The sequence below is a fragment of the Canis lupus genome, chromosome 2, assembly GCF_003254725.2.
Source record: "Canis lupus dingo isolate Sandy chromosome 2, ASM325472v2, whole genome shotgun sequence".
NCBI classification, from domain to species: domain Eukaryota; kingdom Metazoa; phylum Chordata; class Mammalia; order Carnivora; family Canidae; genus Canis; species Canis lupus.
This window is the reverse complement of record NC_064244.1, coordinates 78,546,107-78,598,963: the sequence shown is the minus strand read 5'-3', so window position 1 is coordinate 78,598,963 and position 52,857 is coordinate 78,546,107. Positions and strand designations below refer to the sequence as shown.

The 52,857-nt window shown below is 49.7% G+C and overlaps 1 protein-coding gene across 1 annotated transcript; it reads left to right on the top strand.

Moving 5' to 3' along the window:
- The first annotated feature begins 12,999 nt into the window (after window positions 1-12,999).
- On the top strand, window positions 13,000-20,416 carry KLHDC7A (kelch domain containing 7A). Its single transcript, XM_025447753.3, has one exon. The coding sequence runs from the start codon at window positions 14,497-14,499 to the stop codon at window positions 16,843-16,845; it is 2,349 nt and encodes a 782-aa protein (XP_025303538.1). The 5' UTR covers window positions 13,000-14,496; the 3' UTR covers window positions 16,846-20,416.
- The last annotated feature ends 32,441 nt before the right edge of the window (window positions 20,417-52,857 follow it).

Below are 52,857 nucleotides of genomic sequence, written 5' to 3'. Positions count from 1 at the left end.
CCTCACTTCTTTCTTTCCACCCTCCAGCCACTCTGGCTTGCCTGCCTGCCTAAATTATATGCCTGCCTCAGGGCCTTTGCGCATCCCTCTAAGTGAGAAACTCTGGGTCCAGGAATAAGGCATCTCGAGTACGAGGGTCAGGATTTGAACCCAGGCCCCCTGGTTACAGAGACTGAACACTAAGCCACTATACCAGCAGCCTTCCTCCTCCCTCCGGCTCTCCCATGGTGCCATGGATCCCACCTCCAGGGCATGTCCTTTGGTTATATAACTATCTGATGAAGGCCTGTTCCCCTGGCCTGAGAGCCAGCTCCATGAAGGCTGGGCTGACGTGCATTTCACCCCTGCGGCCTCCCTGGTGCCCAGCACTTAGCGCTTAGTTCAGATTTGTGAACAATGAACGTCCACCTGCCCTGCTACACACGTGCTCCCCAGGGCCAGAGACCGTGTCTTCATCTCCGCACCCCCAGCGTTCAGCCAAGCGGCCAGGCCTGGAGGTCACGACTGTGCTCGGGGGTGAATTGAAACTGTCCAGTTTCCGGCGTGTTCACCGTGTTCACGCTATCTCACTCGCGTGTGAGTAGGGCACCTCTGCCCCCCAAACACCCACACATGTTCATGTCTCCACACCGTGTTCATTTTGTCCCTTCTTTCCTCTTGCTCCTTCGGCTGGAAACTTCTTCACATCTTTCAAGGCCTTGGGTAAAAAAGCCCTCCTCCACCCTCCCCTCCAGGGCAGAGTTTGGGCTCTCTCTCCTCTGCAGGCCCCCAGCACGTTGTGCCTTTTGTTTTGTTTCGTTTTCCTGCTAAACCATGAGCCTCCTGAGGGCAGAGCCTGTCTTATTCCTTTCTAACCCCAACCTGGGGGCCTTTCACCAGGGACTCCCAGAGAAGAGTGATGTGCAAGAGATGCATAGAGATGCATAGATGAACAGTGACTCAGGCTGCCTCCCCCCCCCCCCCCCCCCCCCCGCCGCCCCAGGTCCTCCTTGGAGGCAGGCGGTGCTTCTCAAGTCCTCACACATAGAGCTGGGGGGGGGGGCGGGGACCGGCTGTCAGTCCCATTTTCAGGGTGGGGGATGGAGGAGCTGATATTTCTCAGCACCAAAGCCTGCCCTTGTTGGTGGCAACCAGGCAAATTCCAGAAGGTGCAGGGGGCAGGATGGGGGATGGGGACAGGGGGCGTCCTAGGGCAGGGATTTAGAGCAGCCAAGAGGGCAGGAGAAGGGCTCTGGGTCAGTGGGTCGAGGGGAGCCCAGGTGACAGGTCACCTCCTGTCCTCATGGGGGTGCCAAGTCCCACAAAGCTCACCGCGCCAGGTTTATTTACAGGCTCGGGTGGTGAGGCATGAGGGCCTGTGCTACTTTCCAGAATCTGAGCAGCTTCAGGAGAAGCTACTTTTCTGCTGAACGAGGCAGGGCTTGGGGGGATGGGGTGGGCAGGGGCCAGGACATTCGGACACAGGGGTTGGCATCGCCGAGTCGAGCCTCGGCTTCCCTAAAGAACACGAGCCTGGAGACAAACGGAGGGACACGGTAAACCAGGAGCAACAACACAGGAGCAGCTTTGCCTGGGGCCTCCCTTGGCCCTCAGACCCCCCACGACTCCCTGCCACCTTCCATGCCAGGCCTGGAGGCGGCTCCTCCCCAGAGGGGGTGCTGTGCAAGGGCGGGGTGCCGTGCAAGGTGGGAACTGCACACAGACAGGCAGGGGTCTCCGTTGGGGCCCCGGGCCTCCCGCGCTCACTATTTCTCTGCATTCATGTCCTATTGCTCCTGCCCCTGAACCACGGAAGACAAAGTGGTTTTATCAATGCGGAGGTACAATCCTCTGGTCCTGGGGGTCGGAGCTCTGACACGGGTCTACTGGGCTAAATTCCAGGTGTCTGCAGCCCCCAGGGACAATCTGAGCCACAATTTTTATTCCATCTGCAGACCCAATACCCCTTTGCCGTGTCAACTATGGTCCCAGGTTCCAGGGATCAGGATGGGGACATCTTTGGGGGGCCGTCACTCTGCTGACACACCTCTCACCCAGATCCAGCCAGTATTTGGGGGGGCAGCTCCGGTGTGGCAGGCGAGCTTCACACGACGATCTCATTTCTGCCTCCTGACAGCCCTGGGAGGTGAGGACTATCACAGAAGCGACCCTGGGAGACCACCCTAGGAGACGGGGGCCGCCTGTGACTTTCAGGAGCCTGGGGGCACTCCTGCCTTCTTTCATAAAAAAAGGCTTTAAAAGCCTGTTGTATGGCTGCACTGGTATAGACACGAATATAACCAGGGTAGATTATATTCTTTTATTTCTGATTTTAGAAAGAAATTAAAACATTTCAAGAGCTCCTAAAAGTGCCATGGGCTCTCAGCACTGTGCCCAGTGTGCCAGATGGATAAGTGAACCCTGGGGACCGGCAAGGGAATGCCCAGGGTCACATGGCCAGCAGGAGGCAGAGCCAGGGGTCACGCCCAGGGTTCCCCTGACCCCAGGACAATACTCACTTCTCCAATCAGCCCCAGCACTCCATTAGTATCCAAACAACTCTGAGGAATTAGACTCCGAGCCACAGCAGCGCTAAAGATTATTGGGCCAGAGGCTCTCAGATGATGGAGACTCATGTGCCCAGAGAGGGGTTGCAGAGTTCTCAGGGACACACAGCAAGTCAGCGCTGTAGCCAGGATGAGGCCCCGGTCTCCCGGCTGCCCATCAGGGGCTCTTCCCCACATGCCTCTTTCTTCCATGTGCCCACCTCCCTGACCTGAGAAGGGCCCAGGTCCTCCCCTATCCCACACACGCACACACTTACACACACACACCTCTCCCCGTTATCACACACGCAATGTCAGTGTAACTCTTGACCACGGCTGTGTCGACTGTTTTTTATCCCTGAGCTGTTTAGGATCCGCCCAATGTCCTCATTTCACAGATGGAGAAACTGAGTCTGGAACAGGCAGGGCCTGGCCCAAAGCCACTCAGCAGATCCCCGGGAGAGCTAGCACTCCAGCCCAGGCCCCGACCCCAGTCCCGTGCTCTCTGCCCTGCGGCCACCTCGCCCACACGAACTCTCCGCAGCTGGTCACAGAGGCCAGGCTCCAGCCCCAGGGCCCTCCCTTGGCCCTCGCCCAGCCCACAGGAGCAAAAGAAGATCGTGTGACCAGAAGGTCCTGAAAGAGCAGTTGCTAAGTCCTCAGCGTCCAGACTTGGCACAGTGGCTGCCTCCAGCCCAGACCCAGAGCAAGAAAAACCAGTTCCCGGAGGCCGCCCTCTGGCCCAGACTTCACCTCTGCCGCGGTTGGTTGCCCCGGCTCAGGGGGGTGGAGGCCTCGCGCTGCCCCCTCTCCGGATACCTCTGGTCTCCAGTCCACGTCATTTGTCCCTTCTGAGCCTCAGTTTCTCCACCTAGGAGTGGCCATAGTGCCTACTTCTCGGGGTTGCTGTTGTTCGGGATGGGTGCCTGGCACCTGGTGAAAGCAAAATAAATGTTTCGGCTTTCGTTGTGATCGCTAGCGATGGTCAGGGGTGACACAGGGAGGAGCCAGTGCCTAAGCTGGACCCTGAAGGTACCAGGTACCTGTGGGCCGGTGAAGGACGGCGCAGCTCCCTGGTGGAAAGGTGCGGGGGGCAGAAGCCAAGGCCAGAGAAGAAGCAGGGGTGCAGGCCCCGACCGGAGACCCCCTGTGACCCCCCAGCACACAGGGAGTCTCCGATTCCCCACCTGCTGCCTCTGCGTTGGGCGAACGCACTCTCGGGACCACGACGATGCCAGGACTCGTACCCAGAGCAAAGCAACCTGACTTTTGAAGGCAGTGACTGACCACAGGCCTTCCACTCAGCTCTCCTAGGAATGGTTTTTTCTTCTCTTTTGCATTATTTCCAAGTCCTCGCTGACATCGAACTCAACACAACGGACTTGTCCCTGCAGCCCCGAGGACAGCTCCAGGAGAGAACGGATGCGAGCTTGGAGATGCCCCTGCGGCCCTCAGGTCACCCCGCACAGGCCCCTGCTCCGGCCGCGGTCGTGCACCTTGCTCCCACCCCGGACGCTCACTCCTACGTCCGAGCCTTTGCACAAGCTCTGCTGCCTCCCAGTATGCCTCACTCCGGCAATAGCTCTGTGAAGCCTCCTCCCAGCGGCAGCCCCTCCCCATGGTTCTCGGTCGGAGGATACCAGCTCGTCGCCTCTCAGGATGTCAACCAACGAAAGGCTCAATCTGGGCTGTACTCATTTGCTTTTATCAACGTGGCAGCTTGTCTGTTCCCATGTATCCATTTGTGTCCAACAGATGTTTATGGAGGACCGAGTAGGAGCCAGACACCCCCACCGCCTCCAGACACAAACCTTCTCGTGGGGGGGGGGGTGTCCTTCGGGACCTCCCTGTCTGTTAGGTCCGGGCGTCACCAGGGGTTGAACAGGGGCCCTGTCTCCATCTCAGGGTGGCTTCCTGGCCAGGCACCTCCCATCCCTACCCGCACTGCTTGGAGATGATGAGGACGCTGGATTTCCCGGGCCATCTGGCGTCCCCTCCTGGGCGGCCATGGGGCTCAGGGGACCACAGTCCCAACTCTGTCAGCTTTGAGCTGAGGGATTTGGGCAGAGTCTCCTCTCCTTTGGGCCTCGGTTTCTCTTTCGTGAACAGCACGAGGGGCCCCTCGCTCTTCGGTTTGCTGCGGGATGAGGGCACAGCCTGCAAGTGTGCATGGCAGGGTAGGGTCCCTGAGCTCACCTCAGTGCCAAAGCCGTGGCACTGGCACGTGGCTCCCCTCCGCATGGATTTGGGGGCATCACCTCCCTCGGTGTCACCTCCGGGTAGCACGAGAGGGTGGGACCTCCAGCCTCCGAGGTCCCTCTCCACTCTGGGAAGCTCCGATCACCGACAAAGCCAGCCTGCTGCCTAGAAACCGTGGACTTTGAGGCTCTGCCCCAAGAGGTTTGTGCTTTGTCCGCCCCCCACCCTGCCAGGCTCTCGGGCAGCAGTGAGAGTGAAAACAAAACACCTCCGAAGACGGAGAATAAAATAAGCAGCGTTCACCTGTCGCCGACTAGAGGAATGTGAAGCGAAACCATTCGGCAAGCGGCCCCACCACCTTGCATCTGGGGGCGCAGAGTAGGGCTGGGCCACCGTCTTGTCTTTACATTACAGCACCTGGGAAGTGCGAACGCAGATGGAAAAGCACAGTGCTGCTGGGGGGTGGTGACAAGGGGGGGCACCCCCGGGGCACGTGGACAAGGAAACACCATGTACGCTCCCCTTTCCCTAAATTGAAACCATCCCCTCTCCTTTCCACCCTCCGTCCTGGGTGACAGCTGATGGGGGACGCCCCACACCTTACAGCATCAAGGGAAGGCCTGTCTTGGCTCCTAGCTCCATCTTTCTGGCTATAAGGCCCAAAACTCATTTGGTCTCTGTGTCATTCCCCCCCAGTTGGAGACAGCTGGTATGTCAACCCCCCCATATGCTTAGAACCACCCCCACACCTAGAACCCCTGATTATGCCCCCCCCAACCCCAGGGCCTTTGCACCTATGGGATACTAGGATCCTCTGTTCCAACTGTCCTTTCCCTACCTTACCTGTCAAATCCCTCAAGACTCAGCTCTGGAAAGCCCTGCTCCCCCAAAGCCTTGGCTCCTTCCTTCTTGTTTCCATAGAATTGCACAATTTGCTCTGATATTATTCTCTGCCACTCGACCAAGGTGAGCTTAAAAGGGCAGACGGGAGGATACATGTCGGGGTGAGGCTGAGCCTGCTGGCTGGGGAGGTGAGTCTGTTTAAACTTCAGTCTCCATGTCTGCAAAGTGAGAACAATCCCTAGACCAGTGGACTTTACATTGGCCCAGGGAACGGACACGGACTTCTGGAACCAGCCAACCCTGAAGCCTTTGTGGCTCAACCAAATACCAGTTCACTGTCCCAATCCTAGAGGGGCTGGGGGAGGGGCAGGCTGGGACACGTGGCCTCTGAGGTCACCACTGCAGGGGTAGCAAGGAGGGGGTGCAGCACACTGGTTCTTCCCTGACTCAACCCAGCAGCCACTGGGGTCAGCTCAGCTTGCCCTTCTTAGGCCATGCTCCATTCGATGCCCCCCCACACCCATTGCAGGGGTGTCTGGGAAATGTCATTTCCCTGGGTGCCCAGGAAGATGAACCCAGATTTGGTGGAAACCATAGCCTTGTCTCAGCCACGGGGTTGTATGAAGATTAAATCATGAAGAATATAGACTTCTTTGCCCGGTGGCTGGCACATAGTAGGTGCTCAGTGAAGCTGCTCATTCTCCATTTGTTTCTCCCTCCCCAGAGCCAGGCTTGGGTGCATCCTATGGATGCTTGGTGCAGAGTCTCCAGCCCCTGGCCCTGGCTGCCCTGGGTGCTCTCTCTGCAGCATCACCCCCACCCCCTACCCCCCACCCCAGCTCTCTGCAGCTTGGCTGGGACCACTCTCTCCACCTTCTGCACCTGGGCGGCTGTCTCTTTGCAGAGCATTGATTTGCAATCAGCCCCAGCAGCTCTAATGGGCCAGTGAGGCCCCTGGCTGCGCTGAGTTAGCTCCATTTAGAGGCTCAGGACTGTGGAACATAAACCTGTCCTGCCTCTCAGGGGTCAGCACCAGCTCTCTAGTGTCTGGGAGAGACAGGAGTCAGCTGGGGACTCGGGGCTGCAGCAGCTGGTCTCCCAGACAGGTCTACCGCCCTCCCACAGCCCCTCCCTGCTGGCTCAGGGCACAGCCACACCCTGGGGGCTCCCAGCCCCTCCAGCCCCACTCTCCCCTAGGCCTGCATGAGAGGCGATCTCTGCTTCTCTCCTTCCTGGTGGTCTCTTGAGAAGAACACAGGATGTTGGGGCCCAAAGAAAAGGTTGTCCCCCATGCACTGTAACTCATCTGATTACCACGACAATTTATATAGGAGTAGGTTTTATTGGCCCCATTTTACAAAGGAAGAAATTGAGCTCAGAGGTCACACAGCAGTGCTTTCTAAACTTATCTGGCCAGGAAATCTTTTTTTTTTTCCATGGAGTAACCCAAAGCACACATTTCAAAACATACCTTGAGCTGGCATATTTCTTTTTTCTTTCTTTTTTCTTTTTTTTTTTTTTTTTTTTTTTTTTTTTTTTTGAGCTGGCTTATTTCTTATCCCCGAAACCAATCCAACACATACTTCCAAAAGCTCAGGATGTGCCTTCCCCTAACTCAGGGATATCCTAACCAGGGCTCCAAGAGCCCAGAGACTTCCAGAATTTGCATACATATACATATATGCATTTATCGAATGAGGGTCTGTAACCCCAGAGGAGTCTCAGAGGGACCTGAGACCCAGAAAGAGTAAATAACTGTTGCCCTGGCTTGAGTCCCTGTGGAGAAGGCCCAATTTTGATCTGGGGTTTTGCAAAAGTGAACAGAATAGCCGAGGCGTAGGAAAGCACGCCATGAGTGGGAGAAATGGCCCATGTGACAGCAGGGACGAGGGGACAGTAAACGGATGAGCTTGGCTGGAGCAGAACGGGTGTTTGGGAACAGTGACAGACGAGGTTGGACCATCAAAGGGACCTTGGAGAACAGGCTGAGGTGTTTAGAGTTGATAAGGGAGGCCATGGGGAGCCCGCAAGTAGAGAGAGTGGAGGGGAGCCACGGGCTGCTAGGGTGGGGCTCTGGGGACGGCTGCACCCAGAATGCCAGCTGCCCCTGATAGGGCACGCCGGGCTGGCGACTGTCAGGAATGTCCCAGGAGGAGGAGGAGGGACCAATGACAAGAAAGCATGACAACCTGGCTGAGAGCAAGGCCCTTCCTTAGACATAAGTTACCTGGTTGGAAGCTCAGGTCCATCATTTCCTAGCTGTGTGGCTTTGGGAAAATAGCTGAACCCTTCTGGGCTCCTTCCTTGTACAATGGGGATGACCCACCTGCTCAGGAAGGTGATGGAAATTTGCTTAGACGAGTACCTGCCTCTGAAGCACTTGAGAGCAAGTCACACCTCCAGGCCTCGACCAGGATGGGCTCTCTTCTGATCCATCAATATATTCTATAGACATTTACCAATCCCTGCTAGGCACCTGCACCAGGTGCCCTCCTTGGGCATCCTAACGTGTTTTCAGAAGATAATCCCATGGATGGATGGATGGCATCTCACCTATTTGGGAGAAAAGGAAGCAGAGGCACAGAGATGTTGACAATCAGAAACCATGGCGATGTCTCTTTAAGTTATTACAAGAGTTCCAGCGTCAGAGGGTCAGTGACAAAGCTGGGACCTCTCTCTGACCCCGGGTGGGAGAAGCCATGTTCTCTTGAGGTCATTCAAGGTCATACAGTTGGGATCCGGTTGGCAAGAGGATTCTAGGCTGGGGAGGGGCCCGAGATCCTGCGCGCTAACGAGGGTTTCTGGAAAATGTCTTTGGGGGTAAAACAGACTTAGCCTCAGGCAGGAAACTGGGCCTCGGTGTTCTCACGTCTAGAATGGGTCTTACCCCTGCTGCAGGGCAGGTGCCGAGATGCAAGGAGACGGCGCCTGCAGCCTCAGCAGAGCCCAGGGCCGGACACAGAGTGGGCGCCCCGAGATATTGGCTTAGTGCTCCTACTGTTATTTCTGGCTCTGGGCCTCTGTGAGAGCTCTCTCACTGCTCGCAGGCAGCATATTCCAGCCTCAGGATGCTCCCCCCTCCCACCCCCCCGCCTCCACTCCACCCTACCCCTGGAGCAAAAATCAGGATTCACTGTGTCATCTCAAACAGCACCCATGAATCGTTTCACGTTCAATTTCCCCATCAAATTCACAGGCACGTATCACATGCCATTATTTCACTTCCTAATGGTCTATGCAGTGGAATTGTAAGTAGGACATTTCTTCATGCCCTTGGCATTCCCGACTCTTTGAAACTCCCTTTCCTGGTGACTACAGCACTCCTTGTCATCTCCAAAATCCTGGCAGCGCCCGGCCCTGGCCTCTGCTTGTCCCAGGACATAAGTGAACAACAGCGACAATGTCTCCCTAGAAAGCAGTGTCAGCCTCCCTCGGGTTTCCGTGGAGGCAAAAACTCTGGCAGCCGACAGCAGGGTAGGCTGGGGGGGCGGGGGGGAGGCGCAGGGCCAAGGGCAAAGACTTGACCTGAGCCCCACCTGCGTACTACTTGCAAGCTGTGGGACCTGGGCCAAGATCATCACCTTACCTCTTGGGGGCCCCGGTGCCCCCACCTACAAAATAACGGTGACAAGGCGGCCCACGCAGCATGGTCCAATCAGAAGTGCTGCTCACAGGCTGTGTCCGCCACGGCTCTTTGGAGGTCATGTGAGTAGAAGGCTTGACGGGACGTGCTGGAAGGGTCAGCAGGCGGCGTTCACCATGGCGGGTCCAGCGGGGTCCCTGTTTGGCCTCACCTTTGCCGGCTCGGATTCCTACTGTGCCCACATCCCTAGACGGAGCTCAACACCAGAGCCCAGCAGCATAGTCTATATTTTATTGCCTGCTAAGGCGCGGCGCTGCCCGCAGCAGAGTGGTGCAGGGTCGAAAGGCCCTTGCGATACTAAGCATCTGGTTACCAAGTGGCAGACAGGACAGGAGGGTCCTGGAGGAATGGCAGCCAGGCTGGTAGGGTTGGGGAAGTGGCTAGAATGGGAAGATTTCAGCATTTAGCAACCCATGTGGAGGTGGCGGTGCACGCCGGCTGGGAGCGCGAGCCTGGGGATCCTGCATCTAAGGAAGCTCATCCGGAGGTCAAGGAGAGCTTGTGGAGGACAGACCCCTGGGTAAGGGGGGGTCCACCAATACACCGCCAGATACTTCCCGTACTCCCTCGGGTTGAGCAGGAATTTGTCCTTGGCTTGAGGACAAGCCTCCTCCTGCCGAGGCCGACCCAGATGCCCTGTGCTCTGGTCCCAGCTACGCAGACTTTCCCTCACTAGGCCTGGCCTCCTCATCGAGCAGACCAGGATCCTCTTATCGCTGTGTGCGCATGTGTATGCACGTATGTGCCCACGGGTGTGTGCGTGCACGTGTACGCGTGTAAAAGGGCATAGTCCTCTCCGTCTCCCTCCTTGGGAAATGCAGACCGTTGAGCAGGCCGGCGGAGGGACCAGCACCACCGAATTGGAGGTAACACTGGCGGACGGGCCTGTTTATTTGCATGGCAGGCGGTTAGCTCTATGTCATCCACCCCGAGCCCACCCGAGACGCCTCTGCTTGTCCCACCAGCGCGGAGAGGCCAGATTGGCGGCGCGCACGCGCACGCACAGCAGCCGGATACAGACTTCCAATTATCTTTTAATTTCGCTCCCGTCTTCATCTGCTCATTTCACTTTTTCCAAACAGACGGGGGTGAGGGGTGTGGGGGGGACGCCGTAATTTACGGAGCTTCAAGCAGCTGGTGGAGTGTGGTGCTCACCTGCAGGATGCCCCGAGACCTCGAGGTAGAGCCGAGAGCTCACTCCCAGCCGCCCTGCATTGCCACCGCTTAGAGGCCCCCACGTCCCGGCTCTTTGTCTTCAGGTCTTCTGACTCCGGAGAGGCTATATCCTCTTGTTTTCTGTGTGGTGGACTCGGGCAGCAGCAACCGGCTGAGCTAACGGTGAACTCCCAGGATTAGCTCGGTTTGGTCCCCGCAGGCGGCAAATGACTCACCCAGGAGCGCACCTTTCATATGCAAATGAGCTAACCCAAAGCAGAGCCACAACCACCTGCTTTATCAGACTCTCTCGAGGCACCTGTACACCAGGGCCCACAGTCCCCTGGGAATTACTCCAGGACCAGGGATGAGACAAATGAAAGACAGCCCTGGGGCCCCCTGAAATTATTCAGAGTAGCCGATCCTAAATCTCTTCACCTTGTCTTGCCCACTCCTTCCCATGAAAACCACAGTAATGTTCCCATTCTGTCCTCTTGCCCTGTCTGCCTCCTTCCTGACCCCAGTGCCTTCCCGCGAGGCCCTGCGTGGCCCTGCGTGGTGTGGCGTGGGGGACCCTCCTGGGAATTGTGAGTACCAACTCTCTCTTCTCTGGCAGGTGTCTCCCGGAAGGCAGGCTGCACCCTGGGGAAGCCCCATTGCCTGCAGGCCCGGCTCGCCGTGCTCCCCATGCTCGCCGTGCTCGCCGTGCTCGGCATGTGTTACTTCGGCCCTCCAACAGGGAAGGTCTCGGGAAATGCCAGCCCAAGAGTCAAACCAGTGCCACCTGACACAGCGCCCACCCCCTCCCTCCACACACAGCCTGCATCTGCCCCACGCCCCAATCTGGAGATGTCCAGGCCCCGTCATGGTGGCCACACCCCTGTGTACTCAGACCTGCTATTTCTCTCCCCTTGGTCTTCCCTGTTCTGGCCACATCCACGCTCTGCGCTGTCCCGGTGCCTCCTCCCACGGAAACCCTCACCAACGAGCATCACCACCCCCAACCATCCTCCTGCTCAGCATCGGCTCCCCGAGCTCGCAGCCCGCCGGGGTGCCCTGTGTAACCCGTGTCATCCTACCAGCAAGGGGCCTGTCCATGCTGAGCCTCTGCTGAATATTTGTTCAATCACTCCATCTGCACCCCCCTCCTTCCTTTATCAATACTCGATGCTCAACACCTGTTTCTGGAATACTCCTTTGACCTCTCTTCTGATGCCCCTGGCTCTGGCCTCCCTGGCCGTGGTACTTTGTCAATGAGCACCCGTTGACAAGTCATCTCACTAACTTTTCCTCCGTGATACAGTGTGGCTTGTCATATTTCAGGGCCCTGTGCCATCTTATGAGTCAGGATATAAGGCCCCTCAGGGCTGGGACTGTGTTTTCTGCTCCCAGGGGCCCTTCCTCCACTCCCCTGCCACCCCAGGGGACCCGTATGGCCACACCCAGTGCCCGGGATCAAGTTTCCAAACAGAAAGAGTGATTGTCTGACTCAAAAGGTTTAAGCTGGAGTCACAGAGAGAGTGCTCCCCGCGCAGTGGAGTCTTTATTGGGTGGGAAGCAGCATGCTGAAGGGGCCGACCCCCTGCTCACTTGGTGGCATCTGGAGAGGACAAGGCCAGGTCACAGCGTTGTCACCCAAGGGGCATCCCAGAAGTCTGTCCCTCTCCAAGGGTATGGGAGTCCCAAAGCTGCCCCTACCGCTGAAATGGTAGCTTGGCCAGTGGAGGGGAGGGGGCAAATCCTGGATTCACCACTGGACAAATCATTTGTATGACCCTTTATACCTTTCCCACCTGGTCCTCCCATTCCCAGAGGAAGAAGAATGATCCACGCAGCCAGAGACCTGTTTATACGTCAAGACTCTTCCACTCACAGTCTACGTGACGTTGGCAGACGCCTGTGAGCCCATGTCCTCACCTGGAGGATGAGGGCAATGATAGTATCTGCCTCCCCCCCCCCCATTGCCAGGAAGATGAAATGATCTTACATATGCAAAGTAACCCCACTCCCCATTTCTGGTCACTGGCCCTGATGAAACAAAGTGCTCACCCACCCACCTGCACCCCCGGTGATAAAAGGAATTCTCAGCAGCCAAGTAGCAAAGTGGTCTTACTTTTCATTCCTAGACTCAGGGAAGTGAGGTGGTTGTCAGACAGATTTCCTGGGAGACACCCCAAAACTATGAAATCAGAAAGCCCGGGAGCAGAGCATGGAGATGTGCATTCCTGACAAGCACCCCAGGGGCTCGCATGCCCATTATATTCCATCTGAATCACTATTTTGACCTTAAGGAAAAGGAAAGAGGGGGGGGACCCCACTTCCAGTCGCCTGCAGAACAGGCTGCAGAGGGCTGACTCCCCGGGAAAACCATACCTGGTGAGTGAAGTCTGTAAAACCCTGGACTCTGGACTCTGGAAACAGGGATGCGAGTCCCCATTTGCAAGCCAAGGGACGTGAGCTTGGAGCTGCCATAAAACGGGGGTGACAACTGCATCTCTCCCCAACGGGATGGTAGGCATCCGATGAGACTCATCCAGAGTGCCCACCTCCATTCTACCCGCGAAAAGGCACGGTGCACGCTGGCAGTTGTCCCAACTGTGCTCGGCCCAGCAGATCAGATTGCACTTTGACCCCCGGCCTGTGTGACAAAGGCTGAAGGAGGCACGCCAGAGAGAACAAGAGACCCAGAGAAGGGGAAGCCAGCTCTGGAAGGATCGAGGCGCCGGGGAAGAAGGCTTGGGAAGCACAGCCTCGGACCCGACTCTGAAGAGCCAGAGGAATGAGGACCAGCGGGCACCAGGGAGGTCGGCCTGGGTCAGCGCTCAGATGAGCTCAAAGGGTAAGCTGAGGGTGGACGTGGAGGCTCTGAACACCGGTGTGGACAGTCAGGAGTTTCTCTGCAAGTCAAGGTTTTGGGGTCAAATTCCTCCCAGATATGTGTGTCCTTTGGCCCACAGAGTGGTGGGTTTTTGTTGTTGTTGTTGTTTTTCCTCCTTTTTTAAATTAGATACCAGCATTTAGACTCCAAGAGTGATCTGGGTACGACCTAGACTCTAAGGGTCTCCAACACAGGGGGGATGAGGCCCCGTGGGGCACGTCAGCCACTCTATGTGCTGGCCTCATAGGCAGCACGAGTCTGAGAGCCCTGCCCTGGCCTCTGGGTGCCTGGAGAGGACCTTGTTCTGGAGAGGTGCAGAATTAGAGCTGTGCTCCAGGTCCAGCTGGTGACCATTAATATGAGTGATAATGACCCCAAGAAGGAGGAGAAAGAGGAGAGGAAGAGGATTGGCTGATGTTTCCTGAGCTTTCACGAGGTGGAGGCAGTCTAGATCTGGAACCCACAGCCCTGGTGAGATGGGGGCGAGTGACTCTCCCTTGGCCTCTCACCAGAGGACGTTGTCTGTCTTCGAGGGCAAGGAGGTGCCACACGTCTAGCCCTGATCTGGGCACTAATGCCCGGTGCTTTCCCCATCTGCTCTCAGGAGGGCCAGAGGGAGGGCAGAGGCACTCACAGGCAGGCCAGGTGGCTTGGCTGCGGTCCCGGGCTCAGCCTTCCCTGCTGCTAATCTCGGACCTCCCCGCCGGGACAAGCAGACCCCATCAGGAAGGAAACAGACGGGGAGGATCTCATGCCACACCTGCCACGGCTCCACCTGTCTCGCAGCTCACCACACCCAACACTCGGAGCCCAGTGGATTTGCAAAAGAGAAAATAAAACACACACACATGTAATAACCAACCCCGTGCATTTCCTGGCATCGGGTGACTATTTGGTCAAGAGCTTCCTCCCTCTTTGTGTACCTGCTGGACACTCCTAACATCCTCCAGCTGCTGCCGGCTAGGAGGCCGATCACAAGCTCAGCCCTGGGGCACAACCCCCACTCCCACCCCCAGGAAAAGCATCGAAGCATCCGAGGAGGCCAGCGCCGAGATCTGTTGGCCCTGAGCCCGGTGGCCACCCGCTGCCAGCTCAAAGTCACCTTTGCTCCACCACCCACCGGCCACTGGCTGACCAGAGCCAGCCCAGAACCCCCTCCAGCTCGGCTCGGCAGGAACCAGGAACCGGGCCCTATTGGGCAATCATTAATAGGATTCTTGACATTCTTCAGCCCCGGGTCTGCTTTGGGAAGCATGCTCCCCGGAAGAGGAGGAGCGGAGGCCCAGGACTGGCATTTGGACATGCAGCTGGCAGGCAAGGTGGTGCTGTCCGCCGCTGCCCTGCTCCTGCTGACCATAGCCTACAGGCTGTACAAGTCGAGGCCTGCCCAGGCCCCGCCGCGGGGCAGGAACACCAAGGCCGAGGCCAAGGAGGAGGCCGAGGGCTCCGGGCAGCCTGCGGCCCAGGGAGCTGCTCCCGGGGCACCGCACGGTGCGCTGAGACGCCGGAGGGGAAGCGAGGGAGCCAGAGCAGCGCAGGGCCAAGGCTGGGAGAAGCAGGGGGACTCCCGAGTCCCGGCAGCAGGACCCTCTCCCGAAGACTCAGAGGCCCAAGAGGTTCGGGAGCCCGAGAAGGACGGCGCTGGTGAGGAAGGGGGTGGGCAGCGCCCGGACTCTGGGCTGGCACCTCCTCGCTGCAGTGGCCCGGAGGTCGGAACAGCTGCTGGCGGTAAGCCCGAGCCACCCCGGCACCCCCATTTGGGCTGCGGATCCCAAAGCTCCCCCGCAGCAGACAGCAGCGGTGCGGGTGGCAAGCCTGCCCCTTGGCAGGACGGCGGCCCCCCCGGGCAACTGGGACCCGGGCAGCAGGACCCCACCCCCGCCAACTGGGCGGCCCACGTGGAAGGCAAGACTGACATGAGCAAGAGTTGGATCTTCACCCACAGGGAAGAGGCCGGGGCCCTCCGGGCCGCCGGGGACCTGGGCCTGACCCTGCATCAGCGCGAGGGGGCCACCAGCGCCTCCTACACCTACTGGTCAGTGGCCCGGGTGCGTGTGGAGGAGGAGGTGGAGGGGATCGGGCCCAGGCTGAAGGGCAAGGTATACGATTACTATGTGGAATCCACCTCCCGCGCCAGCTCCAAGGGCAGGCTGGCCCTCAGATCGGTTGCCGGGGCTGAGGCCCCGCCCCCTGTGCCCCTGCCAGGCCCCTCGGGGACAGGGGCGGTGTCAGGAGGCCACGCCGATGACCGGGAAGGTGGAGCCCACACACCCACCGCCCCCCAGCCTGGGCCGTCACCCTCCACGCAAGGCTTCAGCAGGAAGGACAGCCTGCTCCAGATCACGGAGAACCCGGAGCTCCAGCTGCGGCTCGATGGCTTTGGGGCCACCAGGCCGTCCTGCCCAGATGGGAGCAACTGGCCCGGCTGCCCCCTGCCCCCCGCGTCTCTCGGGGCCGGCTCGGCCGGAAGCAGCGGGGAGCCCTGCGTGCAGCTCGTGGCGGGGACAAATTTCTTCCATCTGCCGCTGGCCCCTGGCTCGGCTCCGGATGTGCACCTGGATCTGGGCAACTGCTACCAGGTACTGACCTTGGCCAAGAGGCAGAAGCTGGAGGCGCTGAAGGAGGCGGCCTACAAGGTGATGAGCGACAACTATCTCCAGGTCCTGCGCAGCCCGGACATCTACGGCTGCCTGAGCGGGACGGAGCGGGAGCTGATCCTCCGGCGGCGGCTGCGGGGCCACAGGCACCTGGTGGTGGCCGATGTGTGCCCCCCGGGGGACTCGGGCCGTCTCTGCTGCTACGATGAGGAGCGGGACGTCTGGCGCCCACTGGCCTGCCTGCCCCCCGAGGCTGTGTCCCGGGGCTGTGCCCTCTGCAGTCTCTTCAACTATCTCTTCGTGGTGTCCGGCTGCCAGGGGTCTGGGCCCCAGCCCTCCAACCGCGTCTTCTGCTACAACCCGCTGACGGGGATCTGGAGCGAGGTGTGCCCGCTGAACCAGGCCCGGCCGCACTGCCGGCTGGTGGCCCTGGACGGCCGCCTGTACGCCATCGGGGGCGAGTGTCTGAACACGGTGGAATGCTACGACCCCCGCCAGGATCGCTGGACCTTCGTCCCACCGCTCCCCAACGACACCTTCGCGCTGGCGCACACGGCCACAGCCTGCGCCGGCGACATCTTCGTCACGGGCGGGACCCTGCGCTACCTGCTGCTGCGCTTCTCGGCCCGGGAGCAGCGCTGGCAGGCCGGCCCCACGGGCGGCGGCAAGGACCGCACGGCCGAGATGGTGGCGGTCAACGGCTTTCTCTACCGTTTTGACCTCAACCGCAGCCTGGGCATCAGCGTGTACCGCTGCAGCGCCAGCGCCCGCCTCTGGTACGAGTGCGCCACGTACCGGACGCCCTACCCCGACGCCTTCCAGTGCGCGGTGGTGGGCGACCTCGTGTACTGTGTGGGGCGCCAGCGCACGCTCTGCTTCCTGGCCGACCACATCTCGCCCAGGTTCCTGCCCAAGGAGCTGCAGAGCTTCCCCTCCCCGCGGGGCACCCTCCTGCCCGCCGTCCTGACCCTGCCCGGCCCCGACGTGCCGAAGACCAGGGTCTAGCCACCCCCCTGCCTCACCTCTGCTGCCAAACCGGGAAGCGGAAAGCACCCCCGACCTGCCGCTCCGTGGGCCATTTCTGGGAGAGCAGGCCGCTCAGGCGTTTGGCCAGCAAGGGGTGGATTCTAATCCTACATGCTCCGCTGGCCGGGGCCCTCGGATGCGGCTTTGCTGTCGGTGGGATGCAGAGGTGCAGCATGAAAATGGAACCAGGGCCTGGTGCCCTGAGGCTGAGGGCAGCCACGTGTGCAGGGATGAGTCCCCCCTTGCTTCAAATCTAAATTGTTGGGGGAAGGGCTGTCAGAACCTCGCCAAAGTTCAGGGGTGCAGCCCAATCCCAACCACAGTTCCTAGTGCCAGGTGATCCTCAATAACCTCCTCGAGCCAACCCTGCTGGAGGTGGGCCAGCTCCCTATATACCACTACGGTGCCTTCCTAAACACTGGCCCCTGAGCCCCTAACTCCAGAGTTCCAGAAACACCTGGGACACACAGGGAGGTGGTTCTGGGTTGTGCCAAGAGCCCTGGGGAGCCCCGGAGGGGGCCCGGCCAGAGGAGAGATGGTTGGAGAAGTAGAACAGCTGCAGTGGGAGCTGCCCATGGGACCCTTGCCTGCAGAGTAAATTGACCCTTACCCATTTGACTTTCTCTTATTACCTGGAATTCTAGTCTACTAGGAGGAGACGCCTCCAATTAGCAGCCATTTGAAAACATACATCTTGGGACACCTGGGTGGATCCCAGGGTCCCGGGATCGAGTCCTGCATCAGGCTCCCTGCATGGAGCCTGCTTCTCCCTCTGCCTGTGTCTCTGCCTCTCTCTCTGTCTCTCATGAATAGATAGATAAAATCCTTCCAAAAAAAAAAGAAAGAAAGAAAAGAAAAGAAAAGAAAAGAAAAGAAAAGAAAAGAAAAGAAAAGAAAAGAAAAGAAAAAGAAAAAGATGCATCTTGTAGTGGTCCATGAAGAACCCAAGGGATTCCACATCTGAGGTCTCCGGAGAGGGAGGAGGAGATGTGATCTGAGGGCACCACCCCCCCCCCCCCCCGTCCTCCTCTGAGCTCCCCTGCTTGGACGCGGTGATAAGTGACCACAGACTCCCGCCCCAGATCTCAGAGCCTGCACGAAACAGCTGTCCAAACAACACAGCCCTCACCTCGGGGAGCAGGGGCAGCCACCACCAGGCACCCGTCCCGGGCTGGTGAGAGATGATGGCATAATTTCTCCTCCCTGCCTGTGCCACGTGGTCACCTGGTCTGCCTGGTTGGACAGGAGAGCAGGGAAGGGCAGGTCCATGCGGGAGCTGAGGACCTAGAATAGTCCAGTTGCCCATTCTTCCTGGAGGGAAGGGAGAGAGACTGGTCAGATCTACTGCCACAGCCTCGTCTCCTCGCTGAGGACGACGCACACACAGATAGAAGGGCAGCGATGCTCCTGGGGCCAGCAGGAAGCCAGGGCAGCTGGGACCCCTCCTAAAGTGACAAACAGCCTGGAGGAAAATGGTAGAGATGGGGGTGCAGCAGGGCAGGCCTGGCAAGTGGGGAGCTGAGGATGCTTTGGATGTCAGCGTTCCTACCTGACATCCTGAAAATGGGAAGGACGATTGGCGGCCTTCTCTGCTAGAGAAATGAGAACGCCCAGAATAAATCCTTCCCAAATTCCCCTGGGGGTCTGGACAGGCGCTCTCGTTCACTGCAGCTGCCAGGGCTGAGCCAGGGTCTTCCTAGAAAGTGTATGATTAGAGCAAGGAATACTGGGGAGGTTGGCGTGGAGACGAGAACTGTTATTGGACCACTCAAGGCCACTGTCCCCATTCTAGGGCCTAGAAGGTGAGGCTGCCTACTTTACTTCTAAATTGGAGCCTGGTGACCCCACAGCCCCTGCCAAGGCCATGCTCAAGCTCAGAGCCAACACTCAGGCAAGAGCCTCCAAGGGACCCTTGGCGGGGAAGCGAGGTAACTCAATGACAGGACTGAGAGGCGGCGTTGGCATCATGATGCTAGGCTGGGGGTTGTTTGGGAGGTGAACCCCAAGTGGGAGCTGGGGGCAGATGGAGCCAGATCCAGCCCCCAAGGGCAGGCCTCCAGCGAGGAGCCAGGCAATGGACTAGACTGCAACCAAGCAGGGAGACCATGAGGGCGGAGGGGGTGCTCCAAGCCCAGGGTGAACTAGGGATCACCCCAGAAAACTTTTCAGAGCCCCCCTGCCTGGGCCATGGTCCTGTGGTCGGGAACAGGGAAACAGCGGAATTCGTTCCAGACCCAGTGATGGTGGATATGGTCTTCAGGATGAAGGGAGGGTTGAGATGGAAAGTACGGGCACATCTCATCCACCTCCCTGTGGTCCTGGGCAGACATCACTAATCGATCACCTTATCTTTTCATGTTGAGCCTCAGAACCGGTCTGACCCAGGTGAGAGCTGGTGCGTTTCTCATCACCGGCCTGGGTGTCCAGAGCTAGCATCAGGGCCATCATGGTAGATAGAGCAAGGTAGTTCGGGGGGCCTGCAAAGACCACCTGGGCCGACAGTCAGGATTCACTCGTGGAACATTTAGGCCAGGCACTGTTCCAGGTGCTGGGTATGCGGAAGGTCCCTGCCCTAACAGGGCCCACGTCCTGGTGGAGGAAAATAGGTAATTTTTATAAACAAATGCCTAAACAAATGAATGGAACCTATGCTGCACACACGCTAGGAAGGCAGGGGAGGCAGGGAGGTAGCATAATGCCATCAAGGGCAGGGCTGCCTCCGAGGAGCTCCACCTCTGCGTGAAGAGGACAGGAAGCCAGCTATCCTGCTCTAGCCATTCCCGCAAGGGAGAGAATCCCGTTCTGCCAAAGATTAGGAAGGAGGCTCCTCGCAGGGAGGTAAGCCACCTTCGCAGGAGAGAAGCAGAGAGCACGCGTTTAAGGGGAGAGTCCAGATCACACGCCACCGCCACCCCTGAGTGTGTCCGGGTGTCAGCCTGCCTGTGGTCCTCCACGGGGTCAGAGTCTAGGATCGGCACTCGGCCTCGTGTGATAGCCCTGTCTGGCCACCTCAAGCCCTCAGCCTCCCGGGGGGCCTTGTCCCTTGGCTTCTCCTTGGGTCATCCGTCCTGCTTCCCCATGAAGTGTTTGTTCTTTATAATACAACAACAAAAAAAACCCCAACCCTTCAGTTTGGGTTGCTTTCCACATTAGGCCAACCACGACATTGTAGGAAAGAAATTTGGAAAATACAGAAGTACAAAAAAAAAAAAAAAAATCTCCCTAGTTTCACCACCCAGAGACAACCCCCTCTGCAGTGTGTGCCCCTCCAGCCTGGGCATCCTTTTCTGTGGCTTGATTTTTGCCTACGTGTGATTATGCCCAAGTTACAATTCAGCTGCTTCCTTTTTTTCACTCAGCTTTTTAGTATATGCATTTCCCGTGTTGCTACAAACCCTCGGTAAACATCATTTCAATAGGAGCAGGATGCTCCATCGAGTGGCTGTACCACGGTTTATTTAAACACTCTCTCCTGTCAGGCCTGTGGATTTTTTTTCCCCCTGTTGGTTTCTTTTTCCATCATAAATAAATCGTCCTTTGTTTTCCTGTTCCTCTCTGTCTGGGGCCTCCATCAATATTTACAAGAGAAGCCCAGTCTAGGGCTGGTCTGGAATACAGGGCTGCGGAAGCGAGCTTAGAAGCCACAGCATCTGCCCGGGGCTGGGCCCGGCCGCACTCCGAATGTGGGGCATGGGGCTGCTCTTGGCAATGCCCTGCCAGGAAGGAAGGCTGCCTGGAGGGGCCGTCCCTGGTGCCCCACGGCTTGCTGGAGCCAGAATATAGGATAGGGACCATGTTTCTAGAGCCCTTGCTCAGTATATGCCAAAAACTGGACTAGATGAGAATTTTCTACACATCACTTCGCTGACCCTGATGACAACCCCATTGTACAGGAGACAAAATTGAGGCTCGTGGAGTTCAAGGAGACTCACCTTCATGGCAAAGATCCAAGACCCTCAGTTTCCTTCAAAACACTCTTGAACCTGACCTGCCCACTCATGCATTCCATTCCCCTCTCTTGAAGCCCAGGGGCCAAGGGCTCGGTGGGCATCAGCCATCCCCTGGGCCTCTCCCGACCCCTCCCCAACTCATACTGATCACGGATGCTCCATCCTTTACCTTTGAACTCTAAGAAAATATTCCTCTTTTTTTTTTTTTTTTTTTTTTAGGATTTATGTATTTCTTTTAGAAGGCAGGGAGGGGCAGGGGGAGAGGGAGAGAGAGTCTCAAGCAGACTCCACGCTAAGCATGGAACCCAACACAGAGTTTGATCTCATGACCCTGAGAGATCAGACCTGCGCTGAAATCAAGGCTCGGATGCTTAGCCAACTGAGCCATCCAGGTGCCCCTCAAAAAAAATATCTTTAAACTCTCCGATCCTCAATGTCTGCATCTGCAAAATAGGTTTGCCCCCACCAGCCTCAAGACGACGCTGTGTGAACTCACAAGCGAATGTGCATGAAGCACCCCGCCCAGGGACTGCTCCAGGGTGGTCTCAGAAGTACCACCGGCTTCTGCAGGGGCCAGCTGGGGGGGGGGGGGTCTGCTGGTTCCTCCCACTCCCCTTTCTCAGCATCCCAGCTCCAGAGGAAGGTTGTCTAATATTTAACCTGCAGGAGTCCTGTCTGGCTTGACAATATCTGGGGGCTTGGGGGAGGAGGGGGCGGCGCTCAAGTTACTCATGCCTTACCCCATTCGGGTTTTGAGGCCCTGTACCTGTTCCCTCCCCTTCCACAGCAGCTGACAGCCTGATTGGAGTCTCCCCAGGCTCAAAGCCCTAAGCGTTTTCCCAGTGCGCTGGGCAGCACAGGGGAGCCTCAGGAGCTGCTCAGAGCTCCCTGGAGATCTTGAGGAGGTGCAGCGGGGAGGGGGCTCCTTTCTTTTACAGATGGGATGAGGGTCCCTCAGAGCCACCGGAGCCCCGCGTTGTGTCTGGCCTGCGGGTACTTAGAGTCATGACAGGTACACCTCACTTCAGGCCTTTGGCATCCTTGCCTGGAAGAGCCTCATGTCCCCAGGGCTCCCCTGCAACCCCCTGAAGCTGTGGCTCCAGCCCGGAGGAGCCTCCGAGGCAGACAGACTTGAGGCTGGAGTGGAGGAAGGGGACAAACACAAGGGAGGAGGTGCCCTGGGGGAGCAGGAGATTAGGCGGAGAGTCTCCAGCAGCCGGAGGAAAGGACAGCTCCAGGCAGTGTCTACAAAACAGCTCTCTTGGAAAGTGGGATGTGGGTCAAAATATGAACAAAACTGAAAAGGCAATCAAGTCTGGCTTGCATTTTGGTGTGCGAAGAAGAGGTGGAGACAGATCTCACATGGGTAATAGGATAACAACACCGGCATCCGGGCACCATCCTTCCCTCCCTCATCAAACCCTTACAAAGGGCATCGCTGCCTGAAAGTGGTTATCCTCGTGGCGTGGGGGAGGAAACAAAGACAAGACATTCCACAAAATTAAAAATCACTGAACATCTAGAAGAGAGAGGAGCGCCTGGCTGGCTCAGTCGGAAGAGCATGCAACTCTTGATCTTGGGGTCGTGAGGTCAGGCCCCATGTTGTTGTAGATTTTACTTTAAAAAAAAAATCAGAGGAGAGAAATCTAATCTCTGTCAATGCATTTATTGAGCACTCACAATGCTAACAGGCGCCTGACCCGGATGATCTTGTTTTATCCTCAAAACAACCCAGTAGATGGTATAGTTAAAGTCTCCCCTTCCATTGACTCCTCCACCCCTTGAATCTGGCTGTGGGACTTTCTCCAAAGACCTTAGGCATTGGGTTTCCTCCCTTGGGGCTCTTAGGAACCCTGTGACCATCCCCACGTGAGCAAGCCCAGGTTAGCCTGCCAGACGATGAGACACGTGGCCCCGTTACCAGTTCCCTCAGTCAACAGCCCCAGAGACTGGCCCCCAGCCGACCCCAGGTGCCTGAATGAGCCCAAACAAGACCAGCAGACCCCCTGCCCAAACCCAGTCCAAAGTGCCAATCCACTGACTCATGAGCAAAATAGAGGGTTGTGGCTTTAAGCCACTATGTTTGGGGTTTGCAACTCCCAAGTGAGTGAGTGACACAACCGTCATGTGCTCTATCACGATTACCACCACTTTGTGCTTCCGGAAAGTAGGATTCAAGAAAGTGAAGCGACTCTCCCAGGATCCTGCAGCTACGAGGTGGAGAGGCTGGGACGCTCCCCCAGGTCTGCCTGGCTCCAAATTCCATGCTCATCATTCAGCAACACGGTCCTCACTCCATTCTAGCCAGAACCAGAGCACTGGGGTTCCTCCCAAAGGCCTGGCCATGGGGCTTGGGGCTCAGCCTTCTGCCATTCCCGGAAGGGCTAGGTCCCCACCAGGACCCAAGACCCAAGGTCTTTCGGGGAATGGTTCTGAACAATCAGATCAGCTCCTTGAAAAATAGCCACCGATACCTACTGAGGGCCAGGGCCTATGCTAGGCACCTGCCTGCCAGGAATTCTTTAAATCTAAAAACAACCCTGTGTGTGAGATACTTTATCGTTTCACGGATGAGAAAGCTAAGGCACAGAGAGGTTAGGTAGCCTGCCCGCGGTTGCACAGCCAATAATTGAGAGAGCCCGTGCAACCCAGGGCTGCTCCAGGGTCGTCGGGAGATAAATACACTGTGAAAACAGGGAGAGCTTTGCTTCCTGCCCCCCTGCAACAGCCTCCCACCGGAACACTGCGGTCAGAGGCCTTGCCCACCTTGCTCACTGGATCTTGTTCATACAGTGGATGGACAAGGGCAGGAGCTCAGTGACACCAGAGAAAGGATAAGAGTGGCAGGGACCTCTCCATGAGGCCTCCTGCTTCCCGGCTGCTTGGACCCCCTGCTGGTGATTTTTGTGGTCACCCTGGAGCATCCTGGCATGAGTTTGGTCCCTGGGGGTGAGGGTTGGCAATCCGAAATCCTGAGGCCACTCTGCTCATCGCATTACCCAACACTTGCATTCACTGAGAAATCCCTACAGAGATTTCAAATCTATCATCGTCCCATTTCACAGACGGACTAAGGCTCAGAGAGATCTCGCAGCTGCGACAGGAGTACTCATCCTTCAAGGTCTTGAGCGTGTGGTATTGATGAAGTTTTGGAATATAGGTGATGTTTGGTGGGGTGAGGTCAGAGCCAACGACCAAGAAAGAATTCTTGAAACGTCTTTGGTGCAAAATGGTGGTTTTGTTAAAGCCTGGGGACAGGACCCCGGGGCAGGAAGAGCTGCTGTCCCAGGCCTGTGAGGGGTGGCTGATTATATACCTGGGGGTTGGGAGGGGGTTAGGGAGAGCATAAGTCTCTAAGGAATTTTGGAAGCGAGGTTTCCAGGACCTTGAGGGGGCTATTGTTGGGGAAAGGTCACTTATTACTGTCTAATAAAACCTGAGTCATCGGTGGGTCACTTATTAGTCATCTAATAAAACAGATGTCTATCGGTGGGTCATGTGCTTGGGAGATGATTGCCAACATGGATCTTGGGGGGTTTAGAGATAAAGGATGTTTCTAAAGGAATTTTTATATGGTAAAGTAGACTCACAGGATCCTGGGGGTCGGGCTAATATTGCCTCTTGCCCTTAGAAAAGTCTGAACCGGGATCCCTGGGTGGCGCAGCGGTTTGGCGCCTGCCTTTGGCCCAGGGCGCGATCCTGGAGACCCGGGATCGAATCCCACGTCGGGCTCCCGGTGCATGGAGCCTGCTTCTCCCTCTGCCTGTGTCTTTGCGCCTCTCTCTCTGTGACTATCATAAATAAATAAAGATTAAAAAAAAAAAAAAAAAGATTAGAAAAGTCTGAACCTCAAGGCAGTTGAGTCCCTAGAGAAATGTCCCTCTGCCTGTTGTCAGTGTGTGGCCCTGGGCTCGAGCTTTGTCCTCAGCTAGCCTTCTGTTCCCCCATCAGTATCAGCCCACCACCACCACCGACATTGCCCACTCCTCCATCAGGCACCCCACACTGCACACATATGTCCCCCTCATCTCACTCCTTGGCCTGCAGGTCTGCAGCCCCCGTGAAGTCTCCATGACTAGCAAGGAGGTCTCGTCTGCCCCTGTCTCACATGCCAGCACACAGCAGCCACACAGCATGGCTCAGAGGCAGCGGAAGCTGAGCTATGTCCTTATTCAAAATGCACTGTCAAGGGGCCCCTGGGTGGCTCGGCGGTTGAGCATCTGCCTTTGGCTCAAGGTGTGATCCCGGGGTCCTGGGATCAAGTCCCACATCGGGCTCCCTGCAGGGAGCCTGCTTCTCCCTCTGCTTGTGTCTCTGCCTCTCTCTGTGTGTCTCTCATGAATGAATAAATAAAATCTTTAAAAAAAAAAATGCACCGTCAAGTGGGGTGTTTGGGACTGCCCAGCTGAGTTGCTCTCTCATCTCCGAGGGGGGCTGTTTTACGCCTTCTGTCCTCCCTGCAAACACCGCCCTTACCCTGGGGCACAATATTGAGGCACAAAGAGTCCTCCAGTCCTTGCAGCGCTGAGCACACCTGCTCTGCCACAATTGTCAGCCCCTCCATGCTGCCCAAGAGCCTTCCGATGCCCATGCTAGAGGCCAGCTGGCACTGCCCAGGGAGGTGTCACCCCTGGAGGAGCCTCACTGGCAGGAATTGGTGTATAAATACCCCAGCTCCCTTGGCCCTCGTGGATAAAGGCCTCATGAGGCCCCTTTAACAAAGTCACTGCAATCCTCCCTGCCTATCCTCCCACCTGCTCCTCCTTCCTTTTAGAAGCAGCAGAAGAGGCACGCCCTCTTTTCCCATATAGCCCATCCCCTCTTACCTTCTTTAGGACTTCACACCAGGGAGGGCCCTGCTCTGGCACCAATGACCTCCCCCTATCTGCTGGGTAGTTCCAGGCAGTGAACAAATGGGCTCCGGCATCTCCCATCTTAATAGAAGGGCCACTTTCACATGATTTGCCTGATAACACAATAAATAAAAACCACAAATACACTTTAGAAGGTTAAAAACATCACACACATATAACACATCTTTATTTGTAATGAGTGTCAAAGCGATGTGGTATCTTTGTGTTCCTGAAAACAGTTCAGCCTCTAAAGATTTGTGATTGTTTTTCCTGCAATCATGGTTATGCTATCACAGTCAACAATCCCTGCTTTGTAGAAAATATGAGGGTTAGCTTTAACCTGGCCTCAATTTGAATCATAATAAATCCTGAGTGAACTCAAAAAAAAAAAAAAAAAAGCTTCCTGTTACAGAATGCTTTTCATCTGATCTGAAGAGGCCAAAATCTTGGATTGTACCTAGAAACATTTAAACCCATACCTGGTATCTTTTAGCTTCTCGATTTCACGTCCCATGCCTGGTCTCGCTCCCCTGGACCACGCAGTGGAGCAGGACCAGGGGGTGATGGCAAATTAGGGCAGGATCAACACCAAGAAACCCCAGGTAGGTAGCATCTTTAGTACAAGTTGCCTTTGCGTTTTTAAGCACGTTTGTATGTGTTAAAATATACACAACAAGATATTGGCCATCACGGCCACGTTAAAGTATACAACTCAGTGGCATCAAGTACATTGACAATGCTGTGTGTCCACGCTTAATCTGACTGCAAAAGATACACAAGCATTGACCATAGAATATCCAACTGGAAAAATACAGAGAAGCCCAAAAGAAGACTGTAGATATCGCTCCCACTCAGAAATAATCAATTATGTGCTTTGACATTTTTTATTTCCAGCTTCTTATTTATTATGCATAATTTTATTTTTTTTAAGATTTATTTATTTATTCATGAGAGAGAGAGAGAGAGAGAGGGAGAGGCAGAGATACAGGCAGAGGGAAAAGCAGGCTCCCTGCAGCAGCCCGATGTGGGACTCGATCCTGGGACTCCAGGATCATGCCCTGAGCCACAGGCAGATGCTCAATCACTGAGCAACCCAGGTGTCCCTGCATAATTTTAAAATAAAATTTTTAAAAAGTGGGATCTTACTCTGTGTTTGCTGCATAACCGACCTTTTCTCCTATCAAAGTACGGTGCCTACTTTCCAGTAAAATATGTCACTGGGCTTCTTTTTATTGTAGTAGAGATACACAACATAAAAGTTACCTTTTTAACCATTTTTAAGTGTGCAGTTCAGAGGAAGCAGGTGCATCCCCATTGTTATGCAACCATCACCACCAACCATCTCCTGAACTTGCTCATCCTCCCAACCTGACGCTCTGTACCCACTAAACACTAACTCCCCATTTCCCTCACCCCCCACCTCCCCCACCCCTCTGTTGCCTTTAACTTTGGAAAATATCCCTTACAAGGATGAGGGAGTTCTCTGCTCTATCAGCACAAATAATTGGGAATGTGCCTTAAGCATAAACACACACTGGTTCCCATTCATTCTAGAAAATTCAGCAAACAACACAGAGCCGGGCTCAGGGGGATGCTTTGGTGCTAAAGAATCAATAGCGTCTTTCTCAAAGGTGCCAGGCATTCCCTCCTCATTACCACGTGGAAAGACAAAGGGGAGACTGCTTGCTCTGTTCTCTAGAAACTTCCTCCATCCTCACGCTAAACTAATTACTTGGGGTGCTTTAACAAAAATTTAGTTTGGAAGAGGCCAAGGTATAAAACATGTTAATGATTGTGTTACATTATGGGTCCTAATTATGCAATTATGGGCACTTATAGTAACGCGCAACTGAGTAGCATTAATTGCATAGTAATGATCTCCACGGGGTGCGCACACCCAGGACAAGGCTGTATTTACAGGGCCTGACACTGCAGGTGTAAGGGAATGAGGACAGGGAGTATGGAAGGTTGGAAGATCGAGGCTGGAGGTGGGTAAAGGGAGGTGTCCCTTCCGGAGGTGGGGAGGTCAGGGCACGGAGTGACAAGGCTAGCAAGTCAGCAGAGACGGGCAGACGTGAATTCTGCTCCACTCATCGGGTGTTTATTAAACTACCTCCCACGAGGCCCTAGGGTTATGGCTGTGAGTGGGTTGGGCACATTCTCCTGGGGTGGTCAGGAGTACACAGGTGAACAGCTTACGTAAAATAATGGTAGGCTGACATCAGTGCCAGAAACCGATGTAGTGTGATGGAGAGGGATGTAGGTGGGGGGGACATGCGTCATTGTTCTCAAGGTGGCTTCTTGGAGGAGGTGGCATTTAAACTGGGATATGATAGTTGAGAAGGATTCGACCAGAGGATAGGAGGGGGGAAGAGGGAGAGGGAGGGAGGAAGAGGGAGGTCGGGTGGGGCAAGAGAGAGCAAGCTCTGGCAAGAGCAGGAGCATTCTGGGAGAAGGGGACGCAGGAGCAAAGGCCCCTGTGTCTTTGCCTGAGACAAGGCCAGAATGGTCAGAAAGGTGGTGGGAGACAGAGACCAACCGGGTCCCGCAGAGCAATGTCAACTGTCCACTAGGATAAGAAATTTAGATTTTATTCTCAGCCCAACCAGAAGCCCTCAGAGGATTTTGTTTTGCTTTGTTTGCTAATAAATCTTTTCTCTCAGAAGAGTTTTAGATGCATGGAAGAGTTGCGACGTGACAGAGAGCCCCCCAGAGACCACACACCCCGTGTCCCCGGTGGTTAACATCTTATGTTAATACAATACATTTGTCATAACTAAGGAACCAACGTGGACATGTCATCATTAACTGAAGTCCATGCTGGATTCAGATTTCCCAAATTTTTACTCCATGTCCGTTTTCCGTTCCAGAATTTCATCCAAGATACCACATTACTTTTAGAGGTCGGATCTCTCGAGGCTCCTCTTGGTGGTGATGGGTTCCCAGACTTTTCTTGTTTTTGATGACCTGGACTGTTTTTGTTTTGTTTAAAGATTTTATTTATTTATTTATTCATGAGAGAGACACAGAGAGAGAGAGAGGCAGAGACACAGGCAGAGGGAGAAGCAGGCTCCGTGCAGGGAGCCCGATGCGGGACTCGATCCCAGGACCCGCAAGCCAAAGGCAGATGCTCAGCCACTGAGCCCCCCGGGGTGCCCCAATGACCTGGACAGTTTTGAGGAGTACTGGTCAGGTACTTTGTAGCTCATCCTTCAGTTTGGTTTTGGCTTGTGGGTTATGAGTTCCTCGACTGGGATCCCGGGAGAAAGAGCACAGAAGTACAGGGTGCCTCTCATCACATCATAGCAAGGGTACATGACTTATCAAGTGTTGGCTTTGACCTTGAGCACCTACCTGGCTGAGAGTGCATTTGTCGGACTCTCTGCTGTAACATTACCTCCTTCTCCCTCTTCCCATGTCCTACCCCCCAGAAGAAGTCTCCATGAGTTCCCCCTCCTAAGGGACAAGAAGCTCTGCTCTGCCACCTTCATGCGGGAGCATCTTCATAAATAGTTGAAATTCTTCTGTACAGGTGGTTGATCTCTTCCTCCCTGTTTATCTGAATAATGACCCGAAAAATTATCTGTGAACATCAGTACAGACTCATAGATACTTACGTAGTACTTTGGGTTATATTCCAATACTATATTGTTTCTTTTTTTTACCTATATTATTGCTGCTTCGGCCACTACGACCTCCTTCAGGTGACTCCTGTGTCCCTTCAAGACCTGTCCCCATCATTTTGTTTCTTGAGCACTTTGTTATTCTCTGGCACTGCAAGATGCTCCAGGCTCAGCTACACTTTCCCTACCCCGTCCTACAATCCATCATTTCTTTAAGGAGCCCTAGCTCTTTTTATTAGACAACAGTATTCGAAGCCAAGATCTGAGCGCTGGGTCTGCAGAGGTGTTTAAGCGCTGGATGGCATTATCTGATTCTGGTTTTAAAGACATCCCTCTGGCTGCTGTGGGGAGAACGTATGGGCTGGAAGCCAGAGTGGAATTGGGGAAACCAGCTAAGAGGGTATTGTGGTTATTCAGGGGAGAGGTGTGGGTACCCACGTGGACACTCAGAGTTAATATGAAGATTGTTTTAAACTGAAGACATCTGAGATTCACAGATGCAGAAAGAAGCCTTCTGTGAGCTTGCTTTATCTCGCTAAAAGCAAAAACTTCTGGGACTGAAACTATCATAAACTCCATCCTCTGGGGGAGCTTTACGGCCATGAAAAAGATGGAAAAGACCACTCACACTTGCATAAACAAACATTATCACAGATTTCCTTATCTCCTGTTTGTTCCCTTTGAAACCCGTTTGTTTTTTTCCCATAGAAGCCTCTTCTCTCCCTTCTCTTTTCCAAACTTCAGCCACTTAGAGAGCTACTTTTTCTGGAAGCTCCTGTATTACACATGAATACATTTGAGGGTTTTTTTTTTTCCTTGCTAATTTTTTTTTTGTCCATTTAATTTGCATGCTCCCAGGTACTGAGACTATGAGGTTCTTCTACCCCGACAGAGGCCACAGGCCTGAGCAACACAAGGACACAAGGTCAGCTAGAAATGAGTCCTTTTGATGGCAATCAACCCACCAGATTATTACTCTGTCAGCCCTCTTTGCCTTCCTGCTCAGCCTACCTCCAACTTTTGACCCCTTCACTACATTCCCTTTCTCTCCACTTAACCCTGAATTGACTTTTGTTGCTTACAACCCCGAATCCTAACTGATACAGTTTAGCAACCGCACCTTTGACCTCAATGATGGAGCCCTAGAAGACAAAGTCTGCACCTGGTTCATCTCACCTCCCCACCTCCCAACTTCAGCATGGAGCTCAGCACCAGGGCCCTGCTCCAGAAGTGCTTGTTGAGCTGGATTTGTGCTATTCAGTGAACACAACAGTTGGCTGTCCAATGGAGCACCATCGAACAAGCTACAGGGGGCACCTTGGTAACCCACTTAAGAAAATAAACTGTTTGCAAGTTCTTTCCCCATATTCATTTGCATGGAAACAATTAGTGTGCTAATTAAAATTGAGTCTTATCTGTTCCTTAAAGTAAGCCCAGCAGGACCACCAGTTGGCAAGATTTTGTTGGCAGAAAGTTCGAGGTTCTCCAGTAGTAGAAAGGAAGGGATTTTCATTTCTCATCAAATATTTCATAATCAGGTGGCTGCCACATTTGGCTGACCCTCTCTTCAATGGGCTCACACGAGTGAGGTCGGCGGGCTCGCATCGATTGACACCCCATCCCAGTTCAAATGAGTGAAAATTTGTAATCCTTCTCCCAGCCTGGCCTGGCTGCAGTTGCCATGCACCATAAAGGAAGAGTTTGTTGCCCAAATTAATAGTATAAACAAGATTTCAGAAGGGAATGTTTAACCTACTTAAGAGAACACACTATTTTCAAGCAATTAGTACCGTTTGCGCACAATGAAGGAACTAATTGCAGATAAGCCTTATTTCTGCTTTGAAGAAGGATCCAGCAGGACTGGTACTTGGCAACACTTTGCCAACAGTTAGTTAGCATCACCACATGTTCTGAAAGGAATAATGTTGCAATTCACTGAAAGCAATCCCCTATATTCAGGTTTCTAAGTAATTCTCAGTAATTCTCGTTAGGCCTTAATATCGGCATCTATAAAATGGGGGTAATACCCAACTCATAGAGCTGTTGTGAGGAGTTAATGAATATGTTCATGGCCATAAATGGCAAGTAAATCCACTCTGGCCTTCCCCCAGATTTGGTCATATGAGGGGACAGATTCTGGGCTCCGCTGCTGATGGGGACTACTAGATAGCCCACTGAGGCTGAGCTAGCAGCCACTGTTTTCCTGGAGAACAGCACACCAGCCTTCGCCCAGGCTATGCCACCAACTAGCTGGGCACCTTGAAGCCACCCTGCTGTCCTTCCAACAAACGAGCCCAGTGAATTAGCTGTGTGGTTTTTAAACTCTTCTTAAAAAGAAATTTCTTTGCTCGTTTCTATTCCATTTGGGAGGAAGAATGTTTCCCCCACCTTCTCAGGGGCGTGTCGGGGGGGCCCTGTGAATTAAATTAACAAAAGACATATTAGCTGGAGAAAAAGAACAGAATTGTTATTAATAGGTACCTGCTGGGAGTTCACAGAACAGAAGAGAAAAATCAAAGAAGCTCTTAGACTCAGGGGCTTCTATACTCTTTTAACAAAGGAAAAAGGGCTTGGGCTTCAAGGGACAATAAATTGTAGGTAAGTGACTAGGACATATATGGGAGGAGCTAACAGAAGATAAGGGTTATTTTAATAAGGTCTGTTTATGCAAATTGATCTCGGTGTCCGTTCCCAGTCTTCTATGATAAGAGCTGCTCTTCTCTCCCTGGTCCTGGAGGTGAGAGGGGCGGAGGGCGGGGGGCATCTTCCTCCCAGGGAAATTTCTGTCCTGCTCTTAGGCAGATAAGGGGAGCGCAGAAAACTCTTCCTGCATCTGTGGAGTCTCAATTGCCTTCAGCTCAAAATAATCCTTATGCAAAGTGGCATGTTTTGGGGTGACATTCGGATCCTCTTCGAGGCCAAGGAACCACCATAGGTGTGACCCAGAATTTTCCTGAGCTGAGAAGCTCCAGCCCAGAAAGTCCTCCAGTTGAGTCTCTCTCTCTCTCTCTCTGTCTCTCCCATGAAGTGTAATGTGAACCTGGATGGAAAACATTCCTCTCCTCTGTCTTCATTCCACAAATACCTGCATTGATACTTTTTGGCAGAATTAGTTATTACGACGAAGGTTCTAATTCCATCATCCCATCTCCATTTAATTGACTTTCTACGGTAAGACCTTTCTCTTTTCCTCATTCCTTCATTTATTTTTATCAGTATAGACTCAGGGATTCCTATTTTAGTCAGTGCATTTTAATCTGCTACTAACATCATTTATTTTGATACTCAAAATGTCCCAGATCAGGCCAGTGGTGCCCTTTCAAGATGGCTTCTATGTCCTGTTTGACATTTTCTCCTCATATTTGAGCGTGTCCTTACTTTCTAGCATAGAAAGTTGTTCTACCTCGTCCTTCACCTCCTCTGCCCCAGCTTTGAAGTCAGCTGTTTCTCCAGGGGGGTCCTAATTCCTTTTAGTAGAGAAAGGCATTTTGAAACAAAGATCTGGGTGCTAGGGTGCTCATTGCTTTTGGGGTGTTGGAACTGCCAAGCTTCTGTGACCACATGCATTTAATTCTATATTTATCTATACCTCTATGTGTTGAAAACGCAAGTTATACTGATACCTCCAATTCCAATCCAATACCAGAGAGTTTATTCTAGTTTTTCCCCCTTTCCATATTTATAACCCCTCAGACAATGAGAAACCTCCTATTATTCTCAATATATTTAACTAGTGGGTCACCTCTCCTGTACACAACAATCTGCCGTTACCACTGCTGCTCACATGTGCAGTCACTACCGTCATCCTGCCAGGGCACTGTTATCCCAAGTCAAGCCCCCACGACCCGCCCCCATGCAAACACCTTCTTCTCTGCTCAGGCTCCAAAACCTCCCACCAGCTGCCAGACCATGGACCCCCATCCCTCTTGCAGACATCAACCTGATGGCTGGCACTCTAATTCTGACAATGCATTCTGCCCTAAGTTGGATTCTCTAGAAGTAGCACCTGTGAGCAGAATGCATATGTATGTGAGTTATTGAGAAGGTGTCTCAGGAGAAATCAGCAAAAGGGTAAGAGATGCAGGAGGCAAGAAAAACAAAGAGCCACACAAGAGAAGAAAAAGCTGCAGTTGGATTCATTCAGAGAAGCAGTGTAGGACCTGGGGGTGGGCAACCTAATTGCAAAAGGGATTCCAGGTGGGGCGCCAATAACCTCTACTACACATCCATTTCCTCTTATACTAAAGACAGCGAAGATTTCCACTCTGCACACACTAGGACTATGTGTCCAGAGTTAACAGAGTGTTCTCTAAAGGGCCAGATTGTAAACATGTTAGGCTTTGAAGACTATACGGTTTCAGTCACAATGACTTATCTCTGTTCTTGTAGCTCTCAGGTGGGCAGAGATAGTATGTAGGTGAACACGTGTGGCCGTGTTCCTCCATAACCATATCGACAAAAATAGGTAGAGGCCCATATCTGGCCCATGGGACATAGTTTATGAATCTCTACAGCCTCTCCTGCCAGGTACTTTGTGGTGACCCGTTGATGAATGCTGTCTCCCAAACACCAAGGTTAACCTGTCCCAGCCCTTCCTGCTATTTTTCAAGGCCTACGCAGGACCACCAAACAGAAAGTGACTTGGGGAAATGAACTCAAGAGTTCTAAGTTTTCTCCCAGTTTGGGATCTGGAACTGGATTAAGGGGCAAATTGGTTGGCCAAATGTGCCCAAAGTCTTCAAGGAGCCTGAACTTACTGAAATAGTAAGACAATGGGGGAAAATTAATCTGAGAGTAGCTCATGAAGGTGACAACAACGGATGCAAAAGAACACATGGGACTCCGGCCTCATGCCATATGCAGAATCTGACTTGAAAGGGATCAAAAACTTAAATGTAAGAGCTAAAACTATTAAAATCTCCTAAGAAAACATAGGTGTGAATCTTTGTGACCTTGGAGGAAGCAATGCTCTCTTATACATGACACCTAAAACACGAGCACTCAAAGAAAAACATTGATAAATTGGATTTCATCAACTCTAATACTTTTTTTGTGTTAAATGACAATATAATGGTTAACTTTATGTGTCAACATGGCTAGGCTATGGTATCCAGTTATCTCTGCAAATACCAGCCTAGATGTTGTTGTGAAGGTGTTTTGTAGATGTACTTAACATCAATAGTCACTTGACTGTAAGTAAAGGACATGACCTTCCACACTGTAGGTGAACCTCATCCAATCACTTGAAAGCTATAAAGGCAAAGCCTGAGGTTTCTGGGAAGGGAGAAATTCTGCCCCAAAAATACATCATCAATTTTGTCTAAGCTTTCAGCCTGCAGCCCACCCTACAAATGTCAGACTTGTTAGCCTCCATGTTTGTGTGAACCAATTTCTTAAAATACATCTGTTTTGTATTGTTTACATTGCTTGTATTTCTCTGGAAAACTCTGACACAGATACTATGAGGATAGTGAAAAAGCAATTTGCAGAATGGGACGAAATCACATATCTGATAAGGGTCTAGAATCCAGAATATGTAAATAACTCTTATAAGTCAACAAGAAAAAGACAACCCAATTAAAAACGGGCAAAGGGTTTGGACAGACATTTCTCCAACAAACATGTGCAAATGACCAATAAGCATATGAAGTGATGCTCAGCATCATCAGTCATCAGGGGAATGTGTATCTTTTTGGGAAAGTTCATTGAGCTTCTTGAGTCTGTGGGTTTCTAGTTCTCATCAAATATGAAAGCCTTTTGGCCATATTTAAGTTTTTTGCACCCTCTTCCCCTCCTCCTGGGTCTCATGTGTTAGGTCACTTGTCCTATGGGTCCTAGAGCTCGATAATTTCCTCTTAAGTCTTTTTTCTCTGTGTATTTTGTTATAAAGACTTTAAATTGCTATGTTTTCACAGTCACTAAGCTTTTCTTCTGTCATCTGATCTGCTTTTAATGCCATCTAGTGTTCTTTTTCATTTCAGATAGCCTAAGATTCACCTCCTTGATGTCCTGTCTCTCAAGGCCATCTGTGCTCCCTGTTTCCAGTACCTGAAAAAGCTGAATAAATTTTGTCTGATTTTCTAGTTGTTTCAGGTGGGCAGGGTGACTCTGGCCCCTGCTTCTTCATTATGGCCAGAAGCAGCATACAGACATGTCTTAAAACCACCACAGGAAGCTAGGTAGGTTGGCGAATGAGGACCCAAGAAGTAGCTACTGGCTAATGAGCTGGCCACTAACCAACTTCAAGGGGATGGGCTCTGTTCACTGCAGGAGTCTTGCTTTGTTGAATGGGGTGCGCAAATGTAAGGCTCTGAGCAGATTTCTCAGAACAAAGACTGAGGGCCACCACCAGGAATCTTCCTCTGCCTACCTGCAGAGTTCAAATTCTCTTTGAAAGAAAGATTGGACGGGTACAGAAATAATCACCTATAAAGGGTCACTGAACTATTAGCCTGCCCAGAACATGACTGTGTCTCTATCTGGTCTGTTAGAATAGGATCCCGGGAAAGCCTGGCTTGTAGGCAACCAAAAATGATCTTTTTTTTTTTTTAAATCTTTCTTGAATGCCAATCTGATCATGTCACTGATAACTGTAGCCATACTCCGGGTATGCTTCAAGCTTCTGCACGGCCTACAGGAAATGCCCTTGGACATCTGGCACACCTTTGGTTCCAGCCGCACCAGACCTCCCATGCCCTCTCACCTACCACTAGTCCTGTTTGAGCAGTGTCTGCTTGCATGACTTCTTCCTTGTTCAGAGAATTGCCCTTTATATAGCTAACCCAAATGAAAGTAACTACGCCCACTTCCGTGTCATTAAAATAAGGGGATTAGGGAGGGAAGATCAGATTTAATAACAAGGATGCTATTGCAAGAGGGACCAGGGTCATTCACAACTAAAGCATTCTGATCTGCTGATGTGGCCTTGTGGGCCTTGCTCCCTGCCATTGCATTGAGTTGAGCCAGACTGCTTGGATCCTTGACCCTAAAATCCTACTGGAAGATTGATCAGAAGTTAAGTCTCAGCTAGAAAAGGATATTATTTATGAGCCTTGATCTTTCAGAGACTTAACTCTTAACTCCTAAAATAATTAGTACAGGGGATCCCTGGGTGGCGCAATGGTTTGGCGCCTGCCTTTGGCCCAGTGCACGATCCTGGAGACCTGGGATCGAATCCCACATCGGGCTCCCAGTGCATGGAGCCTGCTTCTCCCTCTGCCTGTGTCTCTGCCTCTCTCTCTCTCTGTGACTATAATAAATAAATAAATAAATAAATAAATAAATAAATAAATAAATAAATATAAAAAAATAATTAGTACAGTATAGGAGGAGTCAGAGAAAACCTGGATTCAAATTTTGAATTCCCTATTCACCAGCTTTGTGACTTCAGGTAAGTTCTCTCTCTCTCTCTCTCTCTCTCTCTCTGTGTGTGTGTGTGTGTGTGTGTGTGTCTCAGCCTTGGAGATTTGCCTTGGACATAAATGAAGATGACTTTAGCCACCTCACAAAGTTCTTGTAAGATTAAATGAGACGGTGGGTGTGAAGCACTCAACCCAGTATCTGGCACATGAAAACCACTTACTGAATATTAGCTGTTGTAGAAACGGGAACGGCCAGTCCACACCGGTCACAAGGCTGCAGGGTTTTATTGCTGATGTGTCCAAGAGCCTGTCATCAGATAAGACCTCAGCGGGACCTCTGTCTTCAGCCTCTCAGCACAGTTTATATAAAAAGACAAACAAATTCAAGTTTCTCTTGGGCACCTAGCACATGAATTAGTTCCTACATGGACTCCACAACATGGAACACTTTCTCTGATTAAATAAAGGAAGGGAAACTCATCTGGCTAACTGGCTGGCTGGCTGTTTCCTGAAAGTAACTCGTGCAAACAAGGAGAAGGGAAAATCTATATCTGAACTGACTTCTATCTACTGCTGCCAGCCGGGACACTGGCCAAATTTCCTGAGCTGGAAATAAAAAAAAAGGAATGTTTTTTCTCTTGTCTGCAAGAACCGGTCTGCCTTCAGGCCTGTATATTTCGCCAGGGTCAGCACTGGTCCCGAGCTTTATTGGTTTGGAGGAGTTGCAATCCTAACTCCAAATCTTTTTCTCAAGATTAACACATTGTCTATGTGAATGAAGATTTATTTTATGGCTCCCTGTTGAGGTGAGCATCTCAGACGACAATTGCCCCTCACCACTAGCTCGTCTGGGTTTGTGATATGTCCCTCTTCCCCCAAAAGTCTGATTAGCAAGAAGTTAAATGATGTTGGGAACTGGTGGTTTTGCAATTCCTGGCAAGAAAAAAAGAAAAAAAAAAAGCAGAATGTTTACAGCTGATTTCTCTTTGTAGCTGTGGTTGGACCAAGAATAAAAAAGATTTTTGGAAGTTAGAAGTGGAAGAGTGAAGAGTGATCATTATTTCCTCTCCTGTTGGCTGGGACATGCCCTGGGTGATCAAGGGGCTGGTGTGCACATAAGCCTCTCGGCTATTTCTTTGGTCAGCTGTGCACCTGGCCGATATGGGGCCAGTATGAGGACCACTGGTGACCGAGGTGTGAATGCTCCTGGCAAAGGACAAAGGCTTACCTGCTCAGAAGTAGAATCAGAAAGCCTAGAAAATGGTCTCAGGTTTGTTTCTGTATATGCTGTGTAGAGCTCTTATCTCCTAAAAGGCTGCACACTTCCCCACTTTAAGAATCTGGTAAGCAAGACCCCTCTCAGAATCAGAGTAGCCAATGCCAGTTAGCATGGCTCCTGGGCTTGGAGCTCAGCTTGAGCACTGCGTTGAGGAATTTGTAAGCAGTTTGTTCATAAGATCAGCTACCATGCCCCTGCCTTTGGTCCATGCCACTGCTGCATAAATGGTGCAGGTTCACTTCCATATACTCTGCCTAACAGGCTCCATATCTAGGGCTGGATGGACAGCATGTATGTGCGTCTGTCTGTCTCTCTCTGGTAGGAGGTGAGGTACATGGATAATAAATAAGATGTAAAAAATAAATAAATAAATAAATAAATAAATAAATAAATAAATAAATAAGATGTAGAGACTGCCCTCCAAAACTTATCTCTGGAGACCATGAGTTGTCTTTAAGATACTCAAGGCTGAGATGACTAATAAATTAATACCAGATTCTTCCCTGGCATCCCTAGGGGGCTTAGTGCCCTCTTATGGAAGCATAGGAGACATGGAGGGAAGAAGAGATGTAGTTTGGGGGCCTGTTTGAGATGTCATCCACATCTTCCACTTCCTCCCCCCACCTCTTTTCCTATGTCATCAGGGTAATCAACACATCACCCGCAACCCCCAAAGGTACAGCAGCCAGTCGGCCGGAAGGTCCACGCTAATGAAAGATGCTATCTGGAAAACCAGTGCCAAGCCAAGCTGACATAATTAACTGTATTCATGGTCCTTGAAGTTTGGCAAGTGAAGGTGGGATGAGAGGAGATTTGGGGAGGGGAAGGTCCTCTTCCGAAGCTTCTGGAACAAAAAGAGCCATTTGGATGGCTTCCAGTTAACGACAGCATCTTTGCGAATGGCTATCTAATTAGTGCCTGCCCAGCTTCCGAGAGATGGCCGCACATGGCAAATAAGCAGGGATGCTCGACTTCCCTTAGGTCCAGCTTGTGAACTTTCAGGATGTCGACAGCTTCAGATTCAGCCTTTGTTGCTGCTATTCCAATGCCGGAGGGTGTTTTTCCCCAAAAAAGTGCCACTTGCATCATGGCATTTGGAGTGCAGCTTAATAATGTTGTTGACATCCCAAATACCCCCAGAGCCACTTAAGAAGAGTCATTAGTTCTCTGAAGTTGATGGGGAAAGGAGGAACATGTATGCAACAATAAACATCCTTTTTATCTGGCTTTTAACTTTCCAGTGAGTCAAGTTTAGTTCTGTATGGTCTTGAGCAAGGAGATTAACCCGGGCTAGACTTGACTTCCTGTAAAAGAAGGTTAATAATACACACGTCCAAAAGGACCGTTGTGAGACTCTATGGCAGGGGTGTAGCTCGGTAGATGCTCAAGAAGCAGTATGTGATGATGGTGACATTAACAATGACACTGCTGCTTCTGATGATGATGAAGAGGAAGATGGTGGTGATGATGAAGGTGATGGTGATGGTATTTGCTTTCCCCTCAGTGATCTTGTCTCCCAGAGTGGGATGAACTCAACCACGTAACATAAAGAGGGGCTGTTGGTTGATGGGCCCATGCGCTGGTGTTCATTATACAGGGAGGCATAATAACAGTAATTATCACGTGTAAAGAATACATTTTCAAAGTACTTTCACATGTAGTACCTCGCTTGTATCATTCCGTTGCTCGGTGAGGAAGTTACTATTATTGCCCTCAGTTTACAGATGAAAAAAAGGAAAGAAAAGAAAGAGAAAGAAAGAAAGAAAGAAAGAAAGAAAGAAAGAAAGAAAGAAAGAAAGAAAGAAAGAAAGAAGGAAGGAAGGAAGGAAGGAAGGAAGGAAGGAAGGAAGGAAGGAAGGAAGGAAGGAAAGAAAGAAAGAAAGGAAGGAAGGAAGGAAGGAAGGAAGAAAGGAAGGAAGAAAGAAAGAAAGAAACAAGACTCCAAAGATTAAGAACCTTGCCTGAGGTCCCACACTTGGTAAGTAAAATAGCCAGGTCTTGAATGGAAGCCTTGAAGCCACCAATCTGATATTCTTCTTGAGGCACACATATTGCCTGGCAAGCATTTCAGGGAGTACAGAGAGAAGCTTAGCACATTGATTGAGGTCCCAGCATATGGACTTTATCAATAAAGGAGCTCAAGGGACAGAGACCTGTGACAGAGTGGGCCTCGATGGCCAATGACGTCAGCCTACAAGGGGAGGTGTGGAGCAGATACGAAGGCAGAGAAAACCAGAATTCCAAAACATTTAAAGAAATTGTTTTCATTATCTCTTACTGCATAATGTAGTGGCTCATAATAACAACTATTTTATGTTGCCTCACAGTTTTGGGAGCTGAGTGGACCTAAGTGGTTCTACTCCACGTGTGTTAACTAGGCTGCGATCATGGTGGGGGGTAGACTAAGCAGAAACACTCAAGATGGTGACTCCATACAGGCAGATGGTGATGCCTATTGGCTGAGGTCTCAGCTGGGGAGCCCTGGTGCTCCTCCCCATGGCTTGGGCTTGTCACAGCTAGATGGCTCGTTTCTGAACGCGAGGACCTCGAGGGCAAGAATTACCAAAGAGAGGAAAGAGAAGCTGCCAGTTTTCTTAAGACCTGGGCTCAGAAGTCTCAGAACATCACGTCTAGCACATTCTACTGATCAAAGCAGTCACAGGGCCAGCCTGCCTTCAAAGAGAAAGGAAATAAGCTCCACCTCTTGATGCGAGGGAAAGCTTGTGTGTACGGGGAGGGGAGGAATTCATGACAGCGGTCTCTGAGACTAGAAGCCAAATCCTTTTTGAGTATAAATCATACTGAAATTGGGCTGACATAGTATTACCTCATTAGAGTAATAGAAACAATGATGGCTAATTACTGAGTGAATGCCACACACAGGTGATTTACATGTCATGTCTGTTCTCACCAAAGGTAGGAATTGTAGAGATTAAGTGATTTGTCCAAGGCATTACACACAGACATAACATGACATTCAGAGGAAGGAAAGGGCCATCTCTGGGGGCCCTTTCTAGAAGACGGAAGACTTTCCCTGGAAGCCTCCTCCCTTCCCCAGAAGATTTCCCCTCACTCCTCTTTGGTCAAGATTGAATTGCATGTTCGTCCCTAATCAAATGAGTAGTAAGGGGACAGAAGTTATCAGGAATGTTGTAAGCAAGTGCTTCCCCACACAAAAATTGATTATTTGTGCACCTCTCTGGGAGTACCTATCCCAGGAGGTTCCAACCACCCCATCCCACACCTAGTTATCTTGAGGGCTAAAGGGGTTCATCTCTCAACTTAGAAAATCACTTGGGGGTGGGGGTGGTGGAAGAATGGACACTGGGGAGTCAACCACAAAATGCCCTGGCTAGTAAGGGGCAAAACTAGAACCAAACCCCCAATTCTTCCCATCCTCAAGCCCATATCCCTTCTATCCTCTCTGCACCATCTCAGAACAGATGTGATGAGGAAGGAAGCTCCGGCTTCCTGCCTCTGCTGTCCATGCTGATGATTTGACAATCCCCATCAGGCACTTGAGTGGCATGTGTTCTTCATGCCTTTGTCTCCAAAGCTCTCCTGTACCACAGTGGGTAATTGAGACTAACATTCAGAACATAGCCTCCCAGGAGGCTGGGAGAAACTGCTCTCCTGCTGGCCTGGGCTTTGTGTGGGTATAGACTATATAGGCAGGTGGACTCTGACAAGCCCATGGGGTTCTGAATCCCCCTGGCCAGCCTTCAGAATCCAGCCCATCCATAGATTTTCTCCGCAGGGTCTGAGCAATGGTACATCTTGTGTAAGGACATATCTTGTCCCTCCATTAAACCAAACCCAGGCCTCCAAATTGTAGCTCTTGGGAAAGAAGTCTCAGGATTAGGCAGAGGCATTGGATAACCAAAAAGCCCAACAAAGTGGGTTGTAACATCCAAGCTGGCCTCTTCATTCACATGTGTGGTGTCTCATGCTCCTCAGCATGACTTCTTTTGCCAGTAGGTTAGTTGAATATATTACTTAGGGTTCAAAAGAATACAAAAATGGAAGCTTCCTGGCCTTCACTTCTACTCCATTCTATTAGCTAAAGTGAGTCACTGGGCTGACCCCAGTCCAGTGTGAGATGAAATTATCTAGAAATGTGAAGGCAAGGAATGATAGTCATGGTGGTCATCTTCAAAGGACATCGACCACACAAGCAAACAGTAAAAACTTCCAGCTGCCCAGGCTAACACACTGAATTCAAATTCTCTGGTAAGTTCACCTAGATCCATCTATCCAAGATTAAATCAGAAATGTGGTTTCAAATTACATTTTTCCCTCCCTGGTTTAATGCCTTCAGAGTCCACGCATATCCATCTCTCACTTGCTGCTAATGTGACTTAGCAAAAAATTACCATTCTTTAGATGCATGGGATGCTTGAATCTGACTTTAGTCACAACTCTAGAGGCAGCAGAGTAGTAGAAGTGGTCAGGAGGAAGCATGGCTTCCTGTTGTAAGGTGAAGGTCACTACAGGATTTCCAAACAAGGCAGGATTTGCTGACAGGGGATGCTCAGCAAATTTCAGGATTGGTGGTATTTTAGTCATTAAAAACCACCAAACATCTCAATTCCAAGACTCAGAGTCACATTCTTGTAATGCGTGCCCAAGCTCTCGCTTAAGAGGCCTATTGAGGCTAATGATTTCAACCTATATTATAGTTCAGAACCTATAGTTTCAAGTAATGTAACTGATTTTCAGCTGTCAGACTTGTAGTCAACAGAGATAACTTTTAAGGAAGACATAGTAGTTCCCTGGTCCTCTTACCTGGAGACATGAATGAAAAATCCTGAGTTCATTGTTTTCTTTGTTTAAACTCTAAGGTACAGTTAGAGATATCAACAAACCCCACAGTGCTTATATTTTCATTCTTGCACTAGTAGATTGTCACAGAAAATGATTGGTCTACCAAGACTCGCCTTTAATAGAGCATTCATGCTAGATCCTACCGTCTCTGCCAACTGGATCCTCACTGCCTTCAAGTATAACCAGGCTGGATGATCAACCACGGATTTCTGTTTTCTTAGAAATCTTAGTCTACACCCTCTTAAGATTCAGTTACAGATAGTAGGCAGAAGTTAGGCAGAAGGGGATCTACCATCAAGTAGATCATTATGGATCATTGGAAGAGCAAGAGAAACAGGCTTTGAGTGGAGCTCAGAGGCAAAATATCCAGTCTTTCCTGTGATCAGAAAGCCCCTCTCCCTTTGTCAAAGAAACCAACAGTTCAAGAAACTGCTTAGGAACATTGTCTCTTCACTACCCATGCCAGCAAAACAGGGCTGCCTTGTGTCCTGCCTGTTTCCATTATCAGCTCAGTCCAAATCTTGTGCAGGGGATTTTGACTGATGGAATGTAGAGCATGCCTGAAACACTGGCTGCAAAGGACTCTGGGAAATTAATTTTTATTTTCCAGCCTCCATAGTACAGGAAGGCATACTAGAAGGAGGTCAGAATAGCTGAACATTTATAGCATCCACTGCATAGCCAATTTCTTCAGATCTAAATAATTCTTTTCCTGAAAGCCTCGCTCAGAAATACACTTTCAACTCATTGAGGGAACTTTTATCTCCATCTTCATTCAGTTCCACCAAGGGCTAAGAGAGAACCTGTTTAGTGCCAGGCCCCATGCTAAGAGCTGCAGGCATGGAAATGAATAAAGCCAGGCTCTAGGCCTCTCAGAGTTCAGTCTAAAGAGGAATACAAAGAAACAGAAGATAAGCTGAGGAAGGCATAGAGCAGAGGCAGTGGGAATGAAGTTGACTCCATGTCATGGGTTGTATGGCATGCTACAGTTCTATGTCTTTATAAATAAGATAATATTTTTCAAGTCTCTAGCCTGCTGAGTAAGGAGAAAATACAATCTCAACCATTACTGGGACTCCCCTATTTGTCCCCAAGGTCCCAGGGTCTTAACATCCCAAAACATTAGAGAAGGCAACCAATTGCATACACATACTCCCATCCACTCAAAGTGGTCTTTGAGTTCAGGTGGCTGCACTGCTTCCAAGCCAAACCCGAATATGGTGGCTTTGATGAAGCGGGTTAAGACTGATGCTCCACCCATGCAGTTATTCTCTACATGTCTTCCATCTTGCTGGAGTGACTACAAGAGTTTAGGGTTCTGCGACTCACTTAGTGAGATTCCACAATGACTTCTGTGTCATTCCTAGTCCTGAGAGAGGTTTTCAGGCCTTCTTCCCCTATGCCACTCCCATCACCTCTAAGGTCCATCCATCCCCTTTCCTGTACTAACTTCTCCACAATGGGTATTAGGGATACAGTGCACCCAACTTGGTTTTCTGAGGCCAGAATAACCCTGACACCAAAACTGGATAAGGACAATTACAGGTAGAAATTTTAAACCAATCCCACATTTATGATCATGGATACAAAAAAATCTAAATAAAACATTGGTGAATATAATCTAGCAGTTCATTTAAAAGCAATATAGCATGACTAAGTATGCTTTATCCCTGGAATGTAGAGACAATAATAAAAGCTGACCTTCATCGAAGGTTCACTACATGCCAGATACTGTTCTAAATTCCTTTCTAAAACTTAGAATCGATGAGAGTATATGCTGATATTCTCAATTTTGAAAATGAGGAAATTAAAATACAGAGAAGTTAAGTAACTCACCCTAGAAACTCAGCTGGGCACTTCAACATCAAAAATTTATCAAGTGATCTCTCACAGTACCGTTTAAGAAGAATAACCATTTTTCTTATTCCAAAAGATGCAGAAAATAACCTTAAAATTTTACATTTCATTCATGATTTCTTTATAAATCCATAGTTCTAACCTTTAAGGAGCTACCTCTCCATAAAAGCAATGATAACACTGGCAAAATTCATTGTGATCAACTTTTTCAGAACTATAAAGTAACCAATAGCTAACAATAATACAAAGAGCATTTGTCAAGAAAATAGCAGAATCTTGGGAAGATCAGTGAGGTTTGTGCTATTTTAACTTCCTCTGTTCTCATTCTTTTCTTCCTAGTTTCATGTCCTTGAAAACCAACAGCCACAAAACCACAGAAGCTGTGAAAAAGAGTCACTGAAGGGGACAGATTGGGTTTGGAGCTCCTCAAATAGCTTCATCCCCAGAGAAGTGTCACTTTTTGACTTTTGGCAGCTCCCTGGAAAAGCCCTATTTGCAAGGCTTGTCATTATTTGATCTGACTCAGAGCCTGCTCAGTGGAAAAAGCCCCAAGCCAGAGTATTTGTCAAAAAAAAAAATCCACAAAAATACAAAAACAAATTAGTGGCAATTGTTCAACATCACAGCTCCCTGAGGTGGTGACACCAATTGGAGCAAATAAGAGCCTGGCCAAAAACCTTAGAAGGAAAATCTGGAGAATGTGATGCCCCCAAAGGGTTTTAAAAATCTACAAATATATTCTACAATGTAGAATATATAATTCTACAATGTAATATCTACAAATCTAGAAGACCACATACATGTGTATCCTGTGGACATGCCTCCCAAAAAAGGTCAGAGAAGATCCTAATATCTCACTTTGGGTGACCCTGAGACCCTGAACAAGGAGAAAATGAAGGCAAAAGCAGAGCTTTAGTGAATGCACACACTGAGACTGTTGGCAAAAGGTAAATGATTTATTGGTTCAAGGCACTTAAGAAGATATCTGTCCAATAAACGGATGCCCGGGCGGCTCAGTGGTTGAGCCTCTGCCTTTGGCTCAGATTGTGATCCCGGGGTCCTGGGACCAAGTCCTGCATCAGGCTCCCCACAAGGAGCCTGCTTATGCCTCTGCCTATGTCTCTGCCTCTCTCTGTGTCTCTCATGAATAAACAAATAAAATCTTTTTTTAAAAAATATCTGTCCAATAAGCTAAAAAAAAAAAAAAATCTGACCATGAGGCAGAACAAGCAGAGACTTCGGTGGCCTCATATGACAGGGAACATTTACATCATTAGCCCAGAAAAGTTGCTAAACAAACAAATGCTGAGGGTTGGGGGGGTAGCAACAACAGATTCTAGGAAGGAGAGAGAGTCTTGAGTTCCAGAGTTGCCACATTTTATTATTAAAAACATCCAGTATTCAACCAACAACTTCAAAACACACAAAGTGACAGACATGCATGGTCTTTACACAGGAAAAACAATTCAATAGAAGACTTTGCCAAAGATATCTAGTTGTTGGACTTAATAAAAAAAATGAAAATTTAGAAACAAAGTCTTTAAATCAGCTCTTATAAATATATTCAGATAATTAAATAAAAGCATTTCTAAAAAAATTAAAGTGTGAGAATTGTTTCCTGAAACACAAAACATCAAAAAAGAGGTAAAAATTATAAAACAGGACTAAATAAGAATTCTGGAGTTGAGAATTATAACTGAAAGGAAGAATTTAATTGAGGACCAGTAGCAGATCTGCAGTGACAGAAGAAAGAATCTGCAAACTTGAAGATCAGTTAATTGACTATATCCTGTTTGTGGAACGGAAAGGAGAAAGGATAAAGATAAATAAGCAGAGCATCAGAAACCTATGAGACATCATTGAGCACACCAACATATGAATAATGGGAGTCCAAAAAGAGAGGAGAGAGAAAGGGACAGGAAGACTATTTACAAAAATAATGGTAGAAAACTTCCCAAATTTGATTTAAAAAATTTAAAACCCCAGTTATCTACACATCTAAGAAGTTCAGCAATTACTCGCAGCAATCAAAATACAGAGACCAAATGTCTTGAAAGCAGCAGAAAGAGAGAAGTGACTCTTCACAGACAAGGGAACCTAATAAGCTGACTTCTCATTAGAAACCATGGAGGCCAGAAGACAGTGGGATGACATATCCTAAACACTGGCCGGAAAAGACTGTCAACCTAGACTTTTATATCCAGAAAAAAATATTTTTCAAAAAATGAAAGAGAAATCCTAGACAAATTACTCATTCATTTGGGGAATATAAAAAATAGTGAAAGGGAATAAAAGGGAAAGGAGAAAAAAATGAGTGGGAAATATCAGAAAGGTAGACAGAACATGAGAGACTTCTAATTCTGGGAAACGAACAAGGGGTGGTAGAAAGGGAGGTGGGCAGGGGTAGGAGTGATTGGGTGATGGGCACTGAAGGGGGCACTTGATGGGATGAGCACTGGGTGTTATGCTATTTGTTGGCAAATTGAACTCCAATAATAAATAAATAAGTAAGTAAATAAATAAATAAATAAATAAATAAATAAATAAATAAATAAAATCCTAGACAAATTAGGACAGAGTATTTGTCACTAGTAGAACAAAGAAATACTAGAGAGAGTGCTTTGGGCTAAAATAAAAGGATACTAAGGGCACCTGGCTAGTTCAATCAGTGGACCATGTGACTCTTGATCTTGAGATTGTGAGTTTGAGCCCCACGTTGGGTATAGAGATTACCTAAAATCTTTAAAAAAAAAAAAAAAATTTGCCGAGCACCCTGGGTGGCTCAACAATTTAATGCCGCCTTCAGCCCGGGGTGTGATTCTGGAGACCCGGGATTGAGTCCCACATTGGGCTCCCTGCATGGAGCCTGCTTCTCCCTCTGCCTGTGTCTCTGCCTCTCTCTCTCTCTCTCTCTGTCTGTCATGAGTAAATAAATAAAATATTTAAAAAAAAAATAACCAAAGCAATCTTGATAAAGAACAAAGTTGGAAGACACACTTTCCAATCTCAACACTTATTACAAAGCTACAGTCATCAAGATAGGTGATATTGGCATAAGAACAGAAATATAGATCAATAGAATAGAATTGAGAGTCCAAAAATAAACATATGTAGTCAATTGATTTTTGATGAGAATGCTAAGACAGCACAATGGGGAATAACAGTCTTTACAACAAATGGTGCTGGGATACCTGAGCATCTACATATAAAAATAAATAAATAAATAAATAAATAAATAAATAAATAAATAATAACAAAAACAAAAAGAATTTGGACTCACACCACATACAGAATTAGCTCAAAATTAATCAAAGCCCCAAATGTAAAAGCCAAATCTATGCACCTCTTAGGAGGAAACAGGTGTCAAACTTCATGACCCTGGATTAGGCAATGGTTTCTTATATGTTATGCTTAAAGCACAAGAAAAAAAAAGATAAAAGGACCTTATCAAAATTAAAATTCTTATGCATCAAAGGATACCATTGGAGCACCTGGGTGGCTCAGTCAGTTGAACATCTGCCTTTAGCTCAGGTCATATTCCTGGAGTCCCAGGATGGAGCCCCACATCGGGCTCCCTGCTCAGTTGGGAGTCTACCTCCCCAATGCCACTCTCCCTCACTCATGCTCTCTCTCTCTCCCTCACTCTCTCTCTCTCTCTCAAATAAATGAATAAAATCTTTTTTAAAAAATGACATTGTAAGAAAGTGAAAAGATAATCCTCAGACTGGGAGATAATATTTGCAAATCATATGTCTAACAAGGGACTTACATCCAGATTACACAAAGAACACTTCCTACTTAAAAATAAAAAGACAAATGACCAGTATTTTTTTTTAACGGGAAAAGGATTTGAATAGACATTTCTCCAAAACAGATATAGATGTGGACAAAAAGCACGTGAAAAGATGTCCAACATCACTGATCATCAGGGAAATGCAAATCAAAACCACAATGAGATACCACCTCCCACCCACTAGGAGGGCTGTAATTTTTTTAAAAAGACAATAACGAGTATTGGCAAGGATGTAGAGGCAGTAGAGCCCTCATGCACTGCAGGTGGGAATGTAAAATTGCGTGGTCATTTTGGAAAACTGTTCAGCTGTTCTTCGAAAACTTAGTATAGAAAATATATGTTTACACAAAGGCTTGCAAGCAAATGACAACACTATTCACAAGAGCCAAAAAGTGGAAACAACCCAATGTCCATCAACAGGTAAATGCATAAACCAAAAGTAATATATCCAAGGGATGCTATACGACTCAGTAATAAGGAATGAGGTACTGACACATGCCACAGCATGGAAAAAATTAAAAACATTACAGTAAATGAAAGAAGACAGGCACAAAAGACCACACATCTCATATGATTCCATTTACAGGAGGTCCAGAAGCGACAACTCCATAGAGTCAGAAAATAAATTAGTGGTTTCCAGATGCTGGAAAGAGGGGATGTATGGAATTTCTTTGGGGAGTAATGCAGATGTTCTAAGATTAGATAATGGTGATGGTTATACAACTCTGTGGGTGTATTAAAAACCCCACCGAATTGCACTCTTTAAAATGGTAGATTTTTGGGGCACCTGGCTGACTCAGAGGAGTGTGTGACTCTTGATCTCAGGGTCATGGGTTTGACCCCCATGTTGGGCATAGAGATTACTAAAAAGTAAATGAATTTTTTAAAAAACAAAGTTATTTTTTAAAATAAATAAAATGGGTTTTAAGTATATGAATTTTATCATAATAAAACTGTTACTTAAAAATAGTAAGCTAGAAATAGGAAAGTTTCTTTACTGTGTAATATGGATCTACCTATGGTCTATAACATTAACCTAAAGTAAACATCATATATAATATATATAAACATCATATATAATGGGCAAAATTATAAAGACACTATAACTAGAGTGAAAAATAAAATAACTATGCTTGCTATATCTGTTTAAGCAGCAGTGTACTAGAGATCCTAGCTAGCAATATAAAGCAAGAAAAATCAGATAAGGAATAGGAAGGAAGGAAGAGTGGAAGGAAAGAAGGAAGGAAGGAATCATTATTGGTGGGTGGTATGATTGTTTAAATAGGAAATTCAAGATAATCTACAAATAATTAGAACCAGCAGGACAGTCAGTAGAAGTTTTTGGATACAAAACCCCATAGTGTTCTTATAAGCCCACAACAATTAGAAAATATAACCGAAAGAAAGTTCTCAGTCATAAAAGCAGGAATAACTCTGTTACTTGAAAATAAATCTAACAAAAGATATGAGAGACCTTTATGGAGAAAATTATAAAAAGTTACAGAAAGACATAAGAGAAGACCTGAAAAAAATGGAGAAATATAACAAGTTCATGCATGGGAAGGTTCAGTATTATACAGATGTCAGTTCTCCCCAAAGTTAATCAATAAATTCATTGCAATTCCAATCCAAATCCCAGTGGAGCTTTTCACAGAGCTCGACAAACTGATTCTAACATTAATCTAAAATGGCTGAGGGCAAAGGAGAGCTGAGATAACAGAACGTGGAGGAGGAGCTTCCCCAACTAGATATAAAGACCGACCAGAAAGCCATGTAAAATTAAAATAGTGGGAGAAAGATTCAGGATAGACGAATCTGTCGGTGGAACAGACCAGAGAGCTCAGAAGTAGTTCCATGTATTTATGAAGACTTGGTATATATCAGGGGTGGCCGTAGTCACCAGCAAGGAAAAGAGGATTATTCAACAAATGGTGTCAGGAAATTGGTACCTGTATGGGGGATATTTCTTTATTGGATTCCTGCCCCATACCACTTATGAACATAAACACCAGGCAGATCAAAAACAAAACTTTCAATCTATTATGAGGAAATATAGTTGTACATTTTCACGATACAGTTAGGGAAAGGTTTCCTAAACAAACAGCAAAAGATATGAATCGTAACAGAAAAACAATTATATTCGACTACATCAGAAACTCAAATTTCTGTGTGCCAAAACCATCACAAGACAAAGCCAAAGAAAAAGCAACAGATTTGGAAAAAGCAGTCACAACAGTATGGAAATCATATTCAGAACACATAATACTCCTGCAACTCAAAACCAAAAAGGCAAACAACCTGATTTTTAAAATGGAATGAAAGAAGGTACAAAAGAAATACAAGAAGGAGATACAAAAGAAGACTCGCAGGGCTGACACAAATCTGCGAAAAAATGCGACGTCTTTACTCATCTGGAAAATGACATTTCAAACAAAAAAAAATTGAGTTCTATTGCATAAAGATCACACTGGCTGAGAAAAATCGAGTCCTACCCTTCTTGTCCAGGCAGGATCTCTCATGCTATTGGGACTGCAATGGGGACAGTCACCCCAGGAAGCCGTTTTGTAGTATCTCGGAAAGCTAAACATGCAGCTCTTCTATGACCCACCTGCTAGGTATATTTAGACGTACCAAAACCCATGCACAGCATTGATTGTAATTGCAAACAAAAGGAAACAACCCGAATGATCTTCAATAGGGAAGCATTTTTTTTATTGTGTTGTATACGTATGATGGACCGCCTAAGTGAATGAACTAGACCTGTATCGCGTAGATAGAGCTCTCACACATAGATAGAGCTCTCACACACCATACTGGGTGAATAAGGCGAACTGCGGGAGGTTAAATACAATGTATCATTTATGCAAAATGTTTAAACAGAAAAAAAAATCACCTGCATATCACTTGTAAGTGCAAATGCACAGAATAAGAACGTAAAGCATGAACAGGAAGGACTAAAACAAATTCCTGATCATGATTGCCTCTGAGGAATAAGGAAGAAAACTGGGACGAGGAGCGGACAAAGGAACTCAGCTTCATTCGTCACGTTTAAATGTTCTTATTTTGCAAAAGGATGCGAATCAGGGAGGACAAATGTTGACAGTCATGAATTCGGAAAGGTATAGGTAGATGGGAGTCTCTTCCCTCCCTTCCTCCTATCATTCCTTTCTAATAATAAATAACTATACTGGCTTGTCCTTTCTTGAGGTGGGCAAGAGGGGAGAATGAAAAACTAAAATTAATCTGTTTCTCCTGAACCCCTTCTCTTTTGTATATCTTGGAATAAGGGTTCCGGGAAGTCTTCCATGATGAGGTAATACTTTGATGGAGTTTTGACGGATGAATACAAGTTTCCCTGTGCGGGTCAGAGACAAAGGTGGAGGAAGGACATTCCGGGCAGGGAGAAGAGCGTGTGCAGAAGCTCAGAAACCTAGAAGAGGCTGCATATTCAGGGATGATAAACAAAATGGGCAAGAAGGAGGGGGTTTCGGGGTGGGGGAAGCAGCAGACAACAGGGTCAGATCAAAGAGACACTGGTGAGGCAGTCTGAGGGACTCAGATAGGATTCGGAGTTAAAGTGTCCTACAAGGCAGGGCCCTTCAGCCTCTGCCTGCCATGCACTAAAGTTTGGAACAATTTCCACACCACTTGGAATGGGTTAAGGTGGGCCTGACATTCCAGGGGAGAGACCCTCCCTCTTGTCATTGTCCCTTCTTGAAGTGCTCCCTTCAGAGCAACCGTATCAGTGAGGGATACAACTGACCACTTGGTAACCAGATAGTGGGGGCAGGCAGCCGTGTGTAGGAGCTCCCAGGGAATGCCCACTGGGTGATTTGGACACACCTCAGTGCCCAGGGGGTGTTTCAGCCCCTCTATCAAGGAAGAGAAAGTCCCTAGTCCCATGGGAAGCTGAGCTTGGATGCAAACCCCACTGGGAAGAGGTAGGTGTGAGATATTCAGTCCCCTCTGAGTTATTGTGCAGCCAGCCCAGAATCTGTAGCCAGGATCACCTTGGGTCATTCTATTCGTCACCCTATAAGCAGTAAAGGGACATGGCCAGGCTTGGATTTTTAAAGCCTGGCATCAAGTAAAAGATGGATTGGGGTGAGGAGGCAGGGCCACATTGTGACTTCACGGGCCTTAGGCACACACACCTTCATGAACTCAGTCCTCCATAAAACATATTAAAAATTCTATTTTGTGTTATATATGAAAGCATTTTCTTTGACCTAAAATTTTATTTTTCTTCTGAATTTTGAAAGACATTAAAGTATCTTCGTGGGCCCCCTACAAGTATTGTGAGCTCTAGGCGCTGTGCCTAATGTGCCTAATGGAGAAGTCAGCCCTGGGGACAAGACACAAGGAGACCATGCAGGAGGCATCACAACAGTCAATGGGGTGGGTACTGATGCAGTCGCCATGGTGATGGAGAGCTGGGGGTGGTGAGGAAG

Bases quoted from the DNA above. Each gene is read 5' to 3' on its own strand.
- KLHDC7A (XM_025447753.3), top strand. From the start codon at position 14,497: ATGCTCCCCGGAAGAGGAGGAGCGGAGGCCCAGGACTGGCATTTGGAC.